The sequence below is a fragment of the Mchenga conophoros genome, linkage group LG1 (assembly GCF_057382185.1).
Source record: "Mchenga conophoros isolate Kocher_MC1m ecotype Shallow Benthic linkage group LG1, M_conophoros_male_GT1.1, whole genome shotgun sequence".
In the NCBI taxonomy this organism is placed as follows: Eukaryota; Metazoa; Chordata; class Actinopteri; order Cichliformes; family Cichlidae; genus Mchenga; species Mchenga conophoros.
In genome coordinates this window covers 29,979,931-30,052,019 of record NC_140526.1, presented here as the reverse complement: position 1 = coordinate 30,052,019, position 72,089 = coordinate 29,979,931, and the positions used below count along the sequence as shown (strand labels likewise).

The following is a 72,089-nucleotide window of genomic DNA, read 5'->3' as shown; positions in this document are numbered from 1 at the left end:
ACTCACATTCACTCGCACATTCACACCTAGTGGCAGTTTGGATTATCCAATTAACCTATCCCCACGAGCTGCATGTCTTTGGACGGTGGGAGGAAGCCGGAGTACCCGGAGAGAACCCACACAAAACATTATATATTATATTATATTCCAGAAACACGCTTTGCCGATCCGATCAGCTGTTCACAACACTTCCTAGGTTGGAATAGATGTCAGCGCGAACTACCGTATGTCCGCCATTACCTGGCCAAAACCAGAAGTGACGTCATTTTCGCGGAAAATTTCTAAATAGTTTTTTACCTTCAGGGCCTTATAAGCCTATACTGGTGTTTTTAAAAGTCATATTTGGCTTTATGTGTCATGATCCTGGGTCCTTTTGACCCAGCATTTTGTGTTTTCTCTTCGATTTTGGTTCTGTTCTTCCTTTGTTTAGTGTTTACTCTGTTCTGCCCGTGTGTTCCTGTTTTATTGTGAAGGTCTGCGTCTTATGTGAGTGTTTTCAGTTTGCCTCCCTAGTCTCGTTATGTTAATCACTCCCAGCTGTGTTTCCCACCTGTGTGTAATCTCCCTGTGTTCTCTGAGTGTATTTAAGTTGTATTTTCTGTCTTAGTAATTGCTGGTTCGTCTGTGTTGTTTCCCCTTGGTCTCCCTGCGTCTTCCCATATGTATTTCTCCGGACCTCCCTGCATCCTCGTTCTGGTTTGTCTTATTAGTTTACCCAGTTTAGGTTTCCAGTTTCATGTTTTGTCGCCACCGCTGTTTGTACTTACCCACCCCTGTTAATAAACACTCACCTGCACCAGAGCTGCTGCCTTTTGGGTCCTTCCTACATTCCACACGGCTTGCCCCGGCAATCCGTGACATTATGCTTTTCTGAATAGTTTCTGGGATACTTAGAACTTAAATTGCACTGCTGGAAATAGTTTATTTTGATGCACATGCTGGTTTTTTGGGTTTTTTTGCAAATTTGCATTATAATATTTATTTTCATTTTTCCTGCAGTATATAAAAATTGGTGTATGTCCAATAATAAAACTATGAAGAAACAACTTTTTTGTATTTACAGTTTTGAGCAATAAACCTCTTAAATTTCTCTAACTAGAAATATATGTAAAAAACAAAACAAAAGCGATTTTTCAAAAACGATTTTCAATTTTTTTTATAGTTTATTGCAATTTTTTTGTAGTTTATTGCACTTTTTTGTAGTTTATTCAGTTTCCATGGACTTAATGCATACATATTACAAAAATTTGGGCTATAACGGTTGTATTGATGTATAGCAACTTGAAATGTTCCCAAAAAATGGCACTACAGCATGTAAAAATATAAAGATAAGCTCTGGCGGACTTGGTTCTATGGTAGGTCTTAAAGGGTTAACGGGAAGAAACCTCTGGCAGAACCAGGCTTGGGGAGGGGCAGCCATCTGCCGTGACCAGTTGGGGGTGATGAGAATACAGTGAACACAGCCACAACACTAACATCATTTGAAATAAACTACAAAAATGGAGATTTATTAATTTCTCCAGTTTTGTCTGCTGTAACAAAAACAAAACAAACTCCAAAACTTGGCATAGTTTAAATATGATTTTTGTATCCAAAGACACCCCAATTACAAATCAATGGCATTATCATAGATATAGGAAGATCTGACCAAAAATGTCACATCCAACTCACAGTCATCGCCTTCATAACTAAACCACCTTCATTTCAACTGTGCAAAGAAGCTTTAGAAAAAATATATTTGTGCCTCTTGTAATGAATTTTTTAGCAACTTAGCAATTCCATACATAAGTGAGATTTTTTTTTAATGTGGATTGTTTTATAGGTACTTGCTATGCTTTTACTATATATATATATACAGTGGGGCAAAAAAGTATTTAGTCAGCCACCGATTGTGCAAGTTCCCCCACTTAAAATGATGACAGAGGTCAGTAATTTGCACCAGAGGTACACTTCAACTGTGAGAGACAGAATGTGAAAAAAAAATCCATGAATCCACATGGTAGGATTTGTAAAGAATTTATTCGTAAATTAGGGTGGAAAATAAGTATTTGGTCACCTCAAACAAGGAAAATCTCTGGCTCTCACAGACCTGTAACGTCTTCTGTAAGAAGCTTTTCTGTCCCCCACTCGTTACCTGTATGAATGGCACCTGTTTGAACTCATCATCTGTATAAAAGACACCTGTCCACAGCCTCAAACAGTCAGACTCCAAACTCCGCCATGGCCAAGACCAAAGAGCTTTCGAAGGACACCAGGAAAAGTATTGTAGACCTGCACCAGACTGGGAAGAGTGAATCTACAATAGGCAAGCAGCTTGGTGTGAAAAAATCAACTGTGGGAGCAATCATCAGAAAATGGAAGACATACAAAACCACTGATAATCTCCCTCGATCTGGGGCTCCACGCAAGATCTCATCCCGTGGGGTCAAAATGATCATGAGAACGGTGAGCAAAGATCCCAGAACCACACGGGGGGACCTGGTGAATGACCTGCAGAGAGCTGGGACCAAAGTAACAAAGGTCACCATCAGTAACACACTACAACGGCAGGGAATCAAATCCCGCAGTGCCAGACGTGTTCCGCTGCTGAAGCCAGCGCATGTCCAGGCCCGTCTGAAGTTTGCCAGAGAGCACATGGATGATACAGCAGAGGATTGGGAGAATGTCATGTGGTCAGATGAAACCAAAGTAGAACTTTTTGGTATAAACTCAACTCGTCGTGTTTGGAGGAAGAAGAATACTGAGTTGCATCCCAAGAACACCATACCTACTGTGAAGCATGGGGGTGGAAACATCATGCTATGGGGCTGTTTTTCTGCCAAGGGGACAGGACGACTGATCCGTGTTAAGGACAGAATGAATGGGGCCATGTATCGTGAGATTTTGAGCCAAAACCTCCTTCCATCAGTGAGAACTTTGAAGATGAAACGAGGCTGGGTCTTCCAACATGACAATGATCCAAAACACACCGCCCGGGCAACAAAGGAGTGGCTCCGTAAGAAGCATTTGAAAGTCCTGGAGTGGCCTAGCCAGTCTCCAGACCTCAACCCCATAGAAAATCTGTGGCGGGAGTTGAAAGTCCGTGTTGCTCGGCGACAGCCCCAAAACATCACTGCTCTCGAGAAGATCTGCATGGAGGAATGGGCCAAAATACCAGCTACTGTGTGTGCAAACCTGGTAAAGACCTATAGTAAACGTTTGACCTCTGTTATTGCCAACAAACTTTATGTTACAAAGTATTGAGTTGTATTTTTGTTATTGACCAAATACTTATTTTCCACCCTGATTTACGAATAAATTCTTTACAAATCCTACCATGTGAATTCATGGATTTTTTTTTCACATTCTGTCTCTCACAGTTGAAGTGTACCTCTGGTGCAAATTACTGACCTCTGTCATCATTTTAGGTGGGGGAACTTGCACAATCGGTGGCTGACTAAATACTTTTTTGCCCCACTGTATATATATATATACACACAGGATTACAATGGTGTATGCTCATTACAGTTCCACATAATGAGATCAGTGTATGTACCAGCAATCCCTGTGAGACAGACGCTCAGACTTTAGACTGTTCTAAACACTTGGTTTCTAACAGTGTTTTCTCCTCTTGGATCTGTGTAGCATCAGGTATAAGTACAGGTATCTCTAATATGGTCATCTCAGGCACACAGCTCTGGATGTGAGTGCAGCAGCTCCAACTACATGCTGGGCAAACCTGCTCGTTGAGAGGGGCAGACACTCATAAGAAAGTTGGCCTGCTTCAAAGGCAAGGTGAGCTCATGGGCTGCTCCAATGAGTGTAAGACAAGAAGGGACTTTCTTAAACTGTGAATCATCCAGCGCTATTCTAGAGTCCAAGAATAACAACATGAAGTGGGAAATGAGCACAGTAGGTTCCCTTTGATAACTTTTCCAGTATGGTCATAGTGTTCCATAGTGCACCGGGCACAAGTAGAAACATAAAAGTCCCTAACACTGTCCCACTGCTCACTAAAACTCAGTCATGCTCAGTGAAGGTAAATTTTGCCACGTTGGAAGTTTCATATTAATTACTGCAGAATGTTTTTTAAGTGGAAAAATCTGGAGAATGGTTTCAATCACATAAAGTCAGAAATGTTTTTTTAGCAGCACTAGTTTTATACTTTTCAAAAAAATGACTGCTTCTTTACAGCAGTGTGGTACTCAGTGTTTGCAGTAACGTTCTTGGCGGCCTCAGAGGCCCTTCAGTGCCTCTGAGGCCCTTCAGTGCCTCTGGATAGTTATTACACCAGGAAGCAGAACCCTGCCACACCTCATGAAACTCTGACACATGACAGACCCCACAATGAGGTTTTTTTCTTTACTGTGCTCTGTCATGTGTTTACAGAGGTGTTAACGCATAGTAGCCAAGTGGAGGTGGCAGAGCCTGTGCTACTGTCCGACTTCTGCTGTGAAAAACCTCTGAACATGGTGGAAAAAAAAAGCTGAATGGTTTTATAAGTCTCCTAGCACCCGTTCACAGCAGAAATGTTTCACTTTTACTCCTTCTGACAACTTTCGCTCTTTCTAATGACAGTAATTCCCCCTTTTTTAACACGCTGATCATAAGTAATGCACCTTTATGGGAAAAACACTGCTCGTGGAGGCCTGCCAATACCCGGCTGAAGAGAAAAAGCTTGCAAGTAATTTCCCCCTGGAGATGGTAGAAGTATTAAGCCAGTGTGACTGGGCTGAAAATGAGTGTTAGTGAGACTTTGAGGGGACGGTGGAGGATGCAGCTGGTGGGAGCACATGTGTAGAAGGGTAGAGGGGGTGTTAATGTGTTGACATGATTACAATAACAATTGACCAGATGCTGACAATACCCCCCCCCCCCCCCCCCTCAATTCTGATACTGCTTTTTTTTCCCCCAATAGGTGATCGAAGGCTGAGCGACTGAGCTAAACACATAATACACTTTTTGTGGGTGTTGTTGTTTTATTTTTATTTTTTTTCACTGTTCCCATTAAAATTCTTGCAGAAAGCAGCAGAGTTCACCAACAGGCTGTGTGTCAGCAGGCAATTATGCAGACCTGCTTCACTAAGCATGTGGTTTCTACTGACGAATCCATTCGCAGCCTGCAGCGAATTGCTATTTTTGAATTCTGGCCCTCTGTGACATTAACCTTGTAACACTAACATCAAAGTTCACACAGCGTGAAAGGTTTGATTGTCCATTACAAGGTCCTGCGGCAGTATTCCCTGGGTTTTGAGTGACGGGGCTCACAGGAGGAGGGTGTGCCATGATGTTATCGCAAACTTAGAAAAACACTTCTGAAGTATGGAAATATGATTTTCAGCCAGTTCACGTGGAAAACATTACTCCGTAAATGCAGAATACGTCTAAGTTAAGCCCTATTTTGGCTAAGTTAAGCCCTATTTCATCTCGCCCTGAACCGGAGATTGCTATACATGCATTTATTTCCTCACGCTTGGACTATTGTAACTCGTTGTTTATGTGTCTAAGCAAAGGTTCTCTGGATCGTCTGCAGGTTGTGCAAAATGCTGCATCTAGGCTGTTGACAAAATCCTCCAAGTAATCACATGTGACACCATTGCTATTTCCGCTACACCAGCTTCCTGTTGAATTTAGAGTACATTTTAAGATCCTGGTCTTGACATTCAGAGCCTTGCATGGACTGGCACCAGCCTATATCTCCAATCTGCTACAGCCCTATGTCCGTAGCAGGTCCCTGAGGTCATCTGATCAGGGCTTACTTGCTATAAAACAGACTAAGATGAGAACTAAGGGTGACAGAGCTTTTGCCACTGTGGCCCCGAGACTGTGGAACTCTCTCCCTCATAAATTAAGAACCGTGGACTCGGTAGTTGTTTTTAAAAAACAACTCAAAACTCACCTTTTTAAAACAGTTTTTGGTTCATTTTTGCCTGTTTTATATTGTCTATTTTACCTTTTTATTATTTGTCATCTTATGTGCAGCACTTTGTGACTCTGTCTAGAAAGGTGCTATATAAATAAAATTGTATTTATTTTTATTTATTATTTAGACTGACCACAAACTAACACAACCCTCAGCACAACAGCAACTGAGAAATGATCATTATAAATTCTGACAACATTACGTGCAAGAGAAGTGGGCGGATTGATTCCAGTATCGATAGCATCGATACCAGTGCTGATACTGATACTTGGTTTCTATTCTCTATTTACTGTGTTTAGAGCACTTAACTCTGTATTAACTTGGTATTGAACTGACACCAAAATTGCTGAGCACTAATGTGCAATTTACACTAAAAAACGTGACAAAAACTGTCTCCCTACGCATTCATTTTAATGGAAGCTGCCAATATGAAGCAGCAAGCAGACGCTTGGTGGCACGTGTCCACGGAGGCATGGGATCGCCTCACTTCCCACCACTGGAGGCTTGATGGGCGAGCCACTAGACAGTGACGACAACTGACTGACAGGTGCTCTCCCTGCCCTTTTTAGCTGTTTTTGTTTGTCTTCTTTTCAGAGCTTTGTTTTTTGGTTTTCTTTTGCTTTTATGTCCGTTTAATTGGTTATTTTATGTTGTTTTAAATAGGTCCTTTGTCTGTTACGACCTTCGTAACATTGTTTTCAATAGTGCTAAGTAAAAAAAGGAATGATCATTTTGTAAAAAGAAACAAAGCACTTGCAACAAACACACTGACAGTAATTGGGACCACTGCGTATTTTGGTAACGTTCAGGTGTTCTCCAAAGTGGTTGAAAACATCCCTAATATAATACAGTCATATGAAAAAGAAAGTTTAAAGGACTCTATGCAGTCCTTTAAAAAACGAAGTATACCTCGTGACCTCATACCACTAGTTTGTAGAGCCACCTTTAACAGCAATAACCTGAGCTCCTCTTCTGTTTCACTTTATCGGTCTCACATCATTTTTGGCCCATTCTTCTTTCCAAACTTGCTTCAGTTCATTAAGGCGTGTGGACATTTGTTAATTCAATTCTCTCTGCAGCATTTCAATTAGGTTGAGATCTGTTATTAGTTATTATGTTGTAGATTTGCTCACATGCTCTTCCATGACCCAGCTTTCACCTAACTTTTGATGCCAGACATTTACTGTAGAATACTGTGATATACTTTATACTTTTCCAATGTGCCCAGGTCCTGAGGCTCCAAAAAAAGCCCAAATCATCACTCCTCCACCACCGTGCTTGACAGTTGGTATGAGATGTTTGTGCAGATATGATGTTGTTGTTGATTTCGGCTCTTCATTATGGTCAAACATCTTCACCCTAGGTCCTGTCTGTCTAAAAAATATTGTTCTTTATGTCTTGTGGTTTGTTCAGACATGTCTTTCTCCTCGCAACTCTTCCAAATAACCCATTCTGAGACTGAGATGTACCTCTTTGCACGGTCCGACCTTTAGGGGAATTTGCTGGGGTGTCCACTCCTGGGAAGATTGTGGTGTTGTGTTAACATACACCTGAATGCTCCAAAACACTGCCAAAACCTCTGCTTTTATGGATTTTATAGAGGTGCTCACACAGGACCTGGGTTTTTACCTGCCATGTTCCTATGAAAGCACTAACAGTGTGTAGTTTTTCTACAGGAGTGCACAGAGTCCTGTGAAAACATTTTTAATGACTGTATATAACAGCTCCATTTTATATTTATCATATGCAACAATGGTTCTAGCCTACTGAGTCGAAGCACAACCTACCAAATCATGCACATTCTTTAAGTATCCCGGCATGTATGATAACACTCGTCTCTTCACACCACTTTGTAAATCTAATGAACCTCCTCATTATACAGCGCAGCATCAAAGCAAGCAAGGATGAAAAACAGCAACAAGCAGTGATTAAAGAAAATCAATCACAGATCTCATACAGGCCCACACTGTGATGATACAGCTTACTCTTATGTCTAATTAAATACATTTAAAATGCCTCAGGACATGCACAGGTAAAAAAACAAAAAACAAAACAGAAGTGTAATAATGTCCTTGTAAACACTTACCTGAGTATCTGAGAAGAATCAGAGGGAAATGATGGAACACGAATCATAACATGCTTTAGATGCCGACTTGACAAGTTACTTGTTTCTTGGACTACCGTGTTGCAAACAACACTGCAGGTTTCACAGCAGCCGGTTAGCTAACATTCCTAGTTCCTTTCTGTCCAGCTAAGGTGCTGCACGGTAGCTAGACAATAAAAATAAATAAATAAATAAAAAATTTTAAAAATGTATTGCTGGCAATATTTGACGTTTATGATAAATATAATACAAGTTTTTACATATAAAGACTACCCGAACTTTTACGGAACGTCTTCTACCTTTAGGGCCAGTGTGATAGCGCAGTACCGCTTTTCACCACACAGAATGAAATGGAGCGACATTACATTTAAAGGAGGCGCTGTTTCCCCTGTTCACAATAGAAATGCCAAAAACGTTGCTATGCGACAAATTAATTAAACAAACGTTATTACTTATCCTTGGACAGCTCGCCTGATGCACGACTAACTCAGTTTTTTAAAATATGTTTTGTTTTGTTTTTTTACAATTAGTTATTTAATTTAAGAATAGGAACGCCAAACCCCAGTGTACCTCAGTCCTATGCCAAGTGTAAAAACTGCAGTGAAGTAAATTACTCAAACATTTCAACAAAAAGCATTTTTTTTAATGCGTTTGTTATACTATTTCATGGAAGCTCGTTTCCGCTACTGATAAGATAACAGGACAGTTATTTATTTATTCAATATTTTATTATATTTCATTTATTCATGTGTTTTTGTTTTTTGTGGCAAAACAGGCTCATATTTCTTTATTAATTTTTTTATTATATTATTATTTTTATTCTGGCCCCTCTGCTTTTTGTAAGAGCTAATGCACATCAGAACTGCAATTTATGTAATACATAGACAAATGAATACAGCATTAACGAAATGTTTACACCACACATATATAACACAAGAAATTTTGTAAAATCCGTCCCCTCCTGAAAACCATGCAGAAATAAACCCATATACTGTACAGCCAATATGATGTGAGTCATAAAGTCCAATAAGGAGTTGTCAGGTTTTCAGCAGATAAACATGCTCCTCTCTCTGTTTTGCATTACATAATTAGGTAATAATCACTGGTTAGGTACCATTTTACAAAACCTAACAGCTACTCAGCATCAACAGATGCACGCACGTTGTCAAAGCTTTTTACCTTCTGTATAACATCACAAAGCTTTACTCAATCATTGCTGTTGCTATCAGAATGTTTGATTGACTGTAAAAAAACAAAGCAAACACACACCACTTGCCTGTTACATCAATAAACAGACAGCAAATGAAGGAGCTCATTTGAAATACAGCTCAGTCACAATCAACTATTTTCAGAACAAAGTACGGAGGAGATCAAACATCGCAGGAGTTTATTAGCATCCAGAATATCTCTGCTAACAACCAGCGGATAAATAATTTATAGCTTTTACCCAACTGCTGCCTGGCTATGAACAAGAATGGAAAACAACTCGGCTGGATTCTGCAGGGCTCGGGAGCAGAGAGCTGTTTACAAACTTTGGGAGAAGGAAAACAAATTTGTAAGAGCACAGAGACAATTTTAAGCATCTAATAATGTGCCATGGTGAGCGAAACACAGCGAATCATTACAGCAATTTCTCAAATCCTGTGCTAAAAAGTCTTCCTCGCGGCTATCTCCAAGGGCAGCATCGTGTCACAGTGTTTACTTCCATCTCGGCCGACATATGGATGCTCCAATCCCCGTGGTGCTGTGCTGAGTATTTTTCACAACCATTTGAGCAGATGTTGTGGGACAGGAAACTGAGGCATTGAGGGATGATTTCAAGAACAAGTCTCCCTCCTTTGGCCAAGACTGATGCGGTGCTGTGTTGATGAATCATCAGTCAGCTAACACCCAACGCAGTGATTAGTATGAGACGCTCGGCTCTGCAAATATTTCATATTTTCTTAAATTATAAACAACGATGAGGAGTTAGGGTCATAAGGGTAGCATGACAGATGTTTACTCTGGTGACATAAATATTATGTAGGAGTAGGTAATGAATGCCAGGTGTTGAATTGTAAATAAATGGACGTGAATAACTTAAACGTATTATATAATATCATACTACACCATATTTCTAACTAACGAGGCAGCTCATTCTCTTCCTCTTGACAATACTTTCTTTATCACATTTTGGAGTCACTTTGAAAGACAGGCATAAAATGTAAAAGTGAGGTCAGAGGTCAAATGTGGCATGATATTTGGATGCAAACTGATATTTAGAACCCCCGTAGACCAGGATCATGTTAGAAATATTCCCAATACAAGCAAAGGCAGTAAAGTTTAAAGTTTTCTGAATAAAAGAGATTTTATTAAAGTTTTATTAAAGACTTCTACTTGAAGGTCAAATAACAGGTCCAAAGTAACGTGCAGTGTTGGGGAGTAACAGAATACAGAATACATATATGTGTTACGTATTTAAAATACAAAACCCCAAACCCAAACAAAACATGTAATAAGAGGCTCTAATGCGTCTTGTTATTGTTGGTGGCGTCAGTTACACAAGGCACCCTGAGCCAGCACAACAGAGCCAGTAGTACTCAGGCAGGAATTCATTTCTTACTTGGAAATTCTGACACCACTTCACATTTAAAAAAGAAAGGGATATGCGAAATCTTACGGTGCAATGCAAACTCTGACTACGTCCACACCAGCCCGGATAGATTTGAAAACGGTGTTTTCGTCTGAAAACGCTCCGCGTCCACACTAGCGTTTTCAGTCGTTTTCACAGAGTTGTGAGTCCACATTGAAATGGCTGAAAACGCTTACGTTCCAGTACTGCGCATGCGTGAAGCGCAAGAAGATTCGGCCTGCCTCATTTCTGTCAGCCATTTATTTACTTTCCGGCTCTGTGAAACATCACAGCAAAATATCGAGGAAAAGCACCGAGTTTTTTTTAAATGGACTAACAATGAGGTGGAGTTGTTGCTACAAGTAACACAAAAGTACAAAGTTGCAAAAGCGAGTGAGAATTAAAGAATTTGAAGAAAAGCTATCTGGAGCATGTACAGACTGATATTAATCTTTTTTAGGGCTGTCAAAATTGAGAGCAATCAAAACAACTGCTGTATAACGCACTCAGCTATCTTTGTTTAATTGGTCACATGACTGCATCACATGACTAAAATGCCGTCATCGTTTTAGAAAGTCTGCGTTTTCGAGTGTCCACACTGTGATGGGACAGCTCCATTTTTCAAAACACTGCATTTTTCCATGAGGAAAACGCCGTCTCAGTGTGGACAGGAGGCCAAAACGAAGAGAAAACGATGCGTTTTCAAACAAAAACGCATTAGTGTGGGCGTAGCCTAAGTTATTTTTTTAAAAACTAACATTATCCTTATTTTAGTTGTGGTAGCTACCTGGGCTATGTGCCACTTCAATATCTTCGACGTACTATTGCTGTGTGATTTATTACTATTACTGAAGGCTACTCGCCACCAAGCTAACATTGTTAGCTGGCATTAGCTGAGGGCACTGTCACTACCCGATCCGTACCGGAAACCCGATCAGTACCCCGCATGCGCAAATCTTACGTCACTTCCTCTCTTTGCGACATTCAATATATTTGAATGATGCGGTTAGCGCCCAGTTAGCTCCTAGCATTTCTCAACAGCTATTTTATACAAACATAAATCTGTGTTTTTAAGCAATTGGTTTGATAATGGGATTCATCGTGTTGCACAACTTATAAATCCTGTTGGAGGTTTACTCTCTTACTCAGACTTTTTGAATACATATGGTCTTCCTGTTCCACCAAAGGAATATGCCATAGTGTTTGATGCTATCCCTGCTGGGGTCTTAATGTTGTTTAGAAATCTTGTTGTTAGTGATTTGACCCCTTTACCACTGGATCCTGCTGTTACTTATGTCGGTCAGGTGTGTTTCCCTTCTGTAAGGAGGAAAAACAACCGTGAAATACGAACTCTGTTTCAAAAAGACAGAACTTGTGTCCCAACGGCTGTCGCCTACTGGAATAACTTATACCAGGACCTGGAATGGGAGAAGATTTGGACCTTACCGTCGAAATTTCTATTAAATAACAAAGTAAAGGAAATATCTTTTAAAGTTATTCATCGTTTTTACCCAACTAGGTCTTTTCTTGTACGTTATAAAAAGGACATTGATGTTAACTGTACATTTTGTAGTTGTGTGAAGGAAGATATTTCTCATTTATTTTGGTCATGCTTATACACGAATCTTTTCTGGCAAGAATTTTGTGTTTTTGTTGTTTCCTTTATCCTTTCTGAGTTCTCTCTTTGTTACGAGAAAATATTGTTTGGTTTCTTTAAGTACCCCATGCACAGGGCAAACGAATTTTATTTGATTAACTTATTGATATTATTGGCCAAATTTCATATACATAAGTCGAAATTTTCTAACGCAAAACCATCCTTTCGGTGCTTTTTAAATGAAACCAAACAATATGTTAAAACCATACAACATTCTCAAAATCAAAAAGCTGTCAAAACCATAAACCTATGTTCCCTGTTCAATATCATGTGATTCTATAATAGACTGTGTCTATTTTGCTTTTTTATACGAACCCCCTGACATTGTGTTTGCTATTTTGTATTTGTATTTTGTGCTTTGTCAATAAAAAAATAAAAAATAAAAAATTTCTCAATTGCTCTGCCTTCTTTTCGACATTTAAACAATGGATAATCCGTATACAAAGAAATTCATGCTTTTCTCCTCAACAGAGAGCGTCCCCCGATTGAGCAACAGCACCGTAAAATAAGAAGAATGGCGCCTAATTACAGAGTTAATAATGCAGACTTTGTAATATCTCACGTGTAGATTCCAGAGGTGTGGACTCGAGTCACATGACTTGGACTCGAGTCAGACTCGAGTCATTAATTTTATGACTTTAGACTTGACTTGAAAAAATGTTGTAAGACTTGTGACTTGACTTGGACTTTTACACCAATGACTTGGGACTTGAATTGGACTTGAACCGGTTTACTTGAAAAGACTTGATATTTTACCCCAAATATAAAATTTAACATGCATATTATATAGAGATTGAAAATGTGACGTCATTCACGGGTAGAACCGCAAAGGATTCTGGGAACTCGTGGCAATCGGTACTAGCGCACGCAGGCTTTCAATTAAAATCAGTTATACAGCAATAAAAAGAAACACAAAAATGTCAAGAAGCTGTTGTATTATTAACTGCAATAGCCGGTCGCATGACAGCCACGGGAAGCCGACGGGTAAAGAGATCGGTTGTTATCGGATTATGTCGTTGAAGAGAAATTGTTCAAGCCATGTTTCCGAAGTAACAAAGACGCGACGGATGGCCTGGATTGCAGCCATTCAAAGACCAAATATAACGTCCCAGAACACTCCAGCTCACAGGTTAGTCTGCTCCAAGCATTTACACGAAGGTCAGTGTTTTTTAGTAGTTAATACGTCATTTTCATAACATAATTGGTGATATAGGTTACAAGCAAGTCTGGCGCTGAACAGAAATTGTCACGCTATGCTCCTTTATTTATTGTGCATAAATAGTGAATTGTCCTGACACAATATTGCGTTTCGCTTCTGTTATTATGGTACATTGACAAAAACATATGCTTTTATTCACAGGATAAAACAGGTTTTTTGTATCACTAATTGCCCAGTACGATTACAGCATACAATATTATTGTCACTGCTGCATTTCTGTAACGCGTACCAGAAATTATTTCCACTACTAATTAATTACCGTTGAGCTCAAAGGTCCTATTAATAAACGGTTAAGGAATGTGTATTTATGATGACGATTTGTGAGACTGGTAAACTTATGATACGTACGATGGTCTTTCGTTCTACACGGTGCATTTCAAGGTCCTGCACCCATCCGTCGGTAAACTGTACCTACAACCGCATCCAAGAATAACATGCAGCTTATCTCAGAACTGTCGGTGAAAATTATTCTTGGAGCTAAGTTTAATTGAGCTGCATTTTAAAGAGGTGCAATTTCACAATTTGTGTATATTTTCTAAGTTCACTATTTTGTCATGTGTTGAGAAAAACACAGATTTAAAAATTACATGGTCTAATATTTACATTTAGCATAACTGCAACATTATTTTTTCGTTTTTTTTTTTTAAAGACTCGAAAGGACTTGAAATTCAAAGTTTCAGACTTGTGACTTGACTCGGACTTTTACACCAGTGACTTGAGACTCGACTCTGACTTGCCTGACATTACTTGAGACTTGACTTGAGACTTGAGGATAAAGACTTGAGACTTACTTGAGACTTGCAAAACAATGACTTGGTCCCACCTCTGGTAGATTCATCAGCCAGATGAAGTGTTTACTGACAATTGACAGTGATAGCGCACATCATCATCACTATTCCAACAATCCTCTCCTCACAGACAAGCATAAACACACTCGACTATCGCTAAATCAAATTTAACACACGTTTGTAATGACGCTAATTCAGTTTATAATAGGGTTTATTCGCTCGGTCAGCAGGTGGCGGTATCCTCGTACACTGGGGAGTACACTGCCATTAAACGAACAGAAGAAGAAGAAAACGTCTGCACATGCGCAGTACGGATCGGGTAGACCCGATTTGTACGGTCAGACTTTACACATGCGCAGTAAGGATCGGGGAGTCCTGATCCGTAACTATCTTTTTATTTTTCATTTTTGTCTACATTGTACTGAAATGCTTCATTATTGCAAACATTTTAAGATGTACTTGTTATTCTTAACATCTTAACAGATACTCTGGGCTGTAACTATCGTAAAACACTACGACCGGAAGTAGAAACCTTTCGCGCATGCGGGGTACCGATCGGGTTTCCAGTACGGATCGGGTAGTGACAGGCACCACTGCTTTCAGAACTGCACATGGTTATTTGCAGCTAGCAGGTTGTTAATGCTATCCATCAAGTCTAAAACTCTGCAGCAATAGTACATTCATGTAGTTATAAAGAGCATGACAATATATTAAGTAATCCAAAGTATTCAGAATACGTTACTCACATTAAGTAACTTAACGGAATACGTCACAAACTACATTTTGGGGCGTGTATTGTAGTGGAATACATTTTAAAAGTAACTTTCCAACACTGGTAACGTGATATTTAGAATCATCATATATGATTCGCCACATGCCCGTATAGTATTAATCCAAACAATGGTACTAAGAAACATAGTCGTAAATAGGCCTATATAGCATTGTTTTCACTTTGACCTTCAGATCATTCTAATGACCTTGAAGGAGAGGTCAGAAATGCGACAGTACATTCTGTATGTTGACAGCACACACCACACTTGAAAGTTATACGATTTTTTGTCCATTTTCGACCAATAAATCATGCAGTTGATCTCAAAGACTTTGCTGTATTTACGACAAATTTTATTGAAAGTGACCCCACTTTACAACCCGACAAACTTTTTAAAGACATAATGACACTCACACTTGCAAACACTACCAAAAGCACAACCTCATTGGCAGAGGTAATTGCAGGTGGTTCCTTAATATTATCTTTTGTATCTCTGATCACAATGACACCCCCCTTCCCAACCCCAACCCCGCTAACAACCTTTGAACCCCTTCCCTGTCCTGTGACCTGTTTTCGACAGATATTTAACAGACCGTTGCCTTTAATGTTTATAGTCCAGTGCCTTTTCACAGGTGGTGAAGAAAAATCATCTTTGGCATGGGTTACTGTTTCAAGATCATTAACTTCTTGAAATACAGCTGACATCAATAAGTGGAGAGCAGCTTTATCCGGATTTGTATGCACTGTTTCATTTTCGCCACAACAGTGATCACACATGTAGACTGTCACATTGATCATGCTCTGCTTAATTTAATATTTCACCAGTGCAAGTGTCTCACTCGCAATATGTGAAATAGATTATGTAAATACCTTACGTTCAATCACATTCTCTTTGTTTTTTCAGTTAGGATCAGCGTAAACAAGCTCCACCACTTCCTCCTTCAGCTGCTACAGTTCCTGTCACAGCAGATAGAAATCTTATTATTTTTGATTCCCCCCATTTTTCTGGGCTTGGGATCGGCACTGATACTACACCTGTGGTCAGGTTAGTGTAAGGAACCCGCACACCCAACGCCAGTCGCTCCTTTGAGGCTGATATGGTGAAGCTGTTTGCTTACAGTTTCCTGTTCTTGATGAGATGTGGAGGATCACTAGCAATCATTTAAGGTGGTTTGATTGAAGCCATCAATCACTCTATTTTAAACTCTTTTTTGGTCTCCTGAAAAGTTGATTCTGTTTATCTGGACGTAGTTTTTTCAGTTGGAGAAACGTTTCGTGCTTTGACTTTTACATGATGTTGCCATTGCATTGCTAAGCAGTGGACTCCATACTTTACACCACATGAACTTGTGGACTTGTGGGTGGACTGAAAACTGTGTAAAGCGAGCAATAACTCGAGGTTATTTCAGCAGGGCATGTTATAGATCATACTAACTTTGCACTCAGATGTAAAGACTGCATGAAGCAGTTAATGTTGGGCTTAAAAGTGTGAGTTTCCTTCTTGCAGTTTTTAAACAAACTGATCCTGAAAGCGTTGGAGCCAGGCAGCTAATCTATTCTTTTTAACTTTCATACAGTTTCCCTAAAGCTCTGCAACAAGAGGTGAAGAGTGCACAGTTAGCACGACTGCGAGAGCCGCAACAGCCACATTAATGGGAACTACGCCAGGCTGAAATAAAAGGGAATTCTGATGTAGGTTCAGGCCCGCCTGCAGTGGTTTTATCGTAGAACACGTTTAGAGCAGTGAAACTAAACCTAAAAAGTGAAGTTGCAACTCGCAAAACCAAAAAGCTGTGAGGCGAGAGATGCTGAGATGCTTCGCAGCGTCGAGAGGAAGTTTGGTTGTAATTCATTGTGGGTTTGTAACTGCAAGTGACTTCAATGTGTAATTTGTCATTTAAAAAAAAGGAAGAAAAAGAAAGAAAGAAAAAGGTAAAACTGCGGAGGAAGCTTAAATGATGGAAGCGTATTTAAGCATAAATAAAACACACACACACAGTCCAGTACGTGTTTACATGCAATTAGCTGCTTTCCAGCTCCTCACAGATCAGCCAGTTAGAACTTCAACGGTTAGAATTAAAGCACAAATGAAGGATTAAAGAGGCTGAGAAACAATGGAGGTGAAAAAAGGAGCTAATCTAATTAAGATCTCAATCACTCAATTAGATCCGAGCAGGAGAAACAAATGGCAAGTAAATTCTTTCATCATAACAACCGGTTTAATTGCTCCAAGACGGAGCACTGACATCTGGCATGTCCCCTCAAGACTGTTGAGGTTGTGCATATGTGTGTGTGTGAATGAACACACATACAGAGGAAGAGGGATTAGAAGGGCGGGAGTTCAACGATGAGTGTGCTTTCACTGAGCCCTGACTGTGTTTATGAGCATGAAGCTGCCCGAGTGCAGTGGAGCAGCAGCCTGGTTTATGCATCCGCACTTCAGCCACATGGTCAGTGGAGAGTGGCCAGATTAATGGGACTGGGGGCCATTCTCCTCATGAGAGAGCGGTGCTGGGACACACAACGAGGTCACTTGCTCTTTGAGGAAGAGGAGATGCGATTTTTTTTAGGGACAGAAACTCACACACGAGGCCCGATCGTCGGTAAGCAGCCTGAGAGAGAGTCTGCGAGGCACAGCACCGCGGTTTTGGTGTGAGGTGCTGTGCCAAAAAAACAAAAGAAAAACTCAGCTGCACCACGTCTTGTTGTGAGCCTGCCTAACCACTTCCTCATGCTGCAAGCAGAGAGGTCAGGGTTCAGTCTGGTCCTCCAACAGCCAGGCTGCAATAACAAGAGTGCTGAAAACAAGAAGTCTCTTCTCATTTTCGGTGTTCAGCTGTTTTTTCTTGTTTTGTTTTTTTAACTTCTACCCACAACCCCTGCATTGCTCTTCCTCTATCCTCTATCCAGAAATGATTAATATGCATTTTGTTTCTAAGAAGGCCTCATTACTTATGGCTTCCACAGATGTATCATTACGTGCGCAGAACAACCGGTCTTAAATGGATGAGCTCAAAAACAGACAGGCATAAGAAAGAATGCTGAAATGACCCAATCAGTCCCATATTTTGAAAAAGAATTCATGCAAGAAGTAGGTTACGCTGCACAGAAATGATGACGGCGGTGAAAAAAAGGAAAGAGATTAATAACAGGCTTTTATATCAATGGGCAGTAGTTTCCACATACATGAAAACACAACCTTCTGGGAGGGGAGTGGCTCTGATTGCAAAGTGCATTTGTTTTTGTTGCTTTTACAAAGAGATCTCAACCACTGAGACCAGCACTAGAGAGATGGTAATTTGCTGCCCCCTGCTGGTCAGAACTGATGTTGCAGTTGTGATAAACTGAAAAAGTTTGCAACCTTACAAGCACACAAATACACCAAGAAGGATTAAGAACAAACAACTCTTTGACTGTAACATTCATATCTGATTAAACTCAACTGCTATCCATATGTGTGGACAAATTTCTCCTTGTAAGGACGACAGAGATTAGCTCGAACTTCAACTGTTGGGACTTTTCTTTAAATCTGGGTTTGAACAGTTAGTTTAAATTAATTTTCTGTTTCCCACTTTTTTAAACGAGTCATATGAACAAACTGACATATTAGAATGTAATTTTTTGCTGGACAAGGATTAAAATATTCTGTTTAGCACCTTACAAGCTAGTTTATGTGTGACAAAAATATGGATCTTTGAATGGATGGACATAAATAACACAGTTTGTTATACCTCATGTAGTCTATTGGTCCTTTTAGTTGACCTTGTGTTGGTTAGAAGGTCTTAATTGTGCTCTCTTTGATGAACTAAGTAGTAAATGCACAAGTGTAGGAGAAAGGACTTACCACTGTTTAAATATTGTTGCACTGAATGCTTAAAAGTACCAATAAACAAGTTTAGAGCATCACATCCACAAGAACGTGCCTTGTTCTTCCCTAAAATGCCCAGCAGCTGCGCATAAACAAGGCACTGGTCCTATAAAACTACCAGCATAATGACTGTATGATTGCCTTGGCTTAAGATGAATAGCAGCTTGAAAATGCAGCAAAGTGTGGTAATTAATGCTGGTTATATATGATCGAAAATATCAGGAATACAATAATCATTATGATGTTTAATACTTGCAAAACTGGACTGGACATAAAAATGTAGTATTATAATCCTTTTTGAAGAACATTGTATCATTATTTATGTTTTATTTGCATATTTTGTATGTGAAAATTTCATGAGACAAGAAAATAAATTTTGTATTTAACTCAGTCATACTTTCCAAAACACAAAGATCTCGTCTCTTTAGTTCACACTCCAAAAATGGCTTCGTGTATAACAGACAAAATCACTCAAACTGTATTATTAAATCTGTTTGTGTCTGTCTCCTCTTCTCTATCTAATGTATATCAGTTGCGATCATAAAACTCCACAACTCCACGCGTGAAAAAAGACAAAGAGCAAAGATTATATTTGATTCCACTTTGTGCTTCAGTCCCCTTCAAAGTGTTCTATTTGGGCAACGCTGCAGACCTTTGAGGTGCTCCTGCTCTCCCTGATTTGTGCATATGCAGTCTGTGTAGGATCATCTTTAGTGCAAACGACGACCTTTAAACTTCACTTGTATTTGGGGAAGAGGACAAAGTTACAGGGAGAAAAAACCCCTCTCATCACCTCAGAAATACTTCTCATAAGTTTCTGAGCTTCACAGTGAAACTGCAAGCACACAAGTGCAAGCGGTATTTTTTCAGCTGTCATAAGGCAGTGGTTTCTAAGGGGGATGTAAAGCACAGGCATGCTTAAATCCATTTAATAGAAAGCAGAACTTACATTAAGCTGAAAGTAAAATGGGTTTAACAGCAACGAGAGAAACAACGGCGAGCAGACGCAGCGTGGTGGAGAAAGGCTGCTGGATGCTGGAAGTCACAGAAGTACCAGATGTTTACATTTGATCTTGAAGGAAGTGGCAGTTCACAATCCCAGAGGGAGTGTGCTGGTATTAATAGGTCAGAATGGTGTGTGTGTGTGTGTGTGTGTGTGTGTGTGTGTGTGTGTGTGTGTGTGTGTGTGTGTGTGTGTGAGATATACAAGTGGGTCATAGATGTGGTTCCAGAAACACTCCGGTGGGTCAGGAGGCCGACTTGGAGGTGTATTTGCGCATTTCTGGCGAGGGTGTCTGTTGAATGGCTTTGCCCTCGCAGGTTGGCTTCAATATTTGTTGTGCGGATGATTTATAAATATTTCCCTTTGGTCTCACCAAGGGCGAGGTATCTTGCCAAGGGAAAGCTCTCTCTGAAGTGAGGCCATGAAAGTCAGGGCTGCGAGCTGCCTGCATGCTTAAACAAACATGCGCGCGCGCACACACACACACACACACACACACACACACACACACACACACGTCTGCAGTGAAATGCTCTCTTCTCTGTCACACATACCTCTCTCTGTAGATCGTCAAAACTAAATAACCCTGATCAGGCGAATGAGAGCTCTTCCCACTAGACATCGGATGTAATGCAAACACGTCAATGACAGAACGCTCTTAATACACATTTCAAGACACTGAACTCGTCTATGAGAAAAAAGGGGAGAAACTGAACAAGAACACCTCACAGTAATTAAAAAAAACCACCAAAAACCAACCTTGAGCTCTGAGTTGTGCGATCAAAGCGCATGTCGAATGGGAAGAACAACAAAAATCTTTCTGTTTCAAGCTGTGTATGACTGAGAGCTGGAATCAGCAAAGTGCATTTAAAATGTCACAATTAATATATTCAAGATAAAGAAAGGCCCTTTAAAAATAATGTGCATATACGTGATGTGCTATCTATTATTATATATTAATAAAGCCATTTGTTGCAGTGAGAAAGTGATTTGGAGCTACTGTCAGCTTACTGTATGACAGTGCAGCATAGTTTATGAGATTGTTATATGGTTGGTGTGAGATCACAGGTCTCTGCGGTTGGTTATGCACTTTCCAGCGCTGCACAGTAATTGTGAACACATTTGCATATTTGTCACAACCCCAATCAACACTGCTAAAGTTTAAAAACCCAAACATTTGCTTTTCAGAATTTGCCCTGAATAGTTCTTTTTTTTGTTTTATTCTGAGCTGCGTAGACTAAAGACTACCAAATGTGGAGGAAAAGGAAAAAACGAATGCAGATGTCTCTGTTTTACAGCCTGTTTACATCTTGTGAACTCCTGCCCCAGGAAAAGGGTTTCCTTTTAAGTGTCTTATTAGATGGTGTGACAATATAGCCTTGTATAAGTTGTTCAGCTCTTGACCGCCAGCTCCATCCTATAAAGCTGATTTGAAACCCGACTCGGTTAATATCTACGATCCAGCATGACAATAACTCAGCAACTGAAACCGCTGCTCAAGCAGGAAAGAGGTTTTGAGTGCTTGACCTTTTGATCTCCTGGCTACTGAATCCAAGCTCTGTTGAGGAAATGAACCCTCTGAGCCACTATATCATCATCAAGAGCTGGATGCTCTAAATTAGTCTCATTGTGGTCTTTAAAATGAAAACAGAGGCTGCTGGTCGGTCACTTTGAGAACAGGGGGATTTTTATGTGCTGTATATTTGTTCTCCAAGGACAGTTAATCTTGAAGTAATGCCACCTATAAGCGTCATGAAACTTTTAGTCAGTTTTCATCAAAGAAGCTAAAACGTGTTGTATTAGTTAACAGGTTTGTTTTGGGGAGAGCTGAGCTAGCTGCTTCTAGCCTGTATGCTACGGCGGCCTGACATGCTGCTGCTGTCATAGCTTCATATTTATCCTACATAAGCAGATGTGACATGATTATGTATTTTATCTGTTGCCCAGAGTTTGATTTGATCAGAAAATAAATACACCTTCATTTCTCTGTGTTTAGTGTCTGTTAAAACAGATGAAAAAGGTGATTAGCTTAGCTTAGCGTATGTAGAAGCAGAAACTAGTGCCTAGAAAGGTCCCTAATTAATATGTAACTCCTCATTAGTTTAATTTAATAAACAGAAATATGGTTTCACAGCAAATGACGCTTATTTTCATTCAGTTTTGTTGCAAGTGGTTGGTCTTTCATGTTTGTGGATTCTCTCAAGTTGAACGCTAGCCATCCTTTTTTAAGAGGAACAGAAAACACAGACATCATATGCCAGATAGATCTAATACTGTATGCAAAGGATGGACATGGCTTTCAGGTCCGAAACACTGTGTGGAAGTATCATAAGTCTGCTCATCTATGACCTCGGCAAACATCTCCCTGATTCATTTAGGAGCTCAGTGCAGTTTTAAGTTTTGAGTCCCCTGATGTGATCTACCTTATGAGTCCCTTGGTTTCACAGTCTGATCCACCTGTAGTTCCTGTTATTTGGTAACTAAACAATGAAATGGTGACAACCATAATGCTCAGCTTAAGGCTTCACTGACCACTGGACATGTCAGTGGTGTCAAACTTACAATGATGCCAACACACAGCCTACTTTGGTCTTTAGTGGGTCGAACTTGCAAAACTCCCTTTTCTGCCAGACTAAAGCCCTTTAACTACACATTAAATCCCAGTTAATGTAAGAAAAAGAAGTGCAATTTCTCAGTTTTTCTACATTACAACAAAATTTTGCTGTAGTAAATGAAATAAATCTATCGGCACAAGCAAATAACTGTTTTTTGTTAATTCACAGAAAATGTCTTTTTTATTTTATACCCACTGAAAAAACAATTTCTATATTTGATAGTGGAAAAACAGGAACTATTCTGTCATTTAATTGCTATCAGCTTTGGTGTCGTATGAATGGCAATGGAGATTTCTTAATCAATTAGCAAAGCTGTTAAATGTATGAAAATTAAATTAAAAGTCCAAAATCTATGCCACATATTCCAAAGCAGTCTAGTTGGCCGGATTTGAGTCTTTGCTGGGACCATTCTGGCCCCCAGGCTTTATGTTCGACGCTTCTGGGTTATGCCATCTCTGCTTCTGTAGAGTCTATGGGTGGATGTTACAGTGAAAATGAGAACGCTGTTTGCTCATAAATTAGTGGTTTGCCAGTCAAAAGCATCCCCTGTCTTACTGTCTATTTTTGTCTAAACGGTGCCCTAATGAACATCATGTTGTATTAAGTGTGACTTGAAACTAGCAACTGGAAAATGTTTTTTGAGGTAATCAATCAAGTGAGAAGAAGGTTCATTATCTCGTAAAATTATATACAATAAGAGCTGTTTTGCTAAGATTGCAGGGTCATGGCATTTTCGTGGCTTTTCAGAGCTTAAACCTACATCCATCGTCCAAAAACAGGCTCCTCCTGGTGCCAAAAGGCTGTTGATCATCGTCCAAAGAAGTCAAAAGCCTAGACTCAGTTTTCTATCGCTAACTCTTATACCTGAGAAATATATATAATACTTATGACACACAGTAAGCCTTGGTGTCAGTGGTCTGTTTCGGCTGAACTAGCTATCCAACCAGCGTGCCATCCCAAGATACCGCAAGTGAAAAATGGAGCAGCTCCCAAATGCCAACATCAAATCAGTGCCAGTCTTCCAGGCTCGCAGCTTTTCATCCAGTCCTCATCATCGAGTCAAACACGGCCACTCCTAACCACACTAACAAGCTCGCGCTAACACCCTCAGGCTTATAAGCTAATGTTTCTAAGATGACTGAAGCAGCCAGGTGTGGCCTCAGCTGTATTTCCAAGCACCAAGCAACCCGCATACGTTGTCTCATGCGTTGCACCGCGAGCAGACATGCAAAACTGGGGCGATTTTCCGTTTGAGAGGGAGAGATTATTGTAAAAGAAGTGGTGGGAAGGATGACAGTCAGAAGGGGAGAGTGTTGGGGAGGGGGTTGTGGCGATTTGGGCCCCATCTGTTTCTTGCTAACTCAATGAAGGGAGGAAGAAAAGCTGAGCAGATACACCAAGCATTAGTGGTTAACCAACTACTAATGAGGGAAAAAGAAAAACACTGAACTCAGATGAAACCGTTTAGCAGGCAGGGGTGTACAGTGTCCTTACTGGGTTTCAGGGAAAGATGGCCAACACTCACGTAAGCCCTGTGTGTAATAACCAAAGGGATAAATAGAAGAGGAGGCTGGGGCCTGTTTCTAATATATCTGTGCACGATGTTTTTTAACCCATTCACCGAGTGCAGGATTCTGTTTTATCACATGCATCCCACACCTTTGATACAGCAGAGGTCCACGGTGGTTGGCTCTGGCGTAGCCTTGGCATGTAAGACCCGATCCATCTGCCAGGGTTTGGGGTTTGTGGCTTTTCATTCCACTGATCGCCTCTCTTTCCTCATCTACCCTCACAAGCTTCTTCCTCAAAGCTCTGGAATAAATCCTGGGAAATGAGAGGGCCTCCTGCCCTCTCGCTGCTACTCATTCCCAGGTGTGCAAGTCCCAGGTCATTTTAGGATCAGACCGATACGCTGCCAAAGTGTTATAAAGAAGAATAACAAATGACTGCCGATAAAGCGCATGGACGGATGTGAGGTGAGGAGCGAGAGTAAGGTGAGAGGCAGGGAAAAGAAACAAGACGAAATCAAAGAATGAGATGGAGAGCAGGCAGAGAGACGGGAGAGCTGGTTTGGGGAATGTGAGCCATGCTGAAACCATTCGGCTCAAATCAGCACCATGTGTCCTCCAGAGCCTTATTATCCCATAAATGAACTTTATTGAGGCAACAAAGTGCTTTGGAGCTCTGCAAAAACATTAAAGGGGCCTCGCCTGTCTCAGCCTGGAGCCAAGAGGAGTCCGGCTCCTCGAGGGACTAATGAAAAAAAAAAAAAGCGGGGCCCCTGGCCTCGTGTTCGCTGCCCTCGGTGTAGCCTCGCAAGCTGCCTGAGTAATGGCCTATTAGTGACAGAGAAATAGTTAGCAATTACACCAGGAAGACAAATACGGCACAGACCTCTTGACTGACCTGACCCGTGGAATTAACCAGAAAGGAAGGATGGGAGACAAAAGGTAAAACAGCAGGAAGGAAGGGGGGAGAGGGAGGAAAAATGAGGAGTAAATAGGAAAGGAGAGCTGGATGACTGGGAAAGGGAGCAACTGCCCCGGGGAAACACCAGGAGCCCAACATGTTTTAACATAATTTCATTAGTTGCAAAGCGTGTAGGGTGTTTGCAGCCCTGATATCGCAGCAAAATCTAAATATTGAAACCCTGATGGCAGTGTCCATCTATATATCCATTTTCTTAACCACCAACTGTGGTGGGCCTGTAGCCTGTCCCAGTTGTCACAGGATGAGAGGTGAAATGCGCTCCTTAGACAAGACAGCAGACATTACAACATACTGTGGTTAGGACAGTGCTGGTGGCATGACGTGGACTTTCGTGGACGGTAAAGTGTTTGCACCACGAATGATGAGTAATGGCAGCCCCTGTGGGTCCTCTTGTGGTTTCCTTTTTTATGCTCTCACGGTGCATTTTCACATATAAAGCACCAAAAAAAAAGAAAAATTCAATGAGAAACATCGTGGCTGGTAGTTTTCCAGTGAGAGATTACAAGTTGCCTTTTTTTTCCTCGCAAACTTGAAAAAAACAGCCAATAAAGTGTGCCATCTGTATTGTACTTCAAGGGGAACTCCACTGATTTTACGCCTCAAAGTCTTGGAAAGCACCACTGTATATGAAACTTTTTGTGGCTCCAGAGAGAGCTAAAGAAAATCTAGTGAGCAGCCAACAAGTAATGAAAACTACAAGTAAGAAAATGTAAGAAAAAACAAAGCAGGGATCTTTAGTCTTTATGAAGTGATGTTATCAGGGATCTGAGGCCCGTTACTTGTCTTTCCTTGAGGGTAAATAGCATGCATTTATAAACTTGAGTCCATCCATCTTCTTTTGCTTATCACAGGGCAAAGGAAGTTGGCCCATTGTGTCACAGGGTGAAAGACACACCCTGGTAGAGGTGTGCAGATTGATTGATCGTGATACTGGCCCTGTGTTTACTTTTTATCAGATAGATACTAAAACTTGCCTGGACAGACAATCATTTTCATCTATTTGTCAGTTTAGAAGCACTAGTAAACCTTGCACATTTGCTTTTGGACAGCGGGATGAAGCGCCCACAGAAGCACAGAGGGAGCATGTAGCTTCCCGTAGAGAGAACATGGACACTCCACGCAGGGAGCTTGCATGTTCTCCCTGTGTTCCAAGCCCCCACCCAGTGGTGTTGAACTCAGGACCTTCTTGTTGTGAGGCAACACAGCACCACCAAATTGCCCTTACAGACCAAGTAAATAATTTAATCTGTGTGTAAGACAAGAAGCAATAACCACACGATCAAAGTGAGTGCATTTAGTAGGCACAACAAAAGTTATCACAATTCCACCAAGACGGGGAGGAGAGGCCTCTGAGGTGCTGCGTGGCTGACAGAGCGCAGCGGCTTCTCTGGGGAACAAGTGTCGGGAGGAGAAAGGAGCATCCGCTGAGGTGGAAGACTACTGCGTGCGATAACAAACGTTCACCACAACCCAGGGAGACTGCAGGCAAAGATGTGGGCGTGTATTTGATGTGTATAAAACCACCCGCCTGGCTCCTCGGTCGGATCAGCACTCATGAGGCATGCAGTGGACGGCCGGGGCTCAGTCCAACATAAATAATGCCTCTGATCCTCCTGGGGATGACGAATTTTATAAAGATGGGATCCTTTTGCGGTGAGGAAAAGGGGGTTACAATGGTTAACCGAACGCCACAAGTGTATGTATGGGACTGATTAGGACTCTGGAAATGAGATTAAAGAGAGCTCTACCAACAGATTGAACTGTATTTGCCATAATTGCTGAGAACAGCTTATTCAGTGCAGACCGCAAAAAAGAGAGCCATAAAACCGAGGAAGGAGCAGGAGGAGGAGGAGGAGGGAGACTGCCACTTGAAACCAGCAAGCTTTGCTCAAAGAAATCAAACCCAGGACAAGTCTTGTGTCAATTAGACGGTGTGTGCGTGTTTGTGTTAAAAAATGGGTGGGTGGGGGTAGGATAGCATATGGATTAGCCCTCAGTCGTAAACTCAGAGCTCTGCTTTAAGGTAGTATTTTTTTCATTATTAGTAATCTTGATTATTTTTAAAGGCAGGCTCCTCTATTCCACCACATTAAATCCCCCCTGCGCATGAATATATCTAAAACGAGATAACTGATACGGCCCTGACCCTCGGTTCCCAGCATCCCGCTGAAAAGAGCTCTAATGAAAAATAAATCTTGTGAAGAGAAAAAGAGCAACAGACAAATCAATAGAGGCACAGGCTGAAAGATAAAAGCGAGCGCTGTGCGCCAAAGAGCTGTACTCGCTCTCTCATTCCTGGGTTGATTGTGCTTAAAGTGAAACCACATGAAGTGGGCTGCTCCCACAGAGGAAGTAAGAGTGTGTGGAGCTAAAAGTACACAGACTTCAGCACCTAAAAAAAAAAAGAGGGGGAGGGGGGGGGGGACGTGGTCCTTCTCTGTTACATTAACTGTTTGTGGCTAAATGAGCGGCATTAAAGTTGAGCCACAAAATGCTTCATCAGATTGAGTGGGTGTGGTTTGATTGGGTTGGATTGACACGCGCACACAGCTGTGATCTTGGCTGGCGCATTGTGAACATTTTGAGTCCAGCATAATAAAATAAACAAAAGCACAAATCGGACATGTAAAATAATCACAGCTCTTCCGACCCGTGAGTTTATGAGGATCTCCATATTAAAAATCAGACTTTAACAGGTTTAATGCTGGAAACATGATAGTGCAGTCTGTGGCAGTGAAGCTCACACAGCAGAAATCTAAAATCAGAAGCTGAAATAAATGGACAGTTCATTGCTTCACTATTATGCAGCATATATTACTCTCGTAGGCCATTTTCCCCTCTTCCTCTCCGGCGTTCATTAGATGTGGGGGAATAAATCCAGATATCGATACCAGTGTTGGTATTGGTATCAGATCGGATTGATACTAGCGCCACAGGAGCGCTCAGTAATAATAATGTTTGCTTTATGTGGGGAAATTCTTCCCTGCACTTAACCCATTCTCTCAGTGCAGCAGTGGCTACCAATCCGGTGTCCGGGGAGCAGTGTGTAGGGACGTTACCTTGCTCAGGGGTACTTTAGGGCAGCCGGTCAGTGGATTCGAACCCCTGACCTTCTACTCATAGGGTCACTCTGAGCTATCCCTGGGATTCGACGGGATCTGAGCATGACTGCTGAGCATGTAACCCAGTGAACTGTTTTAAGACAGACACATTTACATTCCAAGTTTTAAAAAGATTAAAAAATAAAAATATCGGTATCAGTATCGGTGCTGGCAGTACTGCCCCGTATTTACTTGGTATTGGATCGATACCATAATTTGCAGTAAAGTAAAACACTTCCATTCATACCTCATCAGCTCAATTGTGCACCGTTTCTGAAATAGTCCACTTTTTCTGCTGATAAAGCTCTAGTGACTCTGAGTGGAAATTCTGCCCCATCTCACATCTCCTTCAGTGGCTTGGTATAGTTACTGCTCGCTTACTTATGTTGAAGGTTAGGAGTTCAGTCACAGCACTGGACACTTTTCGTGATTTCATTATACTGTGTATTAAACATCCACACACTTTTCAGATATCTGTGTACAAAATGAGAGACAGCTTTATTACACTAACGTAAATGTCCCCCAACACTCTGATTGCAGAAACTCTAAGCAATTCCATAAGGTACAGAGCAGCTGTTGTACCTTAAGGAACACCTGCGGCCTGTTGCCCATCTTTAGTGTAACACCGAGGGCTGTGGGAGCACTGCAATTTCAAGTTCCCGTGTATGATCTGTATATATGGTTTTTGACAATAAAGCTGACTTTGAAGCAGCCTCTATAAAACCTATACAGTAGCAACAATCCCACTGCAATTTCTCCAGAAACTGCAGAGTCAAGTTACTCCATACTACCTGATTCGGTCTGAAAGGCCCTCTGTAAAGTTCAGAGAGTGGAGGGTGGTTCCCTCTCACATGGCCAGAATCATAGTATCGTCCTTTCCAACAGAATGTACAGAAAAGATGACCGTCGTAGCGCCACCTATTGATTAGTACAAAATTTTCATCTCTGGTATTTTCATGTGATGAGTGTGGGATGGATGTGACTGAGAAACTCTGAACATGGCAAAGGTTGTTTTTGCCAGACTATACAACTGGAAATCTTTTTGTAACCACAGACGTCGCCCCCTGCTGGCCTTTCAAAAGAAAAGCGTTTAAAGACCATTCCTTTCCATACTAGAAATATCACCAGATTTTTCAGCTATCATGTTAGTGGAGTGTTTAATTTGTTCACCATTTAGCACTTTGTCACGCTAACGTGTTAATTACTACAAAAACAAGCACAGTTAAATGGGAGAAAGAGTCTGGGGCTTCGATTGCAAAGGACGACTGGCAGAATAAGTGTCTGATGCAGCACATTCACCAGCTCAGGTGCCTGGAGAGAAATTCTGCTGGAAAAACCTATTAAGATATTTTAGAACCCCTAAATTAAAATATGTGCAGACGGGTGAAACGACGAGTGGTTTGTGTTGGCAGAAGTGCAGCGAACAGCTGGCCTCGCTACCCCATACTGTGTATGTATATATGTATTTTGGAGTCGATCATTTCATCTCACTGGGAGGTAACAAGGGCAACACAGACTTGGAAATGACTTTTCTTTATGCATGACTCGTATGTGTAACATCCTGAGCAGTTTACTTGTCAAAGATAAACACTTATTAATCATTTCTTAAATAAATAAGATAAAGAAGTCTTTACTTATTGTGCGTACATTCAAAAACAGGCTCAAGAACTTTTGACTCACACAGTCCAACAATTAACAGGTGTTTTTGTTTTGCTGCTTTCACTTCCTTAAGGCAACCTACACAGTTTTTGTCTTCCGTCTTCAGCACATTGAGTAATATAGTGCTTTCCCTGTTTTGGACATACACCGATCCTCTTAAGCACATGTATGACCAACTCTTTCTTTTTTTTAAGTTCGTTCCATGTGAGAAAAACCCAGCTTTTCTTTCCAAAGTACAGCTGTTCATAAACCATACACACACAGGTGATGAGATTAACACGTGGCATGAGTTCAAAATCTGACTTGCTGATGGTGCCAGACAAAGTCAGGAAATCATCAAAAAGATCCGGTGAAGAACACAAATGTCTTCACCACATCCTCATCCTGTAGCCACTGAGGCATTTCAGCTGTGCTACAGTACCAGCAGTGCTAATGTTGTGATGACAAAAGACACACACACAACACAATATAGTTTTCTATGTTAGGCACTTTTATTGATTTTGTATGACTGATTCACAAATACAACTATTCTTGCCAAGAGCCTCCGCCAAGTTAAACAGACTGGTTAAACAGTAACATTTAAAGATTCAAACGGATTCATACTTTAGCCTTTAAACGGTAGAGGGAAAAGAAAAAGAAACATCCAAAAAGTTTGTGTTAACCATTAAAAATAAAAAATCTGCAGAACAAAACAGAGAAAAGGTTTGATGGGTGTAAACAGCTTTTTGTGTGTGTGTGTGCTAAATATAAAAACAAAGCGTATTAGCTGGAAGGGTAAAGAGGAGTGTTTCAGATGAGTAATCGTTCAGGGGTTGTTCTTATCAAATTAGTATCCTACAGTAAAACCTCAACGTGTTTTGTGCCGTTCTACTTCCAGACCTGCTGAATAATGTCACACTGTAGTAAAGTAATTAAAGTACAAAGCTATGAAAAATATATCAGTGTAAAGGCACAAGAGACTCGCTCAACAATCACAACACCACCACACTACACCATCAGGAGCCACAAAGAGCCGGCTCAGGGGTACGCGTCTGCTGCTCTGGGATAGCTGCATGAATCAGCTGCTCTATAAAGTTGAGTTTTAGCGGTTTTTAAAGAGGTTTGGTTTAAAAAGCAGTAACACACAGCAGCAGATATTAGCAGATGAAGCTTTATCACTTTAGTTTCTTATGCACATTTTTAGCGTTTCTCAGATTTCTAATAAATGCCACTAGTGTTCAGTAAACGCATGCAGCTGTAACAGCTTCCAAAAGCAGCAACTGCCTACCCCTGGTCTGCAGTGATTATTACATTTTCTACCAACTTGGCCTGCCAAGTTTCACCACTAGAGGACACTCTGGTTTAAAGAAAAAGACGACGTGCCACTGCAAACTGTAGGACACAGCAAGAAATCGCCTCTTCACACCCCTGTGATTCGAATCCTGCGTGACCAGTGCACAGATTCGTGTAACCGGACTGTGAGATAACTGAGCACTCACCCAAATATACCTCATACAACTGTCTACAAGCGCGGCAAGAAGGCTTTAGATTTGGATCCACTTCAGGTCTTTGGCATCCGATTAGTTTGGACCTCCAGAAGAGAAGAAAAGAAGAAGAAAGGTGTGCCACAAAATGAGTTTGACTTAAAAGAAAGCGAGTGAAAGTTAAAGGACAGGTTCACGTAGTTTCATCTGATTTTCAGCCCGTCTGTACACTGACTGATTTACTGGGAGCTGTAATCATTTTTTGAGTCAAAAACAAATGGAAATATTAAGGCTTCATTCCCCACAGTTAAATTTACTGTGATTTCACCATGTCACCGTGCACTCCCAGCAGCTCTGCAAGGAAACAGGCAGGCAAAAGGAGCCTTTGCCCCAAAGTAAATACTAATCATTCAGCTGGATCTCATATTGCATTTGTTCAACTTAACACCAAGTACTAAAAGTATTATCACTTCTTAAACTAGTTAGATCTTAGCAAGAACAAGAAAAAAAAACTGATGGCTCATCTCAACATCTGCGTTGTCGCCTGCAAGCTGAAGAAAATCATAAAAGAGTTTTCAGACTCCCTCTATGTAAAACAAAAAGGTTTACCTACAGGAGCTAGCACACTACAAGAAATAGTCATTTAGCTTTAGGCTGATAACACACATGCACGATTTGCCACTCTGTACACTGGCCAGGTACAGATAGGCGACATGAAAGTACACCTAAAGTACCTTTCTGATATTGCTACTGTTGCTATTCTGTTTTTGCTTCATTTGAGTGTGTGTGTGTGTGTGTGTGTGTGTGTGTGTGTGTGTGCGCGCGTATGTGTGTGTGTGTGTGTGTGTGTGTGTGTGTGTGTGTGTGCGCGTATGTGTGTGTGTGTGTGTATAAATCAGCAGCTGAAAATGTATCAAAGAAAACAATGATTACAGCAGCCAGTAACTCTGAGCTTCTGAGCTGGAAACTGTGAACCCCTCCCATTAAAACTCCAGCAAACGTCGGTGTTAAACATGGAAGCATTCTGCACGAGCGCTGACAGTCAGGCGGGAATGTGAAAAGTGGTCTGCTTGTCCAGTTTACAGTTAGCTGAGTGTTTCAGGAGTAATCCAAGAAAGGGATGCACATTTTCAAATAACCTTCACATCACTGAATATAATGTGTAAAAGTTGCATAAAATCCACAGATCTTCACCATCATTAGAAAAGATGTGAAAAATAATGTATGAAACAGTTTGTTGTTTTTACATACTGTGTACCAGCAACTGCAAAGTGTTTCTGCATACAGGTAGTTGATTACATTTGGCTTTAACTGCTGAGTTTATGTTGTCTGTGTATCTAAAAGAAAACGCTGCTGGTGTTCGTCTGCATCTACAGTTTGGAGACTTCTTAGACTTTAAATGCAGCAAAATGTGTTTTCTAACAGCCTGTCAGCAGACACACACTGGGCGCCCACAGGGGCCACAGCAGGAACACTTTACAGCAGGGGATATGAAAACAGTGAATCTGAGTCAGCAGGTAGCAGCAGGGTTTTGAAGCTTTAACACACAAACTCCTGTCTCATGCGGATGATCTGCAGCAAGGCGGCCTGGACGTCCTCGTCCATGTGGCCCTGTGGGAGAAACAGAAGAAGGGCTTCGGTACATATATAACATCAGATATTAACATTAGACTATCATCATCTGATATTCTGTAGTAACCCTGCTGCAAACTTTCTTTCGTAGACAAACCAGACAAATCTCACTGTGCAGTAATCTCCACAGATTAATGAGTAAGACTTACCTGGGCTGCGCTGAGCAGATGTGTTCGATAAATTGAAACCACCTCTCTGTGTTGCCTCTCAGCATCCTTGTGAAGCAGAAAGGAGGAAGACGTGAGTGACACTGTGCTTTGTTTCACGTCTTTAACAGCTAGACAGTGTAATTAATATTGACTGTATTCCAGCTTCCAGCTGCTGTATGTTATGATGTTAGAAGAGCAGCATCCAACTTGCTCTAAAGTTGTTCACGTCTTCTTGTTTTCAGCTTTTCATTACGTTATCAATTCAGTTATCCAAAATAAATATGTAATAATAATAATAACTAAATACAGTATATTGCCAAAAGTATTCACTCATCTGCCCTCAAACATGTATGAACTAGAGTGATGCCCCATTCTTAGTCCATAGGGTTTAATATGATGTTGGCCCGCCCTTTGCTGCTATTACAGCTTCAACTCCTCTGGGGAAGGTTCAGGAGTGTTTATGGAAGCACATTTGTGAGGTCAGACACGGCTCACAGTCTGCGCTCCATTTCACCCCAAAGGTGTTCTGTCGGGTTGAAGTCAGCCAGTCAAGTTCTTTCACACCAAACCTATCCATGTCTTTATGGATGCTGCTTTGTGCACTGGTGTGCAATCATGTTGGAACAGGAAGGGACCATCCCAAACTGTTCCCACAAAGTTGGGAGCATGAAATTGTGCAAGATAGTGGTACTATAACAAAGCATACAAAGCTAACAGTGACTGTGGAATATTTAGTAGCAAGGAAATTTCATGAGTGGACTTATTGCACGGTGGTATCCTATCACGGTACCATGCTGGAACTCACTGAGCTCCTGAGAGCGACCCATTCTTTCACAAAGGTGTGTAGAAGCAGTCTGCATGCACGGGTGCTTGATTTTATACACATGTGACTGTGGAAGTGATTGAAACACCTGAATTCAATTATTTGAATGGGTGAGCGAATACTTTTGGCGGTCTATATTTATATAGTTTGTCTAGAACACGTTTTAGCATGTGATGTGTGTCCACTTACAGCCAGCTGCTGCTGTAGGCTCTTGATCTGAGCTTGGAGTGTGTCGATGGGCTGCGTCTGCCTCTTGGGTGTGTTGCTTGTGTATGTCAGCTGGGACAGACTATTCAGCGCCTGCTTTAATCGCTCAACGTCTGTAAGCAACTCTGTGATCTGTCACACAGACAAAGAGCAGGACAAATATCGACGTTAAAGATCATTTAACGTCGATCAAGGATTTCCACAGTAGAAATGGAAAAATGTCAGAAAAATCTTTTTCCTCTATTCATCAAAATAAATGACAAACGCGTCTCAGTGGTCATTATCATGCTTTTCATTGTTACAGTGGCATTCAGAGTTTATGTGAAACACGCGTAAAATTGATCAAAATCTCTCAAATGAAACTGGGAACAATTAAGACTATACTGTGAATTGTTTTGTACCTTCTTGTCTTTGGCTTCGGTCTGCTCAGCTGATGTTTGAATCCTCTTCTGCAGGTCACAGATGGTGGTGAGGGACTCATCGTATCTCTCTTTCAGCTCTCTGATCTCCCTTTCGATGGCGCGCCCCTTCTCCTGGACTGCCTCCATCTCCGTCCTCGCCCTGCTCTCGCCCTCTCTTGCTTTTGTTGCCTCCTGATGGACCTTTTCACGCTCTTCTACCAAGCTCAGCAGCTTGTTATTCAGGCTGGCGGCCTCCTCCTCCAGCTGCTGTTTCTCCTTCTTCAGCTCGTTCATTTGGTCTTCCTTACAGCGGATCTCTTCGAGAGCCTGAGTAGCCTGAAGGAGCTCTGACTGCAGAGCAGATACATCTTCCGCCCTCTGGGCGTTGTTTTCCTCCTCTTCGCGGAGAGCCAGGTGTAGCTTAGCCACTTCAGCCTCCAGGGCTTCCTTGGCCTCGGCATGCTGCAGCAGAGACTCCTGCTCCCGGTGGAGTTCCTGCACTTCTTTCTGAAAGGCGCACACCTTCTGGGCCTCCGCCTGCTGCGCCTCTCTTGCTTTCTTGCAATCAGCCTGCGCTTGCTGTAAGGCATCATTGAGGGCTTTGAGCTCGGTATCGTATGTCGATATGCGTGTCAGCTCTGACTTCAGACGCTCCTGTAGGTTTTGAATTTGAGCATTGCACAGGGCATTTTGCTCTTGAAGTTCAGCTTTCTGAAGTGTTACCTCGTCGAGCTGCTGCTCTAAGTTGACCAACTTCTGGGTCAGTTCTTCACATTTAGCCTTGAACTCCTCCTCATTTTCTTTGTGCTTTTCACTGGAAACCAGAGCGACGTCTAGTCTCCTCTGAACAGATTCCACCTCAACTTTCAGTTTCTTTTCCTCCTGTCTGTTGCCCTCTCTGGCAGTCTTTTCTTTGTCATACTTCTCTTCCATTTCCAACAGTTTTGCTGTCAACTCTTTAACCTGGGTGCTGTAAGAGGTTTCCTTCTCCTCAGCTGTTGTCAGAGGCACAAACTTAGACTGAATAGCCTCTTGTATGGTATCAAGCTCTTTCTTCTGAGCCTCCAGTTCGTGAGTAAGCTTAACAGTTTCATCCTGAGCCAACGCATGCATTGCAGACGCCTCATTTGCTCTATTCTCTGCCTCGACCACGGCAGCATTCAGCTTGTCTGTGATAGCTCTGTGGTCTTTTACACTGATGTAGTCGTTTTTCATCTCCAGCAGAACTTTTTCTAACTTTTCTTTTAACTTTTCATTTCCTTCTTTCACATTCTTCAACTCTTCCCCACTTTCTTTTTGACTTGTGTCCAACTTTAACATCTCAGCTTTAACGCTCTCTAAGGTGGAACTTAACTCCATTTTCACTTGCTCGTGCTGCTGTCTGGGAACATACTGTCCCTCCAAGCTCTCTTTGAGAGTCTGACTCTGTGTGGTCAGCTGCACACACTCTTTATCTCTGTCTTCACATCTCTTCTGCAAAAGCTCAACTTTCTTTATCAGGTCGGCATTCTGACACCTCATAGTGTCCATCTCACTTTGTTGTTTCTCACTCGTGCTGCTGAGGCTGCTGATATTCTTCTGCAACGCGCCCCTCTCGGTCTGAAGCTGTTGGACTTGTGCCTCTGCTCTTCCGCAACGTTCGCCGGCTTCCACCAGTTTGTCCTCGAGATCCTCCAGAGCCGTTACCATGTTCCTCCGAACTTCCTCGTGGTTCTGTATCGGTATAAAGTCCACCTCAATCCTGCTGTTAAGCTCATCCAGCTGCTCTTGTAGCATGTCTTTTTCATCCTCACTCTTCTCAACCTCATGAATCAGAGCCTGGCTTTTTGCAGTCACCTCCACCAATGTCTTTTTCAGGGTAGCGTTCTCATCTTCCAGTGCTGCCCAGACCTGCTGCTCCTCAGCAGACAACGGCCTCGGGCCTCCCTGTGAGGAGGGGCTGTCTAGCTTTCGATGGAGCTCCGCCACCTCCTCCAGCACCCGATCGTAGTCTTCCCTCAGCTCGGCGAGCTGCCGTTCCTTCTCGTCAACTGCATTGGTGAGCAGGTTTTTCATGTTGTCGAACTTCTCGGCCGGTACGGTGTTGCCATGTTTAGTCTGGGCCTCTTTCAGCTGGGTTTCCATTTCTAAAAGTGTTTCTCTCAGTACGTCTCGCTCTGCAGTCAGATTTTGGACATCATGGTTCAGCCTCTCCGTCTCAGCTGCTAGTTGGCTCTCACTGCTCTTGTACTCCTCCAAGGCCTTCTCACTCTGTTTGAGGCGGTTGCGAACGCGGCCCACTTCGGCCGAAGCACCTTCATACTTGGCCTTGACGTCCTGGAGCTGAGTGCGCAGTTCTTCTGCCGCTTGGCCTCCTAAATGTTCTTTGACAGCGACTACGTGGGCTTGCAGCTGTTTGACCTTGCACTCAGAGTCCAGCATCCGTTTCTGGACGTCTCCCAAGGCGTCCTCGAGCTCTTGAACCTGCTGGTCAGCCTGTTTCTGGATGGTGTCTCGGCTCTGAAGTAGCTCCTGGCACTCTCTGGTTTTACGGCTCAGTGCAGACTGAAGCCGTGTCGTCTCCTCCTCAGCTGCCTGCTGTCTTTTCTTGACTGCCTCAAGTTCATTTCGGAGCGCATCCAGCTCACCAGGAAGACCCTTCTCCAGCGGTCGGGATAATGAACGTGAGAGGGGAGGATTTCTGAGCATCTTTAGAGAGAGATAGGAAAAAGATGCTGAATTAGTATAGTATATGTTTATATTGCACAATAAAGTCATTCACAGCTTTGCCCCACCCACCACTGTACATTCAAACCTTTTAGATGTAAACTATGAAAGAAAGACGTGCATAGACACCAGACACATGCAGCACATATAAAACTGTTCACAGGGGGGGAAATACCTGATCAGAATCCAGGCTGTGACCTTTGACAAAAACATTTTCTTTACCTGCAACACAACAGCACACAAACGTAAAACTAAAGCAAACACAAACTCTGCTGCTAAAGTTTGAAATTACAGTCTTTTCTTTATGGCCCAAAATAAGCAGGAAGCTGACCTTTGATAACCGACTGACCAGAGTATTCCCCCTGTGAAAACACAGATGGACAAATCGATTACAAACTGACCGATTAGACAGAATACATAAAAATACAAATAAAATAACACTGCTGTAATCAGAAGGCTGCACATGCCTGTTAAACTTGAATCCGAAAACATTTTACTTTCATAAGGATTACCTCGAAGCAGAGACCACACACATGCATAAATTCACTAACCAAAGTACTCCGGAGCTGGACCTTGACAGTCTCCTGCCCTCGAGCGCCTTCATCTTTTTCTTTGGTGCTGAGTAACATCTTCAACTGTTCCTTCTAATAGAAGAAGAAGAAGAAGAATGTTAAAAGCAGTGACGGTAAGAACTCACACTTCAACACTTTAAATGAAATGCTCAGAAAAGGCCAAACCAATCAAACAATTTACTCTGAAACAGTTCGTAACATGAAAAACACAGATATCAGATAATGTACCTACTAACCATATGTCTAAATGCATCTACTCCCTATGTGTGCTACAGTTTGTGTTATCACCACTGATGTTTCTAATTCAAAAAGTTTTAACAGCATCAGATATTAAAGGGGCTTAGCGAAGACGTTTGGATGTGCTGCAGGCAGAGTGAAAAACGAATGCTTCTACAGGCAGCAGAAGTCAAAGGGAGGGAGGTGAGGCCTGAAGTCCTGAAAAGAAGAAATCTGGTCTGCAGGTTGGCACATCTTTACGAGACAAAACTGCTCCTGCGCCCAAGATACTAAGCTGCAGGCAAACACTGATCCGCGCACGGTAAAATAAATCCACAAAACACCTCGACATCCATGGCTTTAAAGGGCGAGCAGCTTCACGCTTATTTATAGACTAGTTTAACAATTTCCTTTTACTTTGAAGTGACTGTTATTTATTCCTTATTTATTAAATGCTGATAACCTAAAAAAAGGGAAGAGCTCTTGGAAGAAAAGAGTTCACTGTGCACAGGACACAATTTCACAAAGAGCAAGCTACAATCATTAACCAGCACTGTCATAAAAAGTGTTTCCTTGTTGTTCAAGTTACGTATGCATGCAGTTTATAATGAAGGATAAAAGCGAACATTGTGAATGAACCACAGGCAGGAGTAAGTGGTTATTTTTCTATCATACCTCTTTTTGAGAGTCTTCTGCGGCCATTTTTTCCTGCAGATGAAAAAGGATCACAAGTCAACTCACATGAGAGATTAATAAATGACAGCTGATTTCATTTAATTGAATTTCCTTGCCCTTCTGCGTATTGGAAATTGTTCTGGCAGCTAATAGCAGGCAGCTATCATGCTCACTTAAGAAAGTCTCCCTTTTTTTAATATAATTATAAGCCAGCTCTTCCTCCTCAACACCTAGGGTTAGAAAATTATCACACATTTCCTAAATTACACTCCTTATGTTAGAGGAAAAGGAGACATTATGCCAAAGCAGCGTGACTCAGCTTAGCTGTTGTTATTACATTTTACTTTAATTCATCATTTCAGTCCTAAGAAGGACGTGCAAAACCATCCGGCAGGTGCAGTGAACAAAGTGAGCCAGACGCCTGGAAGGCTTTACTGTACCGTTGTGCACAGGGGCTCTGTCACTGTGGGAATACATTAGCCTGGATTTACCTGGGTGAGCTGTTGCTGGAGCATGTTGACTTTATCTAAGAGCGCTTTCTGCTCCTGGTAGTACTTCCTGAGGCCTTCCTGCAGAGTCTCATTCTGCCTTTCCAGATCCTGAATAACAAACAGCAAAAAAAGACAAAACTTTAAACAAATAATTAAAATGATGAATCAAAAATAGAAAAGACTGTTTGTGTGTAATGAGTATGGTGACGTTACACAGCACTTACATGTATGATCTGGTCCTTTCTGTTAATCTCAGCTGCCTCTGTTCTCTCCACTGAATGCTGAGGATAAGACAGGATCTTAATTTAACATTACCACAGTCATGAAATCACAGAACAATTCTCACTTATAGGCACTAGATGGCAGCGTTGCACAACTGAGCAGATCTATGTAGCCTGAAATGTATAAACGGTGTGCTGAACAACACCAAAAAAGATGTTGAGAGATGTGGAGGGAGCAGCAGGAGAGGGCGAGGTTACAGTGCTGGAAATATAAGCAACTCTGACCACCGTTATCTTTAACAAATATAGAGCTTCAGCACCATTTCCATTAGGCTACATGTCACCATGACATACTCCACAATGAGTGAAATGTGGAGAATAACAAATGCTCTTTATTATTATATTAAAGAGACTTAAAGATGATGTGATTTTTGCATGTTTCAGCGTTACCTGTCGCTTCCACTGTTCTATCTTTGCGGCTTCTTTATCTGCAACACAACCAGAAAAGCGAAAGGTGACGTTTCATTCCTCCGCTGTTTGTTATCAGGATAAGACAAAAACACGTTCAGAGAGAACGCAACCAAGGAAGGCAAAAGGAAGCAGCTGTGAAAGTGTTGTAAGACATGTAGAACAAAAAAACAAAACACAGGATTTGAAATGTATAACTTTGTATACTTATGATTCGAAGCCAGCAGATACTTAAAGTTAAATAGCATCTTGTCATTATTGATAGCATATGTAATAATAGTACTGTCATGTAGCCTAAAGGCTACACTTTTGTTAGTCTTTACAAAAATCACCTTTCACTTTGTACGTAAATAATCTGGTGAGCCGTCACGCTGATGTGTTTTATGCCACTAAGTATCCAAGTAACAAAAGAAATAAATAAATAGTGTGACACTAAGGTTTAGACCTTTCCTTTATCTTTAGGTTAGTCTGGAAAGTTTTATTTATTTATTTTCTTCCAAAAGCAAATTTAGAAATAGCTGTTTCTTGTCCTGCTCTCTGACCTCTGTTGGCTTTGTCGATGTAACTTTTGACCATCGTGATGAGCTCCTGGTCCTTGTTGAAGCGAGCGTAGTGATGTGCATCGTGACCCAAGCCGTCCACAGTCTTCACATCAGCGCCGCTCTTCAGCAGCACCTCCACTGCATCCTTACAGCCGAACTCACAGCCGAGGATCAGCGCGGTCCTGAAGGCGTCAGAGACGGTTTATAATGAAGGCAAAGCTGAATCATCAGAGTGCTTCAAACTGATGGGGATGTACCAGTAACCTGACTGCAGCCAAGGTGTGCAGAAGAGCATTTCTGAACACACAACAGCTCAAACCCTGATGCAGATGGGCTACAGCAGCAGAAGACCACATTGTGTGCGACTCCTGTCAAATCAAATTATCTTAAATTCTGTAACATTCAGAGGGCAGGTTCAGAATTTGGTGTAAACAACATGAACGCATGGATCCATCCTGCCTCATAACAGGGGTTCAGGCTGGTGGTGCCTTCATGAGCTCTTACTACTGCTGTATTTTTCAGTGTTGGATTCTGTTTGCTTCCCTTTTAAAAACAAAACTTTTATTGCCTGTTCAATCTAAACTGGTTTCATGTTAATGTCACAAAAACGCCAGAAGAAATGAGACTTGTTTTAACTTTTCAAACTATATAATCTGTCCAAATCTTGCTTTCCACTTCAATTAAAACTGCTCTAACAGGCCCGCTCGGCAAATTGGAGTGTATCTTACTTGTTTTGTTTGTCCCGGACAGTAATGTCAGCTCCTCGCTCCAGCAACAGCTGACAAATACGGGGATGACACATCTGGGTTGCCAGAATCAGAGGTGTCCTCCCATCCTGAAGAAAGAAAATAAAAATAAAAAACATTCACATTCCTCTACAGATGTGAGTACACTCCTTCATGATCTGATCCACAAAGAGCATTTATGTAAACTAGGTTAACATGACTTTAAATGTAGTTTAAGACCTCCACACAAGGCAAACTCAAGGACTAAACACAAGCACAAAATGGCTTGGGCTTTTTCAGAAAAATACTGCAAAACAAAGAGCAAAAGCAATTCTCACAAAATCGGTGGCATTCACAGCCGCCCCGCTGTCACAGAGAAGTTTGACGCTGGAGGCACAGCCCGCCATGACTGTGGAGAAAAAGAACAGAGCGCTGCAATCATTTCATCTCATTTACCACGGAAAAACAAGCACAGACACTGTTGATGTTGAAAATAGTACCATCAAAGCTATACGCAAACCGCCTTTAAACAAACTGCTGAATTTTATTTTCTATAATGTCTCAAACATCAACATCCATATGCAAGCATGCGTAGGCTTTGATTATGGAAAACAGTCAAAGAGAGAAAAGAGTAGAGTTTACTCCAGTACACACATACAGAGTAGAGTGAGTACTTGAATAGAACTCAATTGGGTTGATGCTACAGCAGTTACTATTGTGCTACTGCACAGGGTACCAGCTCTATTTTACCGTAGTACACCTATAATTTAGTAGCAGCAGGATAGTTGTTTACTATAATCTTCTACTGCTGCTGTCAGTACTAGTAGATTATAATAGAATCAGGACTACAGTGGACTAGAATAGAGTTTTAAAATACACTGAGCACTTTATTGCAGTGGAATCAGAGCTGGAACAGAGTGATGTCACCTCAACATTAGATGAGAGAGAGCATACTACTTAAAGCTTTGAACTGAGTCTTTTTTTCTTAGACCAAAATGCAAAATACACTATATGGACAAAAGTACTGGGCCACCAACACAGGACACCTACAGGAGCTGTTCAGGTATGGGAGCCAATGCCAGAAACTCAGCAGAATGTCAGTGTCCATCAGCACTCAGTGGTCGGACACAGACATGGCTGAGATGCTGTGTTTCCCAAACACTTGCACTTTGCAATAATGCTACTGATTTATGATAGTGGTATATCTAGGAGGGAAGACATTTCATGAGATACAATAGTGGCATCCTATTACAGCACCAGGCTCGAATTCAGTGAGCTCTTTAGAATTACTCATACTATCACAAATGTATGCAAAGGCCAAATTTTACCTGAATTCAAACATTGAAAGGTGTGGGCCAATACATCTGTCCATATAGTGTACAGTGCTTAACCGCCCATGGATGGTTTATACCACAGCTGCCATAAATTAACAGTACTTGTAAATGCCAAAATAACTTTTTTAATGTTCCTAGAAGTGTTAATACATCACTATGTGCAAATTCTTAAAATATAATCATCGTTGTTATATAACTTAAAAGTTTGTGGTTTTAGAAAAAATAAGAAAAAAATAGTAAAGTGCATTATTTTTTTTAAATTAAGCAATCATTCCTGAACAGAAAACTTGGTTTTAGTGGTTGCTGGCTCAAATTTGGATATAAAAATTCAGTTAACTGAATTCTTTAATTTTTAGAGATTTCTAAATTATTTGTGCTTCCTTCTTTTCATGACAGGCGGTCAGCACTGTATGTTGCTCTACAAGTCTGCAGGGATTGGACAGCGGGTGGTGTCCAGAGTTCAAACTCAAAATGCCAAACTGGCTTTTAATGTTTGTAGTACCCCATGCTGAAATCGACTCCCCTTGGATCTCAGATATATCGGCTGTAACCTCTTTCACGCCACTTTTTATTATTCTTTGTATTCTTCTTTTGGTTTTATGGTGCATTACTTTTCAGTCTGTTATTTTATCATTTTCTTGAAATTTACAATATTTGTAAAGTCCTTGGAACTACAAATGTTAATGAATTGCTGTGTGAAATAACTTTTCCCTGCCTTGCCGTAGAATAGTCTTACCAGCATCATGTAGAGCCGTTCTTCCTTGCAGGTCCACATTTCCAACTGGAGAGTTGTGCTGTTAAAAACAAAGATAAACTCAGATAAAGAAAATGTAGAAACTGTTACACAGCGTGTATCAAAACAAATAAAGAATATGACTTATTGTCAATATAAAAAGGTAAACTCACACTTTACATTACAGGTTCGTTAGCACAGACCTGTTTCAGTGTATTATAGTATAATGACACAGAGCCAGGCAGAAGCTGTAATCTGATTCAAATAACAAAGAAATGACCCCTTAACAATTCTGTTTGGTCATTACTAACATGCACTGTAACTATGTAGGGACACAAAGTGTTTTCAGTGGAGTACAGACACTCAGGTTCTCTTATGCCAGTCTACTTGTCCAGCAGTGGTTTAATTAGGTTTCCTTGTTGCAGGTGTGTAAAACAGGAGCACCCTAAATATCATGTATTTCCAGCAGCTGGCAGTGAAAACTAAAAGGCAGAAGAAGGAAGGTCATATTAGGATAAGTGGTGCTGTGCTCAAATGCTTGTGAAATCTACACACAGCCCACTCCACTGACTGGGCTCCAGTGATTGTAGTGCTGTGGTGATGAGGGCTGCAGGACTCTATGCTAACAGGAGCCTGATGTTGCTGGGTAAGCTTGACAGTACGATCTGTCCCCCACTATAAAAACTCCACTCTCTCTAGCAACAAGGGCCAAAAATTAGCAGCATGCTCAAATGACATAGTGAAGAGGGGGCGTAGAACAGCAATGGGAGCTGAAGGTAGCGCATTGGAGGTGGGATATCCTATACCGTGATGGTTTGGGCTGACGGAGGGAGACAGTAGCTGTGGTGGGCATCCAGCTGCTATGTCTGGTGTGATGACGGCACTAAGAATGGATGGCAGGTTTGCAGGAGGGTAGGCTTGTCAACAGCTCTGACAACCCCCTGCCAACAGCCACAACCTCCATTAGATCATTGCCATGCCAGATATGAGGGGGGCATGAGGGGGAAGGGACGCAAGACAATGAGAGCACAATGTTGCAGAGAGACAGCCGCCTTATTGTAAACACATAAATCCTCCAGAGGGCCACGGTGACTCAACAAGCACTACTGTTGACCGATATGGAGTGGCCTCAGCAGCCACAGCTGTTTGGCAAAAAGAATTTAATGGGGCTGAGAGGGAATCTCCTCTGACTGACCAGTGACTGTGAAACTGTACCAAATAAAAAGGTAGTATGTCATTTCATTTTGGCATACGTTTTCTAACAATGACAGCTGCGCTTTACCTGCAGGAGTTTCTGCACACACAGAGAGTGTCCATTTCTCGAAGCTAGATGGAGAGCACTTTTACCTGAAAGAGACAAAAGCAATTTCAAAACAACAACAAAAAAAAGTTAATTTACAACCCACGATTTGCATGTATGCATATTTAGAGAAACACGCCACAACATGCAATTACCCCATCTGATGCACATACTACAAGTGTTTACAGTACATGTGTCGTTTAATCTGTTTAGAGGACTTCAAATGATGTTAGATTAATTCATTATATTAAATAGAAATGCAATATTTCTGTAAATACAGCATACAGATTTGTTTCAGTCAAACTAGATTATGAAGTAATTTCATTGTTGCTATAATAGCAGTTGTAATTTTAGTATTAAAACCTTTGTTACGCCCTTTATAGGGATGGGATTGCCGTTTTCTTCAGTCTGTGGAAAGTAACAGCATGATGTCATTTGTTCTTCAAAGTATTTAGCATTACCACTCTTTTGAAGGTTGCATACTCTTTGCCTTAGTCGCTCGGCAGTGAGAACTGCTGTCACCAGTGGATAAAATTTATGACGGTCTGCTCAGGTCCAAGCAACATATACTCACAGCTGCAGAAATATATTGCGCCTTTAAGGGTCTGTGAGTGTGCATGCTAAATGGTTCTGAGCTATGAAGGTGATCATGCTCTTTTTCCAGTTTCCATAGCGCTTTTTACATTTCATAGAGCGTTTGCAGACAAGTCAGTGTCTTCTATCCAAACTCTGAGTGACTGCTACGATCTGCTAGCAATCAAAGCAATCACGCACAAGGCTTTTGGTGCAACAAACTTACCAGCGGCGTCACTCGCAGTCACATCAACATTGTGTCCCAGGATGAGATTGAGGACTTCTAAGTGTCCTCGTGTTGCAGCCAAATGAAACCTGGAAAACAAGAGAGAGATGGAGATTAATTAAAAATTAATAAATAAGAAATAAAAAAGCCAGAAAAGACTGACAGGGCATGGGTGAGAGGTATGTAGCAGAGAGCAGAGAGCACAGAGTTGAGAAGGGCAAGTGAAAACGTGATAGGGTGTAAAGAGACAGGGGAGAGGGTAAAACTGAGAGACAAGAGAGGGGCTGCAAACTGATGCCTGGCTCCAAGCTATCAGCAGGATCAGCATTCTCAAAACATAACGAGAGCCCTCAGGGTTTGTGAGGTCTAAGTGACAACTAGGAGCGACACAAACTTGCTTATTTTGCAGAAAAAAAAAACGTGTCTACCGACAAAAAATGTTGAATGCATGGTAATAGCTAATAGTTAATAGACATGAATAGTAAGCTTATTGATATCTACAGCATCAATCAAGTGTTGTGACTGGGATACCCAAGCCAAATTATCAAATCTATCGACCAATGAGAACCATGTGACTCGACTGAACATACTCAGTGCAAGTTGGAGCGAAAGTGTTTAATGCACGATTGCTACACAGTGCACATATTCCCTCGTTAATTGCCTACTTAGTTAAGCCGTTTCCCACTGCACGTGTTTGCCAACATGTATTTAATCATCACCTTCAACTGGAAACGTTCCAGCTGCGCTTGTCCAATGTAACCCACAGCAGCACTGCTGCTAGTCTCCATGCAAGACTGCGGAGCACTTGTGTGTAAGCTAATCTCTGTCTGACACCCACCCGGACACATGAGCCCGTTCATACACTAACCCCAAGTTATCTGCCAAGGAGACAGCTCGGCTGTCACCTCAACGCTGGCGTGGGTATTAAAAGCAGTGTTGATGACCAGGAGATGCTGATCTTCTGTGGAGCAGTGGCGTCTTGGGCTCTCCAGGCCAAACAGCAGACGGGAAGCAGAGTAAAGCTATCCAAGTGGGGTGATACCCCTCACTAAGTTCATAACCTACATCACTTTCCATAAGGGAACTCAAAGAATGCTTTGAAATAAAGTTAAAGGTACATAAGTGCAATTAATTGAGTGCATTTCCCCATGACTTTGAAGAATAGAGAGCGATGACTGTCTTGACAGCAAATATAACTCAAAGCCAAAATGGCCAAGCCTGAAAATCTGGCATTTCCTGTCTCTACAATAATAAAATAAAGGCAAAAATGCCAAAAATCCATCTTAAATAAAGTATGATATTCAACAAATGCAAAGGACTGATGCTATAAATACATGGAGACCTCAGTGAAATGGTTAGACAAGATTTTTTTTTGGAGACTAATGGCTCTGGCTTTAACAGAGCACATTACATTTTCACATCTGCTCCTTGGGGAGCTTTCAGGTTGTCAGTCTACTGGATATGGCTGCTATTTTTAAAAGAGTCCACTTGTTTCTGTTTTCTATCAAACCCTAGTATGACGCTAGCTGAACCATGTGTGACAAAGTGCGTCTCTGAGGATACAACAGTCCATGTTCATATCTTACATTTAGCTCCCTCTTATCTGAAAGTGAATATTGGTATGTGTGCACAAAAACATGCTGCTCTACTCGTTTCTGTAAAGCTCTGTCAATCACTGCTGCGCTTAGTTTTAAGAAAGTCCTCTAATGCCAGTGGTAAGTCACAACATCCATCGTATCAAAATGAGAAGGTCAACGTCGTTGCCTGGTAGCCAGACAAGGAGAACATTGCAATACATTTGATATATAACAAAGAGAATGGCAGCGACTGCTTAGTGTTACTTCCTGTAAATCTATCATCAAGTTGGCCTCAAGATCACACACACACGAAATTCAGATCTTACAATAGTTAGATTAAAAAAACAAAAAAAGCACCCCCCAAAAGCACTTGAGCACAAAATTAGCTATTCACTCAGTGCCAGGATTGTGCTGGAGGTTTAGCTGACTGACTGTCTTTAGTGGTATGCTCATGCTGTCATGAGAACTACTTTTGCTACTAGGCCCTTGTCTGCACAGAATGAGCGTTAGTGATGGGTGGGCTTACCACGCTGAGATCCAGCTAAAGCCACAGCAGAGATGCAAACTGTTTACTCAGCTGGAAGGTGCGATAGAAACACTTAGGGCTGAATTCATTAGCTCTACACAACGAGGCTAATCCAGGGCACACCAAATGATATATTGGGGGTAACAGCTTGTAATTAGTTTCCCCTCAGAGGTCCATGATTATAAGGAATCACCATTCAACATTCCTTTGTGGGCTTTTGCAAAGGCCAGAATACCATATGCACATGTGTGCGTGTCTGTGTGTGTGTGGCCCAGTGAACTATAAGTGGCCTGGCTGAGTTGCGGTTCACTTTTGTTTTGGTTAGACGTGGCAAAATCGTGACCTCTTCCGGCCCCCCCTCGAATATTCATTCATTTTACAGTTAACTGGTTCTGATCCACAGGGGAACAGCGAATGATAAGCATGACTGTGTTTGGAAACAACAACCTCTGCAGGCTGTGGTTCTGGATTTAGTTCTGACAAATTCTAGCACCTTATTATGAGACCAGGCATTTATCAGGATGTGTGTATAATTGTGTTTATTCGCATGCATGTGCACATCGGTCTATGCGGTGGTGCCACAAGAGAATTTCACACACTGCTGAAAATACTCTGCACCTTTGCAGTCTGGGATCTGGAGCTCCAGAGTTTTATGGTTTAACAAAGGCTTTGTCAAAATAAACGCGCAGCACGGGCCAGAGACGAGTGACTCATTCATATATCTAGGATTAAACCGAGGGCGCCTGCCCGCCCGAAAAACTGGTGTCAGAATCTGTTTAAATTTAGGAAGAAAACAGAGCACCTCATTTTAAAAAAAAAACAAACAAAAAAACAAAACAGGTCAATGTATTGTTTTTCAAGGCTGAACCATTTTTAATAATAGCACTACATTAAAGGTCTGTCTGGGAGATGTGTTCATATCTGTGGTTTTGGATGGCTGAGATGCAACATCAGAGAATTCCTCATACACATTTCAGACTGACCTATTTTCCTTCTATTTCTTACTGCCCTGTTAACACTGCAGGGTGCATATCGAGTTAGTAGGGGAAAAAAACAACAACCTCTGAATATATCAGGTTCTCACTTAAAACATGCTCCTCCTCCAAGATGTCAAGAAATCGTGGTAATGGCCTGCAGCAGGGCCTAAATGTATTACTTGGTGTTGCAAGCATCACAGTGGATCTAATCTTAATTTGCAGAGAGTCATTTCCTGTAGGGACTACATAAACCACCTCTGGACAATGTGGTCAAGCCTCGTGTCCACGGACATTCTTTACACCAGCTCCCACACTGACCTCCGGTCAAAGGGAAACTAAAAGGGAAATTTCTGGATATAAAAAAATGGAGACAGAATCATGTACTGCACTCGTTTCATTTTGTTGTGTTTATATTTGTGGAGGTTCATGCAGGGGTAACGTGGTGCTTATTTAAGACGTTCTGGAGCGAGAGTGACCTAATTGTGAAGGAATCTTAGAGAAGCTTTATCTGGAAAAAAAGGTCAGGAATGTCACGCGGTGGGGAGGTCACCACAATGTTTGGAATTGCTGTTGCTGGTTTTAGATTTACAAATCTTTGCCAATCCATGCTGGACTCAAACAAACACAAACGTTTCAGTGATTTCTGATCTGTACACTGTCATCTCACTGTACTACACTTCGTGTGGTACGCGTGTGTGCTGCTGAAGCTCAAAGCTCTGACTATACATGTCAACATACTGCACATGGATGCATGTGTGTCTGCATGCGCCTGTGTTTACTTACGCAGAGCGTCCTTCCACGTCAAGCTTAGTGGGGATGATGCCCTTCTTGTTGAGAACAGCAGACACCTTGTCCACCTCGCCACGCTCCACTGCCTTCATCAGCCGATCATCATACTTGTTCCAGTCTGTGTTCTGTCAATGATGATAGCAAACTATCAGACATTTCTAACCAAACAGTTATGTATTTCACCAAGGCTGTACTTAGTTTAACAGCTGAGAGTAATAGCTATAATTTGGTCCCCAGGAGTTTTAGCTGACTACCAAACGCAAGCCGGGCACGAACACACATAGAACAAAGTCCATTTCTGAGTCATTTTTCCTTTTCTGCTATAATAACAGACAAGAATAGACCTTAATGTGCCAGGAATTTAAAACGCTTCATGAGTTGTTGCTACAAAGCAAGGAAACAGTACTCTTAAACCTCCTGATAAGAATGTGGCTCTTTACACTGAAAGTCAAAATAAAGACAAAGCAAAAACAAGCAAGTGCAAATTTTAATCATAACCAAGATTCAAAACAGGCGATGTGTACACAGAGAGCTGATCTAAGAGTTCTGCCACTGCACTGCTGCTTCTGTAAAGCACAGCTTTCGGCTACATTCACACTGTTCATGAAATCAGAGCTCCAATAACGGTGGTGACAAGGTAAAATTATTGGCAATGAATACCTACAAAGTGCACGGAGGTGCATTTCAGCCAGCGGCTCATCTTGGGTGAGTGGAGCTGGTCCTTGCACCGTGCTACTGAAAAAGTTGCCACTTTTCTGGTTTACAAAAGCAAAACTAGAGAAAAACAGTACAAAAATCCCCCCAGTCTCTCAGTGCACTCAACCAGTGAGTGCAACAACAAAAAAGAAAGGATGAGAAGACAGAAGGGTGAGAGTCTGTAATGCAGAGGAGGTCCTCTTATGGGAGGTTTAACCTCAGGAATCTTTCTCACTTGCGGCAAAAAAGTTCATTTCGCAAGATTTTTCTAAGCATTCCTCTGTTGCTCATGAGCGCTTCCGGCAAGTTCATCACTGCACAGCAGTTTAGTTGATCGTTAAAGGGAGGAGAAGGAGGAGTGATTGAGGAGAAAAGAACAGAGGTGGAGAAGCAGTAGGGCCAGCCCTGCCAGCCCTGGGACCTGCCCTGGCCGGCAACTGCAACTCCTCCTCTGGTGGGGGAAGTCAGCTCAGCCTGGCTACCGTTCACCTCCCTCAAGTGCCGTCGCCTCCTTTCCTCAACTCAGTCTCCCTTTCTTCTGGTACTCTTCCTGCTGTTTTCTGTCTGAAAAAACAAACTCAACGCTCTTTCTTGTCGAGTAGTAATGAAGGGTTTCTCTCGCTGCCTCTTCTCTTCTCTATCAGTGGTCTCCAGCTTCTTCACCCCACCAAATGGCAAGGTCAGTCAGGCTCAGTGGGGTAAATATGTGAACTCTCACAGGTTTAAAATATCACCCCCTCCCTGGTAAACAGCAGCGGTGCAGACAGCCCTGCAGACTGGTTACCTCTTTATTTTTTGACCCTCAAACCTTTCTGTAGTGACTGATAGGAAGACAGTGGCTAAGAATACATTCTGGACATGCCTCCAGCATGAGTAATGGCTTTAATGTCCATCAGCACTGCCAGCATGCGACAAGGCCAGCCAAAAAGACCGTGCTTACATCGACACCCCCCCACACACACACACACCATGCTCTCTGCTTGCCTCCCATCTGAAAATATTAATGTCAGAGGGGGATTATGGTTTGCACATTTTGAAGTGGTCTTGGCACTGACCCTCAAAGGATACTACGGGGTAAAAGCTGCTGTTAACCCATCCATCTAAACGGGGTGGTGTGGCTCCAAAGCCCCGTGATCCTTGCAGTGCGGCAGCAGGGTTAGACGACAGCCTTTTTACAACCGTCTGTGACTGCAACCCCTCCAAAACCTGCATCTATATTGCCTCCTCGCTTTCACTGATACACTTTAAAAGCACAACTTTAACTTACTGAGTAAAACATCACAGAAAAAAAGAAGTTTTTTTTAAAAAAAAAAAGGGGGACACACAGACATCAATCTATGGTGAGGAAGACAGGATACAAGGAGACCCGTTTAATTTACACACTACATCAGCTCCTCATGTTACTGCCCGCTGCCAGACTGGCGTTAACAGAGCAACACTGATATCCACAAACATGCAGAAAGACCTCCTCCGCATGACATGTCGTATCATAAGGAGTAGGTGTCAACTTACGAAAGCTGCTCGCCCTCGCATGGAGACAAAGCCGCCAAAATGGCACCTAGCCATCACATACGTCGGTCACGTAAATATCTCACACTGCTTTGCTGCTGTGTGTATTTGTTTGGGAATCTGTTTATGTACTAGTTAATATTAGGGCTGTTAGCAAGCAAGAGGTGCCACCGCAGTAGTCCCTGTCTTTCAAGGGGAGCTGATCGACATATAATAACTTGATGTTGTGAGGAGAAATAGATCATCTGTGCTTGTTGTTGTAACGTATGTGACTTAAACTATCTGCAAACTGAACAGAACAGCAAACGGGAAACTAAGAAAAGTTTTCCAGATATGATTCCCACTTTCTTGAGCAGTCAAAGGTTTTAAACGTGAATGAGTTTCCTTTACGAGCTAAAGGATGATGATTGCAACAGATGACAATATCTAGTTACATTTAATGACGCCAACATGATATCAATGTATCTTCCTGTTTTACTTTCATATCTCAAATTGTACATTGCTGACACATATTTACCAGGATCAGGGGAAATACTCCCTATACTTTAACAGAACAAAAAAAGTAATGTTTTGGCTAATTTAGAGATATCGCACTTTTGTTTATAGCAGTCTGAGCACTGTTTGAAGTAAATGCAGCAGAGTCATCCAACTAAATTACCGATAGTCAGAAAATCACCAGTTATTTTCTTGAGGATAAAAGCTTCACGTGGGAGTTTCCCTCCAGGACTAATCCATTGCTTTTGCCAGTGAGATAAAACAATCTACCCACAAAGAACTGCGTGTTCTGGAAACACCTCTGCTTTTCCATGACACTGGACCTGCCCTGAATGCTAGGTCATCTTTGAAATGACCTGGCATTTACTTGACATTTATTGAAATTAACGGGTTGCAAACAAGCTGTTTGGATGACCGCATGACTAATCTGACATCCGAGGAGCAGCTTGAATGGCATCTGTGATTCATTTTAAATTGCTTAATCGCAGTTGTGTGGAAAAGAGTTAGGACCTTTTTCTTCAGTACTAAATAATAAACAGTTGTATCCTTTAAATACTCTCCTCCCTAAAGTTTGACGTTTTGAAGGGGAAACTCCTACAAATAAATATGCAGTAAGACCAGCTGCAGAAATAACTGAGTCCATGGCTTTACATCAGCGGTCCCCAACCTTTTTTGCGCCACGGACCGATTTATGTCCAACAATATTTAAGGTGTCGCGGATAAATACAACAAAATAAAACCAGTACCGATACCAAAAAAAAGGAAGATTTATTAATAACACACTGGAAAAGACCCAGGGAAACAGAGTTAACGATAAAAAAAAAAAATAACATAAACCCTGAAAACCATAAATTTCACAGCCTCAACTCTCGCAGCCCAGGGGTATGGGACCGCTGCTTTACATGATTACATTTTCCCCGCACCTCTTTTGTAAATCCTGACAGTAGTGGTTCTTTGAATCTACTACATAAAGCAGCAGATTGAGGTTTATCTATAGATTCTTTGAGCTTGAGATCCCATCCCAGGGGCCTTAACACAGGGTGAGACCTTGTCTTATTGTTTCACCTGAAACCTCTGATAATGACCCACAACCTTTTTCACACCTTGGCTCATGCGAGGGGGGTACACGTTTGCAAACTACTGCTGTCGAATTTATACATGCAGACATGCCAACACATTGCCATCAGTCTATGTCAGTGAGCACAACTCGAAGAGACTCAACTGGCTGCCAGCTGGTTCTGTTAAATGTGAATTTCTGTGCAGACAGCAGCAGATATGCTCATTTATCACTCCTGTATTATAGGAAACAGACTGGATGCAACTGCCATAGGCTGACTGTAAAAAAAAAAAGTCCAGCTTTGGATCATTTTGGATCGGACCAACATCCCAACATCCCATTTATCCAAATATTGAATAAATGTATTCCTAATTGGTACCCAAAGCCATGTCATTTAGTAAAAAAAGTGGTCATGTTTATCTGCTGGGCTGAATATCTACACCATTAAAAAGCCCATCCACACACATGACTTGAACACTTGTGATACTGTAATCTCCACAAAGGCAGGGCTCATTAGCATTGCTGTAACTGGAGCCACAGTGAGACTTCAAGAGATGTACACAGAAGTTAAAAAAATTATCTCTGTAATTTTTTTAATTAGTCCTGAACAGAAAACCTTAATAGGCATGGAGCAGCCAGCTTTACAGTGTCTGTATTAAACCTGCATACAAGACGTTACTGACTCAATATTCTGCTAAAGCTTCTATTTTAACACAGTGACCTCGAGGACAAGACGTCACCTGACATTGGATCAGACAGGTTAGACCGTTCTACCTGTCTGCACAAATTATTCTGGCTGCCTGGTAATATGCCACTTAGAGACTCTCGCCATCTTCAGCTCAGATGTTCAGTCACTTCTCCAACACCTCGGTTTCCTGCCTCTCTCAGCTGCTGGCGAGACTAATAGGTCTCCAATATCCTCACAGATGAAATCACCAGCAAGAAATATCTAAGCGGTCATCTGATAAGAGACTGAAGTCAGGATCACAACATAAAGCTTTACACCAATATGGTAAGTGATAGTTGTGTCCAACGTCAAACTGCAGTTACAGATCTAGTTTTATGATATCCACTACGGGGATCCTCTTGATTATAAAAGTCATCTGCGAAGACACAGACATTAAGCCATGAAATATAACCCTTTGACAATTTATAGGAAATGTGTCTCTGTAAATACAGGCAGAATCTTTTTCCCATTTAGAGCTTTATCTCAAGCTTCAGATTTTCAGAAGTCTTCAGAAGTCAGACGTGTAATGCAGCACATGGGTGAACTCAATGGATGCATTGATCTTCCTCACAGGGGTTCATGTGAGCTCAAATGGAGAAATGTTCCAAAATTCATCTGAAGCTAAACTGAGGCTTCAGAATAAGATATAATAATGCAGTCGAAATGTAGCTTAAAGAGGACGTGAGTAAGAGTTTAGAGACATATACACTCACTGGCTGCTTTGTTACATAAACCTGTTCAACTCTGCATTAATGCAAATATCTAAATCAGCCAATCAAACTCGGTGCATTTAGGCATACAGAGATGGTCAAGATGACTAACTTAAGGTCATAAAGAGCATCAGAATAGAGCAGATGTTTGAAGTGACTCTGAAAATGGCATGGTTGTTTTTGCCAGAGGATTTTTCAGAAATTGCTGATCTACTGGGATTTTCCCACACAGCCATCTCTAGGGTTTACAGAGAATGGTCTGAAGAAGAGAAAATATTCAGCGAACCACAGTTTTCTGCAGGAAAATGCCTTGCTGATGCCAGAGGTCAGAGGAGAAAGGCCAGACTCCTTCAAGTTAATAGAAAGGCAACAGTAACTCAAATAACCACGGAGGCATGCAGAAGAGACTGTGCTGTATCATACCCTCTGTGACAATACTGTATGCATTTTTATGTGATATAAAAATGTCAAGTTGTGATATCATTCATTTACGTTCCCTGCTGTGTGTAACAGTGAGACTAGCCCAGGTATGTCAGAGCATAAGAGCTGCGTGTCAACCTCCAATGATGATCTAGTACGTTCATATGTGTTCATATGAAGTTTCTTATAAAACCTCCAACAAAGTGCAACTTTTGCAAAATATACAAGAAAACAGCTCCAGCTGTTTGCTTGTATATTTTGTGGAAAAGACACACCGCTGAGTGCAAACAGTCTGTGAATTAAGAGGTGCTAGCAGCCGTAGATGTGCAGCCCAAATGACTCCACTGAGGAAGATACAACATCCCAGGTAGTTTTTTAGCTTTACTATATGACATTCTTGAGCATATCCTGATGAGGTACAAGGTTGTGATACTTTAGGTCTTGTTAAAGTGAAGTATTGGGAATTATTTTCACATACAATTTCCAAGGAAAACACTACATAGGCTACTTTTGTGCTTATATTTGACTTAATCTTGCTCTGCTGCTGTACTGCTGGAACCTTGTTTCAATAGAGTCACATTTCAATCTAGGAAGTATATCATCAGTGACAGTAGCTCAGTTGAAAAATCCTGTTCATTAACGTACACTTCCGAATGCTGCTGCCTGCAAACATCAACAAAATGTTCTGGGGGGGTTTTCCCTTTATCATCAGAAATATTGTGTTCACAAATATTCTTGATATATTGTGATATAATTATAAGATTATACTGCTCACCCCTAACACACACCAAACATTGAAGCAGGGAGTCTACAGCAGCAGAAGACCACACTGGGTTACTTGTCAGCTAAGAACAAGAACTGAGGCTACAATTTGCACAAACTCACTAATAATTGGGCAAAAGCAGACTGGAAAACTGTTGCATGGTCTGATGAGCCTCGAGGTCTGCCACAGCATTTGGATGGTACAGTCAGAATTTGGAGTAAACGACACAAAAGCACAAATCCATCCAGCTTTGTATAAACAGTTGGTGATGGTGGAGTGGGGAATATTTTCTTGACACACTTTAAGTTTTTAACCAGCCACCATCAGTTCAACAACATCCACTGGCAACTGGCAGCATATTTGCAGCTCTGTGTGTGAGCTGTGCATTTTTGTTTGAAACCTTAAGAGGACCTTACAAGCCCCTGCAACCTCATAGAGAATAAACAAGTAAGAATAACATAGGCTAAATGGTGCGTACTGGTCCAATCAATCGGACAACAACCACTAGAGCATGCTTTGAATTTTGCTTTACATAGCAAAACTGAGAAAATGATGCACTGCTGCATTTCTTTGATATTTAAGATAAACACACGTTACAGTAACTAAATGACATGTGTTCAAACAAAGTAGAGCTTCCTGAAGATGATGACCAATATATTGCATGACTAACATAAAATCTGTACTTTTGGTTTAGCAACATGTCCAAACAGGACACCAATCTTCTGCTACTATTTTTATCATTTATCCCTAGAGATACCTGTTTGTGGCATTAAAATAGCTGCATGCTTTGTGAATATCTCAATGACAATTTGATTTATTGGTGCGATATGCTGTGGCAGTTAAAAAGCCAAAACTCTAGCTGGGTCAGTGTAAACGAGACCCTCAAGAGCTTAAATATCAGAAACTGTGCCACAGAAATCTCTCGAAGTGGCACGTAAACAAACAATGCAGGAACACGGAGCAGTTTTCATGAACAGTCAGGTGAACATGAAGGAAAGATGGGAAATCCTGTTAGTAACTCAGTGGGACACTTTATAATAATCTTCTCTGTTACTGATGAATAGATGCAGCTCTCCGGCATACCTTTTCAGGCATTGCAGTTTGAGGCGGGAGTGTTTTTACACCAGCGCCCATACCATCGCACACATCCCTTTAATCTGTGACCACAGACCTGTGCGTAACGCGGTGAGCTGTGCAACTGTCTGAGCATGTAGGGTGTAACTGAAACCCCTGAGGGCCAGAAACAGAAAGGGTGCAGGAGAGAAAGATTGGGAGTGTGTGAGCCAAACACACAAGGACAGGAGAGGGGTGGAGGTGTGAAAGTGACAAGATGCAGCATGCTTGCAGTCAATCTGTCATTTTGGAACAGGTAAGCTGATGCTTCACAGTAAAAGCCCCTCGCGCATTTGGGCCGACACTGATGGTTCAAGCCAGGTGTCTGGAGAAAACGAGGCACTGGTTGTCGGAATGTATATGAAGCATGTCTGGATAGCTGCTAAGCACAGAGTCATTCGTCCAGGTCTGGATGCATAAGAACAGGCAGAAACGCCCTCTGGTGGTCAGCAGAAAAATAACAAGTCAATGTATATCTGCATGCTCTGACCAAGAGGATAGGTGATAAGCATCAAAAGCATTAATAACACAATGGTAACCTAAAGAGAATCCAAAGCAATTGTATCTTACAAGTAATTCTCCAAATAACAGAAAATGTATTACAGATACAAGTATGTATGAGAAAATTCTAGCAATCATTAGTACAAACTACCATTACGCAGCCAGTGCCAGGTGCTTAAATAAGATCACTGTCATGGGTTATTGTTCTCAGCAGCTGTGAATCTATTGAGCATTCAGTGCTCAAGAAACAACAGAAAGTAAAAGGAAATACTGACTTAGATTAAGCACAAATTTACCAACTGCATGAGAATGCAGCCTTTGCACTATGACACACACAAAATGAAACATGATGCCAACTCTGCAGTGACTGTTGAAACAGATCAGGATACAAAAATGTGTGAAGCTCTGAATATCTGTTAGCGTGCAGTAAAGTGAGCTGTTAATCTGCATAAAGTGTGAAGGTTTAAGACACTAACGTAAAGTTAACCATGTGGGAACTAAAATAAAGCCCATACGGTAAAGTGGCTTTCTGAGAGTTTCCTGGTGATCCTCCAAAGATATTCTTACTTGTGCTGCCCAAAATGGAGACTAGTCAACCCAATTATTAGGTCAAACCATTTTAGATGACACTTGACCCAGAGGACAAAACGTTTCCCAGCTATTTTCCCTCAACTTCCGTGACCTGCTGCCAGGCCCGGGATCACCTTCCTCATTCCCTAAACCCAGTGGCCCTTGCCCCTGCCAACTCACCTGGAAAGGCAGTCTAATGACAAACCAGTAAGCCACGTTCTATAAGAAAGTCACTGCCACTTGCCACTGACAATATCCCACCACAACTCTGCAGCTCCAGCTCCATGCAAGAAAAAGAAAGGGTGCAGCCCACCTCACTGCAGTACCAGTGAGGTGGGCTGCTAGTGAGGGAATACTTGGGTCACTAATGCAGAAACACTACAGCAAATTAAAAAAGTATTGACTTCCTTAAAGAGGTAGTATATTTTAAAAATGTTCCTAAAATTTACATTTTCAGCCCCTGAAGGAAAAACACACAGGAGGATCTGTGGGACAGCAGCAGGTTAGTGTTATTTTGCTGAAGGAAGCATTATGAACAAGCAGCACCCGAAGAGCACAAACCTCCACGAGGAAGCTCATTCTCTGGGTAGTATTTAATTTTAAGAGATTTTGTACATACTCATTTTTTTTTGTTATTTGGTATTTTTAAACGTACTTTAAAACATTTGCAGTTCAGTAAAAACAAGTACAAAGAGCAGGCTTTTGTTATTTGCCTTGTATAAACCCATTCTGATATACTTGAAATGATTTAAGTACAATTATTTTTTTATTCTTTTATATTTATATGACTTTAGTACATGGGTCAATAAAAGTGTTATGATATTCAAATTTTTATGTATTTAAATTGTAATAATTTGGTACTCTAATGTACATAACAAAGTCATAATAAAATAATATCTCAAATATCTGATATTTAAAATCCCCGTATACAATTCCCTGAATGGCAAAAGCGCAACAATGGCAGTAAGAAACATTGCTTTAAATCGCTCTATACATCATTATTAACACGTTATTATCACCTTCAGATCAATCAAATGACCTGAGAGGTCAGAGGTCAAATGTGTCATATTTGAAATCTTTACACTGTACTACCTTTATGCTAATAATATAAATCCCACTTAAACTCATTAAGTTGACTTTGGTGGATTTAATCCAAAATTTTAATGGACTGTTAACGCGATCCCACGCCACTCCATCCTTTGTGTAACTGTATGTGTAGAATAGCATAGTAAAAACCACAGGATTCTTTGGTCTCTAATGGCGGTATGTGGTTAAGCAAGAAACGCTTTGGGCATGCTGGTACTTGGGCAGAAATACTATGTTGACACTTGTTTGGTCGGTTCTCTCTCTCTGTCTCTCTCTCACTCCCTCAGTCACTCACTCTCACATGAACACACACACACAAACTTTGGTGTAAAACTTGAAATACTACAACTGAAATGCACTTACATGTGGTATATTTACTGTAAATACGAGCTCACTAATTTTCCATATATATTATCCGGTTGTTCAGTCTGACGTCACTAGCCGTGTCTGGGCCTAAACTCCACTGCAGGTCCATATATCAAACGATCACTATGGCATTACTGAGAGTTGAAAAACTGTCTAAAGTCTTTCATCTTTAATAAAATGATCTGTGTTCTGCTCTACCAGGTGTAACAATTGAGTTTAACATCCAGGCATCCATGAAAACGGAATTTATGACATTTAACGGAGTTAGAAGTTAGCAGGGAGTTAGCTCGCTAGCTTCTATCTAAATACAATATAGCATGTCCTGACTGCGGGGTTTTGGAAACAAATTAAAACGTACAGCTCTGTTATCACTTCCAACATAAATGAAGACAGAAAACTAAACAGCAGTGACGTTTGTAGGGTTACTGAAGTTTGGCTAGCTGGTATATAATGATGTGCTACGTGACCGCTAGCGACACAGCTATGTTAGCATAATATAAACAAGCTAACTTTTTTCCCCACTCGATAAAAGTTAACGTGAGTGTTCTCGGTGGTCAGGAACAAATGTAATCGCATGGCAGGATGCTGTAAAAGGACCAAACTTCAGCCAGGAGAACAACTGAGATAATCCATCCACAATACGAGGTTAGTCATTCATATACTGCTGCATGGGCTGGGCTGTAGTTACATCCTAAGGTTTTAAAAACTGAGCTTAAATAAATTATTAGCGGCAATAAAAGCCGAGGGAGGTCAACAGTGATCACTGACTGTTTTAGGAGCTTTTTGAGATTAAATAGAAGAAAATACATAACATTAAACATGTTAACAACACAAAAGCCATATTAAACGCAGACTACTTTAGGCCCGGAAGTCGGATTCGTCATGTCATCACTTAACAATCGGATTATCATGCAACACACCAAAACATCAGTAAACATACTTCATAAAATCTCCCTAGTCTTGCACCTAAAGACCTCTGACAAACAAAAACAGTAACATAAATGTATGTAACAAAATAATATCCAATAAACAATAATTTAACAATTACTACAATGACTAAAACTATCAGAAAAAATTTAATTCTGGAGAACACCTGACTCATGCCTGTTACAAAGCAGGCACTGGCTTGCCCCTCTGACATTGTCCAATGCACACATATTCTTTCCTATGATCACCTTCTTCCAAAAAAAGTCTATTTCCACATCTCAAAACACAGCAGATGCACATTCACGCCACAAATAGAGCATCAGTTAACTCTGCTGCACCAGGTTTCCATCAACACGCACAAAAACACGCCACCATAAAGAGATATACAGCAAAAGACAGCATGCTCTGTGTGGCAGGTATTAGGACTGGGCGATATGACCCAAAATTCATATCTCGATATTTTTTAGCTGGATGGCGATATACGATATATATCTCGATATTTACCATAAGGTAAGAACAAAAAGAGAGTTCTTAGTCAAAGCTGTGTCCCAGATGTCACACAGGCACTTTTATTAACATACAGCGTAGATGTACATGAAGAAATTACTCAAAAATAAATTGAGTAAGCCCACCCAAAGTCACCCCCTGTGGGCTGCATGTCGTTAGCGCGGTTAGCTCGTTAACACGTTGACGCCGTCCAGCCCCACGCACGGGGCGATCCGCAGTAACTCGTTAGAGGAGATTTGCCGTGTCCATCTTGTCGTTGCCTGCAGGTGAAACTATGGGGGAGGGGGACTATGTATAATGTCATAAAAAGCAGACTTGTCTAGATCTCCAGTGACCACCTGTAGCTGAACACAGCAGTGGTGTTGAAGCAAAAGGCACTAATTGGCTGCACCGCTTCGTTTCTCTCACTATCTTGTTTGTTCGTGACGACAAAGGGAACAGTGATTTTTTGAAAAAGTAACAAAACCGTCCAACTATGTTAGTGACTCCACATTTTTCATACGGCAGAGGCACGTATCTAATCTGCAGACAGACAGAAACATACAAACAGAGAGAGCACAGCTTGATAGGGCTTAGTCCGTGCTGCTGAACAGCAGTTTGTCCTTCATCAGCAGAATCTTTGTCCCTCTGTTGCTCAGCATGACTGATTGACTGACTGTGTGTGTGTGTGTGTGTGTGTGTGTGTGTGTGTGTGTGTGTGTGTGTGTGTGTGTGTGTGTGTGTGTGTGTGTGTGTGTGTGTACGTACATTCTGACGTCAGCTGAAGCCCACCCAAAGTCAGTCAATAAACTAAGCCCCTTCTCACATGCCAACCTCCCCATCGCTGCCCTGACACACACTCACAGTTCATGTTACACATAAACAAACCGACTGAATGCAAAGCTCACACATGACAAACATTGTACAACAACAACAACAATAAAAAGACACATGCACTTAACCACCAGAAACAAATTTATGTTCCCTGGTTGATGCAATACAGGATGAGCTCTCTGCTCCATGTAAGCAGTGGGAGGGAGCACAGCATGGGAACGCCGATGGGTAACACTGCTGGGATGACCTCACAGCCGCTCTTATGGAGCCAGACGTTAATCCTGAAACAACAGATCACTGTGTTGCCACTGACTATACAGCCGATACAACATCCAGCCTAAAGCATGCGATGAGTCTGTTTCACAGTTTGTCTCCTTTGGTCAACGCAGTCAATTACTATTACTGTTAATGGGGGAATAAGACGGGGCTTTGATGTCTTGTGCACTGGTACATAAATATTCCTCATAAAATAATACTAAGAGGCAGCATGTCTGAATAAATTACCCAGCACAGCACTATTCCAACCGCGCACAGCTATAGCAAAATGGAAAATTAAAAACAACAAAACACTAGGTCCTGATTACTGGTATGAGAGGTTCATAATGAAGCAAAGCCTGCTATCTAACAGGCAAGCATACACAGCATTTAGTCAGACAGGCACTCCTCATGAGATTTAAACAGCCTTACAGTCTGACCAAGGATTAGCTCAAATGAAACACTCAGTCCATCCAAACTGAACCCCAAAAAGTAAACACCACACACACTGTGAAAATTAAGCAGGGTGGATAAGAGGATTTTAATCAAATCTCGCCCCCTCCAGCAGAGGTTAAGAACGCCTGCTGGGTGTCTCCAAGTTGCAGCCTAAACTTGATAAAGGAGCTTCATAAGTAGGTAGTTTAAGAACGCTCAGTGGGTAGAAAGAAATTCCTGGGGGGTTTAGGAGGCTGTAAAACATACAAGCTCCCCACAAAGGCAACAGTTTATCAGTACAAATAAACAGACATTTCATCTTCCTCTAACACAGCCGTTTAGAAAAGCAGGGTTCTGTTTCAGCAAGCATTTTGTCTCTACGTGAACAAAGTCTAATATGTACTAAAAAGCTGGACCTGGCTTAGTGACAGGCATGTTATAAATTCTCTGTTTATTTGTCCTGCCTTGCAGACCGAGGCACAGCCAGACAAAACACGCACTTGCAGACAGAATATACTTCACTTCCCTCAATGCACTCTGCAGAGGGTAAAAACACAGCAGCAGATCTTTACAGAGATCGCCAAGGAGTGACAGTAACCGCAGGCTTGACAAACCTCAGCATGTGACACCAGGCAGGTGGGAAAAAGAGCAAATTTGGTTTCACACAGGCTCAATTCTAATGAGTAATTAGCCGGTACCATTTCTGAAAAGGTCAGTACCAAGATACTAAGATAAGTGCCTAGACTTAAAAGCAGCTGCGGGTAACAAATAATCCTTCCACAGCATCTTTGAAACCACGAGGGTTTTATTAAGACAGCTCTTTGATAGATCATGTTGACTCAAGGCTTTCCTTTAGTCACCCTGGCTTGAGCTACACGAAAAGTGCGTGGCTGTTTAAAAAAAAAAAAAAAAAAAGCATACTCTCAATTTATTTTATTGTTATTTTTATTTTTGTTAGCCAAATTTGTAGTTTTCTTAATGTATTTGAGGCCTTTGTCACTCAGTGAGATAGACAGTGTTGCAGTCCAGCAAAGCAAGCACGTAACACTGATTTCTTTAACTACACAATAAAATATACAAAACCTTTGTTATCACCTAACTGACCTTCCAAAAAAAGAAAAAGAAAAAAAAGAAAGAAATTTCAAACAAAGCCTCGAAACAAAGAATCAGGAAAGTCAAATCTGCACCGAGCTCATTGTGAGACTTTATCACAATCACCATTTTTATCCCTGAGCAGAGACACATCTAAAGAAGCTGATAGCGATCACTGCCTAAAGGTTTGGAACCATCACGTTCCCTTCTCCCATCCACACCCTCCTTTTGTTAAAAACAACTTTGAAACCAGAGTCGTTTCAACTTCCCAACAAAACATTCCTGCTGCATGTGCCTCCACTGTCCCACAGTACTTTTGCCATCAACAACACCTCCCAATCCCGCTCTCTATTTTGTAAAATAACACTACTTAAAGGGTAAGGGAGGATCCTACATTTCACCATTATTGAACATGCAAGCCCTGGGAAGAGAGAAAAAAAAATCTGCGTGTGATCAGGACGCCAGGAAATATGGAGTACTATGTTACTACTAATTTCTCTTAACAATTAAATTCATTCCCAAGCTCAAAAACCTGAACTCTGAGAATATAAAAGTTGATAGGTTTTTTTTTTAAGGAGGGATTTATGAATATAACAATAAAAAGTTGGGACACAAATTCATATCATTGTGAATGAAAAAAAAACCTTTAAACATCAAGATTAATGTTAAAGTCAGATACAGATTTAATAAATAAGCTTTACGCGTTCAGTCACACTTGCTGCTGAAATCCTTAACATAATCAAAGCCCAAGAACAACGCTGGTTATACTAGAAAAGCAGCAAATACCCTTTCATTACAGTGTGCTGCTACAAATTTGCCTAAAGGAAGCTTCTCATTAGTGTTCAACCTGTCAGGAGGCTAATGGGGTCTTCATGATCAGTCATTAAACTGACAGGTCTGAGCTTCCCTCTTCATGTTTTAAATATGGCTCGTACACAATGCAAAAACCATCCAAAAACAAAACTGCCAGAAAAAAATAGAAAAGAAAAAAAAACTACAGTGACCATGAACACTGACCTACAGCGAGCTGCAGAGTGACTGCCATTCACCACCATAAAATTTATTGGTGATAAAAATACCTTTAGTGCTAACTAACCAGAGGCATTTTTACAGTTGCAGTCATGTCATAAGAATTCAACGCGAGTCCTGTAACTCACAAAACATACAGCCTCCAGCTACGTGCCGAAAACCACAAGTGAAGCAATGAGACAATAATCTAAACACATACTTATCGGGCCATCACCAGGTCATAAACTGGATCTATGTTTTTCATAGGGCTGGGCGATATGGCCTAAAATCCATATGGAGGTATAACTTGAAGCATGTGCGGTAACGATATATATCGCGATATATTCTATTCTTCTGTATAACATATTTTCCACACTACAAGGCGCAAAATCCTTTAATTTTCTCAAAAATCGACAGTGTGCCTTATGTATGAATTCTGGTTGTGTTTACTGACCTCGAACCGATTTTATGTGGTACATGGCGTGCAGAAATCTGTCAAAAATGTTTTAGTACAACTTTGGTAAGCTACAAAGCCGCACGGCTTGATGGATTGTTGGAGCATTACGGCTACCGTAATCAGGAGCCTTGCGAAGTGATCTGGGTCCAAAACCCAAGTAATCACCCAGACCTATAGGTGATATTATAATGATGAAAAACAAGTGCAAAAGCAAAAACATAACCATATAATGTATTATATGCTAGAACTTAAAGTCTGCCTAGCTGAACTTTGTAACTTTTAGACAATAACTTGAGTTTTACTGTTCCTCTGATTTCACCGACAAATAAGTCACAATTCAAGCGAACGTCATGTAGAAAATACTAAGCAGTCATAGAAGACAGATGGACGATAGAGCAGAACAAAACACAGATATAAAATTTCATGTGTTGAAAAATTGTACTGTCAGGGAACAGACTGAATTTGAACAACATATAGATACAGACATCCGAAACTTGTCTAAGTTTTCTTAACATCAAGCAAAATACTTTGCTTCCTACGAGTGAAATGAAAGCTAGAGAAAAAGACGCAGTCCTTCACCTGGACGTCAGCCCACTCACACTTCTTATAATCTATTACAACGTCTACATGTTGTGTTACTATGTTACATGTAGACCTTGGACTATTTCATTTCCTGACCTTTCCTTCTCCTATCCTTACACTAAATGTTACGATGGGCTCAGCAGACTTTTAATGATATTGGATCATGGACACATGATGTAGGTGCAGGTGTATAATGACGGCTTAGGACAACGTAGATGAGCATCTTTAAGCACTGATGTCATCGCTCAGTGGTAGCATAACCGACAATCATCCAACAGTAGCAGACATGTTTTATTTGATTTGATTTGTTTGACATTGCAAAACATTGCCATACCTACCCAATACAGTAGGGCAGCCACATTTCACCACATATCACAAGGAAAACTAAGTGAAGCTGCATTTTTTATTATTACACACTGCATTTTCTCCCGGAAACTCTATTTTGCAGTGATTTTTAGCCACTCATATACCACAGCCTTGTATCCTGTATATCTGCTGTTTACAGGTAGGTGCCCCAACATGCCACCATCCACAGGAGATCTGACAGAGGTACAGATCTGGCTTTAGGCCTCAGTAAAGCAGGAAGTGTGTAAGAGATTAACAATAACTAATGATTACATGCAGAGTAATGTATAAACAGAGAGAGTGGAAAAAGGTGAGTAAGGAATACTCAGTGTATCATTGCAGCGTAACTATGGGAGGATTCAGGGTCACCTGATCCAGCTGTAAATTTATGCTTTAAGAAAGAAAAGTTTTAAGCCTGATCTGAAAAGTAGAGGGGGTGTCTGTCTCCTTAATCCAAGCTGGGAGCTGGTTCCACAGAAGAGGGGCCTGAAAGCTGAAGGCTCTGCCTTCAATCCTACCTTTAAATACCCTAGGAGCTTCAAGTAAGCCTGCACTCTGAGAGCGACGTGCTCTATTCGGGTGATATGGTACTACGAAATCTTTTAGATAAGATGGGGCCTAATTATTCAAAACCTTGTGAGGAGAAGGTCCCTAAATTTGATTGTGGATTTAACAGAGGCCAATGAAAAGAAGCCTTTCTCAAGAACTGACCAGGAGGGGTGTCTGCCACAACAATACAATGAATTATAGGGCTGCACGATTAATCGTTAGAAAATCGCAATCTCAATTCATACTTATGTGCGATCTAATTTCCAAATGACAATGATTTAAAAAAAAAAAGAAAAAAAAAGAAAAAAAGACGACGACGATTGTACCGCATTTTGATCCGGGACGTAATCTGCATGAAAACAAGCGCTCACTCTTCCTGCTCAACAAATAACAAGGGCGGAGCCTTATACCACGTGATACAGAAGCTGGCTGCTAAAAAAAACAACGGAGAGCACGTCAGGGATGACGAGAAAGTGACAGGAGAAAATCCATCCCAGTCAACCACCCAAACATCAATAACGGGAACCTTATACAGCGCTTCCCTATAACCGTCGAACTCCCGCAGGCACAAAGAAATTACGGAGGCTATTACTTATCACCTGACCAAAGATATGGCTCCCATCAACACTGTGCAAAACGAGGGATTTAGGAAAATGATCAACACCCTAGACAAACGCTACACAGTGCCGTCCCGCAACTATTTTTCTATTGTTGCACTACCTGCTCTATACACGCAGCGTCGAGCAACGGTGGAGACGGAATTTCAAGCAGTACAACATTTTGCGGCAATGACCAAATGTGAGACATTTGTTATTTTTATGTTTATTTATTGTTTTTATGTTCAGTCTCAACTGTTACGAAGTTGATGTGCAGTTAATAAGTGCAATAAATATTTATACTGGAAAAGAAAATCGTGAGAGAATCGTGATCTCAATTCTAAGCCAAAAAATCGTGATTCTCATTTTATGCAAAATCGTGCAGCCCTAATGAATTAAACAACTATAGGCAAGTAACACAGAACATTTTAGCTGGTTCTAACAGCCATATCTCGAGAAAAAAAAACCCAAACCTCAGTTTTGCTTTGCTCATCCTGGTCTTACAAGGCTCTCATGGATGAATCTGCATTAGAAAGACTTTCTATCATCAAGGCACTCAAACTGATGTCTGACAGGTTTAGTGTCTCCTTCTCTGATAACCAAATCATTTGTGCATCTCAGTGATTTCAGTTTCACGGGCTGTACTGAACGCACAAAATCCAGCTGACACGATGGATGTTTACTGGGGCGACCGTGGCTCAGGGGGTTGGGAATCGCATCTGTAACCGGAAGGTCGCTGGTTCGATCCCTGGGCTCTCTGTCCTGGTCATTGTGTCCTTGGGCAAGACACTTTACCCTACTTGCCTACTGGTGTTGGCCAGAGGGGCCGATGGCGCGATATGGCAGCCTCGCTTCTGTCAGTCTGCCCCAGGGCAGCTGTGGCTACAACTGTAGCTGCCTCCACCAGTGTGTGAATGTGAGAGTGAATGAATAGTGGTATTGTAAAGCGCTTTGGGTGCCTTGAAAAGCGCTATATAAATCCAATCCATTATTATTATTATTATTATTACTGTGACAACAAGCAGATACTGCGACAGTGCAGCCAAATCTCAAATCTAACCAGGAAATCATTTTTCTCTGGTTACCCTGCTGGAGTTATAACTTTCTGCTCGTACCTCTGTAGCCTCGGCTCTGAAAGCACACCGATATCTCCTGAAACAAACAGATATCACTTTTTTTTTTTTTTTGCAATCCGAGTATGTGGTTATCTAAAATGTTTGAGGAATGCTGATCGGAATCTTGCTGAGGACATTCCTAGGCACATTTTCTTTTTGCTTTATATTTATTTTTATTTTGATAGGGATCTGCTTTTCATAACCCAATATTATTTTCCACAAAGGAATGTCTTTTAGGAACAGACAATGATTACATGTGAACTTCAACATTCAGAAAATATCAGCAGCTAAACTGAGTGGAACAGGTACAGCCCCATACTGTCAGACAGAAAAAACAATCTTGTGTCGCTTCTTTCCATCACATGATCATGGCATTTAAACATGACAATGCTTGTCGTACGAAGCCTTGTAGTTAATCACGCTTCTCCACAGAAGAATAGGCCTCTACACAAAAGAATAACTGAAACTGGAGGCTTGCCTTTTGCAACCGTGAGCCAAACCAACAGACTTCATCCTGTCTTTAATCTACAGCTGGTATTAAGGGAATGCCATGGCATTTTGAAACCTGGATACTAAGTTTTCAGCTTTGTTTGGTAACATAGTCAGCATTCCTCAGCTGAAATAAGTTCTTGGTAATGCGTGACAGGAAAACCTGATTAGCCAATAAGCAGGCAACTGTGGAAGACAACGGTAATGACACTAAATATGATGCTTATGGCTTCTTTGTTAAAAAACAAAACCTTTTTTCTCTGAATTTCAACAACAGGGAGCACAACTGATACAGTTACAAAAGGAGTGGGGAAAGATGGAGTTTCCTCCATGGATTTGTTTTCTTTGGCCAGGATTGAGTTACAGTTTCAATACCCCCCACCCCCATGATTGCCTCTCCTACTTGAAAAATGTGCATGTATTTCTTAATGATTAGTCACGCTACCCAGAAAGAGCAAGCAAGTTCACCTCATTGTGAGCCAGTGAGCGAGGCACACATCTAAAACGTTTAGCACTTAATGCCGTTCACCTTAATGCCTCAGTGAGTGACTGACTGGTTGATTTGCGTTTCACAAATTTCAAAGTGCAACAGGTGGTGATGACATACTTCTTCTATGTGTTTGTTTACCAGTGCAAGCACAAAGATCTTACCTGAAGCAGAACAGGTTTGTTAAACATTTTAAATTATTACCCATGTTTTGTTTTGTTGAGTTTTTTTTTTTAAACACACCTTTTATCTGTAGGTGTGCTAATATTTCCTCTTCTGCCTTCATAGAGGAATGCAACGGGAATTTTAGCCCAGTGTAAATGTCACATCTGTTTCCTCAACACAGCCCACATCGAGCTTTTCCTCAGGGTGCTTTGAAACAAGTGGAACATAAAGTCTGCAAGCTTTTTTGGTTTTCATGGTTCTTTTTTTCTTTTTCTTTTTTTTTAAAGGGTGTCTCTACTTCTGTCAGAGGGGGTGAGACAGCCGTCAATACACATACAATACCATTTCAATCTCGAAAGGCTTCTCTTCTCTTCGCTCCCTCTCTCCTTTTATTTCAATGGGGGCCGGATAGTTTACCACACACAGCTCCTCTGGCTTTGTGCCTTTCTCATGGTAATTGCTGGGAGCCGAAAACAGAGTGCAGTGCCAGACACCCACTGCATGCTGAACTGTGCAGAATTGTGATGGCTGTCTATTCAGCAAAGTTCATACGTCATCGCTGGATTGTGAAGAATCAATTCCACCCAATCAATTCCAACTTTGTCATGTATGTCATGCCGTACTTCATGGTAAACAACTTAGGCCCACCTGTCCTCAAGTTTGAAGGTCTGCTGCTCTGTAATAATTAATCGTGTATTAATAAAAATAATAATGCGCTGCTTTTGTTAAACAAAATAAACATAAAACAGGCACCATTGTTTTTCCTGCTTTTACATTATGTAAGCATTGAATGGGGAACACCAAGCTCCAGTCTCCAAATATGTCTACCATTCATGTTGATCCAAATACGATGGACAAAATATTAGAAACACAAGCAGTTCACCACCACACTAAATCCTTGTTCAAGCGGGATCCTGAAGACGATTACAGACTTTTTCTTAAACAGATCTACAGAAAAGTTTCACGGACATGGTTTCAGTAGCTGTAGGCTGGTAAAGAGAACACACTGGTGCATTTAAACAACCAAAAAACAAACATAATTTAAAAGCTCTCAGTGTGTTCACAAGACAGAAATGAAAGGTGGGTCAAAGTGCACGACAGCGTTTTTTTTGTTTGTTTTTTTGTTTGTTTTTTTAATGACCACAAATGTCCCCTGTGATAAAACAAAAAAAACAGCAGAACAGGCACTTTGTGGTATTGAATTGTGGTGCTTTCTTCCAGAGCGCGCTTTGTCAACAACAACAACAACAACAGCACAGCTCCAGCAGATTTAGGCCAGGTTATAACAATCTGAACCTGGCCTAAATCTGCAGTATAATAATCTGTGTCGAGCAGGCCACGACCTCCGCTTGCGCGCGCGCGTGTGTGTGCAGGTGCTTGAACGTGCTGGCGGGGTGTCTATTTTCCAGGGGAGCGCGCGGGCAGCCACCGTGGGAACATGACCGCGGTTAGCGTGGTCGCTAAGACAGAGAGGCGAGGGTTACAGACAGCAACCCGCGGAGGTACAACACAGCGTCGGGTCCCAGCGCCGTCCATGAACTCACAGCTGACCGCTCCAGTGGTGGGAAACGGGGAAAATGAGCAAAACCGAGAAAACAAACGATCAACTTACTGTTATGGTAACTTCGTGCTTTTTCAATCGATACTTGAGGCTCTTCATCTTTTAAAGTTGTTGGTCTCCGGTGTTAAACTTTTCCCGCACTGGACAAGTTCATTAAAAAGTGCAAAAGCAATGCTGAAGGTAGTCGCAAAGTACGTTTAATCTGCGCCGTTTTCCTCACAGAGCAGGTTTCACCTGACGCCTAACCTCAAACTCCCGAAACTCCCGTCGCACTGCGACTGACAACCTGTGAGCCAATCAAACCAAACCAACCGCGTTCTGTTCACCTTTAATCCAATGGGCAGTTGCGGAGGGCGGGACTTCCTTGGAGAGTGGCCGCTGGGAATAGTTGGAGTCGTCCTGGGACAGAACCCGGCGTGACGTCAGGATTACCTGAAGAATGAAACACCTACAAACAGTTACCTGTAAACATCGATGTAAACTGAATTTAAAAAACAAAAACAACTATCTGCTGTTTAAACATCACATTATCCTCTAATCCCCCCTCCTCCCCAGAGTGCCCCGAAACATATTTTAATAATAACTGTGCGTTTACCTGTCATTGCCCTCATGTCAAAGTCCAACGTATTGTATCGAAATGTGCACTTAAACACCTCACAGATCTCACCAGTTTACCCGCGTATGAGCCTATTTGAAGGGTTGGTAACTTTATACCTTGCAAAGAAAAAAGGAAAACAGCAACAACAAAAGCATAAAGCATTTGTAAGAGTTTTGTTTTTTTTTGTTTTGTTTTTTGCAAGTGCAACACCAGTGATGAAATCGATTTTCCTCTACAAGCTGTTATTTTGCCATTATTTGGAATAGGAATGTTTGGAATTGGAATGCTCTGAAGAGTCTTTAAACGACTCTTTTATGTTAAAGGTTTTTTTAGATACACGACTGAGTTAATATAATATCAAATGTGTGTCACAAGAAAATTACTTTCTTAGGCCAAAGTTTACAGTGGTTGACTGATTAAATATTAAATTATTAAACAGTGAGGGTATGTATCCAAATATAGTCAGTATAAGGTGTTCAATTAGCAGACTGCTCCCTGCTGTCTTCAGTTTACAGTCTGTTTTATGCTTCTTTTCTCTCTCCCTTTATTTCGCCTCATAAAAATATATCAAGTGCATTCAACTGTAAAATCTACAAAGAGGGAAAAACAATAGCAAATTGGGGGAAGGGAAAAGGCTGCCCTCTTGTGGTCACCCAGAGCAGGGTGATTAAGTGAATCAGCCAGTAAATAAACAGGCAAACTAACATAACAGCTGGTATATAGGCTTACTGTTACAATGCTACTCAATAACAGTTAACATCTATTAACAGGTCTCATGAATTATTCCCAAGAGGAGGATTTCCTGGTGTTCCTCTCATATTGTATTTTTCACTGTCCTTAAAGCTACCAAGACTTTATAAGACCGAGACTTTGATGCTGCGTGTCTCTTCCTTTGTCTACGTCCCCATGGCAACACCCTTACCACAGCCACGTTTCCTTGGAGAGCATTTCTCATCCACACATTTGGGTGTGTGCGCACCCGC

At 41.4% G+C, this 72,089-nt stretch overlaps 1 protein-coding gene across 3 annotated transcripts; it reads right to left on the bottom strand.

Moving 5' to 3' along the window:
- Positions 1-30,258: 30,258 nt before the first annotated feature.
- Positions 30,259-70,785, bottom strand: uacab (uveal autoantigen with coiled-coil domains and ankyrin repeats b). 3 transcript variants are annotated; one of them, XM_085274309.1, is made up of 19 exons: positions 70,560-70,785; positions 49,107-49,237; positions 45,244-45,332; positions 44,427-44,491; positions 43,148-43,205; positions 41,416-41,486; positions 41,081-41,187; positions 40,353-40,534; positions 39,793-39,830; positions 39,346-39,402; positions 39,122-39,229; positions 38,631-38,663; positions 37,719-37,811; positions 37,499-37,529; positions 37,343-37,389; positions 34,462-37,149; positions 34,043-34,192; positions 33,031-33,096; positions 30,259-32,860 (listed from the first exon to the last, which is right to left on the bottom strand). In XM_085274309.1, the coding sequence occupies exons 1-19, from the start codon at positions 70,605-70,607 to the stop codon at positions 32,789-32,791; spliced, it is 4,134 nt and encodes a 1,377-aa protein (XP_085130435.1). In that variant the 5' UTR covers positions 70,608-70,785; the 3' UTR covers positions 30,259-32,788. The 3 variants fall into 3 exon arrangements, with proteins under 3 accessions (XP_085130435.1, XP_085130452.1, XP_085130444.1); XM_085274326.1 differs by lacking the exon at positions 70,560-70,785 and adding an exon at positions 49,773-50,509; XM_085274318.1 differs by lacking the exon at positions 70,560-70,785 and adding an exon at positions 49,777-50,509.
- Positions 70,786-72,089: the final 1,304 nt, after the last annotated feature.

Excerpts from the sequence above, each read along its gene's own strand:
- uacab (XM_085274309.1), bottom strand. The coding sequence starts at position 70,607 with ATGAAGAGCCTCAAGTATCGATTGAAAAAGCACGAAGTTACCATAACA. Across the intron at positions 40,535-41,080 it reads GTCCGGGACAAACAAAACAA|GACCGCGCTGATCCTCGGCT; the intron begins GTAAGATACACT and ends TGACGCCTTCAG. Across the intron at positions 39,831-40,352 it reads CATCGACAAAGCCAACAGAG|ATAAAGAAGCCGCAAAGATA; the intron begins GTCAGAGAGCAG and ends GTTGTGTTGCAG.